A 64,896-nucleotide genomic window follows, 5' to 3' on the forward strand; every position below is an offset into this window, starting at 1 on the left:
CTTTTCTCCACCAACTTCCACAAAGGATGCTTTCCCTCCACAAGGCCAGCTTATTTGGGTGGAAATTTAGCTGAATATAATGTCTGAGAAGGGGGCCCAGACAAATACTTCTCATACAAAAGAAAATTGAAAGGAAAAGCATAATTTCCCCTAGTATAAATAAAGCATTTTTCCCCAGTGAATGGTTTCCTCTCCTCCTTTGAGCATATTTACTTGTAGGATACTTAGCAAGTGGTATTTAAGGTGGTTCTAGGAGGTGCCTGAGAAGCCCTTACCTCTGTGGCCCCAGAAAGACATAGTCTGGGTCTGAAGGGCACCTGCAGAGGTGGGGGCCGGGGGAGGGGGGAGGGGCGGAGAGCGTGCCTCATCTCTTCAGCGTGAAGATAGGCACAGAGCTTACTTATCCCCTGCTCTCGCCCCCATGTGTACAGAAAACACCCCTTTCCACTGAGGATGCCTGCTGTGTCCTCGTTCCTTCCCCAGCTGCAGCCTCAATGACCTTGTTAGTACTGTGTTAGGAATTCACATGAAGGGTTCTTAGCAGGCGTCATGAAAAAATCAGAACCTGTATGTAGAGTTTTTCAGTTTGGGGCACCTCTCTATGTCTGCAGCCGAGGCTGGATGGGTGGCAGGCAGTGTGACAGCAGGAAGAATAAGCATCACACCCAGAGTTAAAGAGGAACACGCTATCGATGCCCAAAAGAAATCATGGCTAATCTTGGCAACTCAGTTTTGATTGCTGTGTCAAGGGATAAGATATTTTTTCAGATGTTTCTGGGATGTGCTAAATCACAGGACCTGGCCAAGCAACATCTCTCAGCGGGAGCCCAGGCCCAGAATCGCCACAGGGAGGCCATCTACAGGAACGTGTGGCTGCAGGAACAGTGTCCCGGGGAACTGGGCCAGGCAGCATGGAAGAAGTCACAACCCGAGACCACCACAGCCACTGTGACACCAGGAGGTACCACAGTCCTGCATCCTTTCAGAGGACACTGAGCAATTCAAGTTCAAAGTTAGCATGAACAGGCAAGGTAAGGAAAGTGCATTCTAAAACTAAAAAATATTTTTTGAGAAAGAAATCATTTTGGTATTTCATATGCAGACAATACTTACCATGAAAACTGTCAATTTCTTGAATAAAACTGTGACGCTTCATTCTAAGCATCTCTGTTTTTATTTACCTTGGTCAGTTTTGTAAACAATATCAGAGTAAACCATATGCTCTTTGGGTGCTCTTGTGTCTCACCTCCACACCAGTCCTCTTCTGCACATGTCATTTCCCCCACGGGGGAAAGCCATTCTTGTGGGTCAGGAGAAGAAAGAATATGAGTCTGCCTCTTACTACCTGAGGCAAAGGGCTTGGCTGGCAGGATGGCAGGGAGCCCACACAGTGCCTGTATCACTGCCCCTTGTCCTCAGAATCATCATTCACCAAGAGCCTCTGACTTGCTTCATAGTTTGTGCCTCCTGAGTTTTAAAGAGTTTGAGGGGCACCTGGGTGGCTCCAGTTGGTTAAACATCCAGCTTGGTTTTGGCTCAGATCATGATCTCACAGTTTCATGAATTCAAGCCTTCATCGGTCTCTGCACTGTCAGCGCAGAGCTTACTTGGGATTTCCTCTCCCTCCTAGCTTTCTGCTCCTCCCCCATGCACACTGTCACTGTCTCTCTCAAAATAAAGAAATAAACTTAAAAAAATAAATACAGAGCTTGAAAATGTTCCTGGAGGCTCTGTGGCCACAGCAGGCCAGGAGCATGCCAAGAGTTTGAGGGGCTCCGTAAGTGTGTGGAAAGAAAAGATCATCAGATGTGATTTTTAGGAAAATCCTGACACAGAGGTTGCCAGGATTTTGGTGTGTCATAAGATAGTGATTGAAAAGTATAAGTGTTGTAGTAGAAAATTGTATCTTTGAAGAGAAGTCCAATTATCCATAATCTTTAGTTTTGTAGAAATAAGTAAAGACCATCCAAATGAGAACAAGCAGAGGATATTTATTCTGAACTTGCTATGCAGTAGGGGAGTCAACCACCAGCAATAGCTTTTGACAGAAATGCAAAGGCAGGCAGAGGAGGGAAAAGCTTCATATTAGAAAAGGGGGTGATGGAGAGAGGCCTCAGGCATGTGGTGATGGGAGGTGTTGGCATGGGGAAGCTGGAGCTAGGCTACCTGGAAACCAGGAATCTTATGCAATTCATTTTGGGAACATAGTTGGCTTTCTCTGGTTGGTCCTGATTTGGAAGTAGGAGCAAAAAATAGGGAAATGGGCAGTCATTGACCACGCCCTGACCATTCCGGGCTGGTTCCTGCACAGGTGTGGGTCAGAGGTTCTCAGTGTACCTGTGGTCTGATCATTGTCTGCTTGCATGTTCAGTCTTTCCATCCTCCCCTCGGATCATTTTCTTGCTCGTGAGAGGTTGATGAATTTAGGGAAGTCTAGAAATCCAGATCTTCACCGCTTTGAGACTGATAGTCCAGGCATCGCCATGGCCAAGTATCTTCTCAGACTTTCTGTTGTACATCATGGTTTGTTCCATCTGACGAGGAAGTGTCTGTGCAGAAGCATTTCAGACCCTGTATAGAATGCAGTGGACCAGTATCACGACCACTATAGCCAAAACAAGAACAACCAATAACCCCTGTAAGATGCTTTGAATCCACAACCCTAACCTAGACTAAGGATGAATCCCACACACGTTATGAGGATCAACCTTACAGAGCAAATAGTTTTTGCCCTTTAAGGCATTGTACAGCCTGCCCCACCTTGCTTGTGTCACTGATCCAAGTACAGTACTAGGAATGGTGTTTGCCATTTCTAACCTACATGAAATTTAGAACAATGCCACCCTCTCTTTACAGCTTCTCCAACAGTGTTGATGTAAGGTAGTAATCCATCCGCGCTCTACGAGAGGTTTCAAGGAGAAATGTAGCTGTTTGGTATCATGATCTGCTACGGCATTTTCTTTAGCTTCAACCTTCTCTCTTTTTGCATGGTTCTTAGACTTGATAATAGCCACCCACCTCTGTGGTAAGTAGAGTGCATCTAAAAGTTGCCTAATTTGCTCTCCATTTTTATGCAGGTTCTAGCAACCCAAATTCGTGTAGCACTCCAAAAGCATACTTCCTATCTGTATATATGTTCACTCCCTAGTCTTGGCTAGTTAAGCCAGAGTTAAGCTCTAGTAAATACAATAAGTTCTGCCATTTAGACTGATTTTACATCAGGTAAAGGACTATACTCTAAAGGAGACCTTCAGTTAGTGATAGTATATGCTGCTTGATAATGACTAGCATTGAGAATGATCCATGAACAAACGGGATTAGCTCAAGGTTCTCAACATGAGACTATAATAAATCTGAGTTAGGTGCTGAGAGTTCCCAAATTATCTGAGGTAACACCATCATAAGGCTCCCCTTCTTCGAGGAGGAAGGTGAGTGCCAGGATTTGGGGTGTTGTAGCAGTAAGTAGTACTTGAGAGGGAGAGAGTAATAGAATTTCAAAAGAGGTTAATCAGCTGCCTGAAAAGTGCTGTGTTCTCAGTCAGTAGTAATGTCTTTACTTCAGGAAGAATCATGAGGTCAAGCGAAGAGCCTGAAACTAGCTCAGCAGAAGCATCAACAAATTTTGCAGCAGAGCACTTGCCCTAACACTAGGGAGAGATGTCTTTACAGCACGTCAAGGGAAGGCTATAGTCAGTGATGGCTTTTGGATAGTTCCCATGAAACTCCGAGGGCTTGTCTGAATTGCTCATGCACAAATAGACGAAAGGGCTTTCTGTTGTTTGGAATGTCTAGGAAAGGACACCATTGAGGAGCCACCTGCAGGTCCCAGAAAGCCTGTCCCTGTTTGGGCTCCCAGAGGAGAGAATCTCTTACTAAGAACATATAGTTCATTAAAAAGTGTCAGAATTACAGAAAAAAATTAGCACCCATTGTCTGCAAAATCTAGTTAAACCTTTAAATCGTCTCAAACGCCATTTTGTCAGGGATCTACCATTGATTTGAGAAGTTTTTAGTCTATCAAAAGAGAATGGCTTCCCCCTTCTACATGGATCACGCCCTAAATAACAGACTGCATTCTGGCAAAATGGTCATTTATCTTTTGAAAATTTTTTTTTTTTCTAAATATTACTTATTGTCAAGTTAGCTAACATAGTGTATAGAGTATGCTCTTGGTTTGGGGAGTAGATTCTCGTGATTCATCGCTCACATACAATACCCCGTGTTCATCCCAGCAAGTGCCCTCCTCAGTGCCCATCACCCATTTTCCCCTGCCCTCCACCCCCCCTTCAATCCTCAGTTTGTTCTTTGTATTTAAGAGTCTCTTATGGTTTGCCTCCCTCCCTCTCTGTAACTATTTTTCCCCTTCCCCTCCCCCATGGTCTTCTGTTATGTTTCTCAAATTCCACATATGAGTGAAAATATATCATATCTGTCTTTCTCTGACTGACTTATTTCACTTAGCATAATACCCTCTAGTTCCATCCACATTGTGGCAAATGGCAAGATTTCATTCTTTCTAGTTGCCAAGTAGTATTCCATTGTATATATAAACCACATCTTCTTTATCCATTCATCAGTTGATAGACATTCAGGCTCTTTCCATAATTTGACTGTTATTGATAACACTGCTATAAGCATTGGGTTACATGTGCCCCTACAAATCAGCACTCCTGTATCCTTTGGGTAAATTCCTACTAGTGCTATTGCTGGGTGGTAGGGTAATTTTATTTTTAATTATTTAACCCCCTTCTTCTAAGGCTGAGGATAAGTAAATGGAATCCTTTCCACCTATTGTGTCAAAACAATCACAAGGGAAATTTAGATCGTTTAAATCTTGATTAATAACCTGGGAAAAAATAGAAGGGCACTGCAGTGAAACCTTGGGGCATGACTGTCCAGAAAGATTGTTGTCCTCCCCAGATGAAGGCAAGAAAGGTACTGTCATCCAAACACATATTCAAAATACAAATATTGTGTGAGTCCATTCATATGAGATATGTAGAGCAGTCATTCATAGAGACAGAAAGTAAAATGGTGGTTGCCAGGGGCTGGGAGAAGGGAAAGTGGGAAGTTAGTGCTTAATGGGGAAAGAGTTTCAGCTTGGGATGATGAAAAAGTTCTAGAGATGGGTGGTGGAGATGACTGTACAACAATGTGAATATACTTGATGCCACTGAACTGTACATTTAAAAATGGGTAAAACTGGGGCTCCTGGGTGACTCGGTTAAGCGTCTGACTTCGGCTCAGGTCATGATCTCACAGTTTGTGAGTTTGAGCCCTGCTTCGGGCTCTGTGCTAACAGCTCAGAGCCTGGAGCCTGCTTAGGATTCTGTGTCTCCTTCTCTTCCTCTCTCACGCTCTGTCTTTCTCTCTGTCTCTCAAAAATGAATTAACGTTAAAAAAATTGTTTAATAAAACAATGGGTAAAACTGTGATTCTATGTTATGGAGCTTTTGCTGTTAATGAATACAAAAAGTTATTGACTGTCATGTTCTAGAAGCACACTGAAGAAAGCTGAGCAAAGATTCACTACATCCAGTGGCTTCAGTAAGTGGCTCACAGGATGGTATATGGGTTAGAAAGTGAGGAATAATAACCTTGTTAATGTCTCTAAGTTCTTAAACAAATGGGTATTTATGTCCACTTGGTTTCTTTGCTGCCAGGATGGGCATATTACAAGGGGAAGGGATGAGAAGACCTTTGGATATAAGGCTTTCAACTATAAGTTTGATACCTTCCTTTGCTTCTGACTTCAAGGAATATTGGGGAAGTTTGAATAATGGTTTGGCAGGTTCTCTCTGAACTTTAATAGGTTCTGCTCCAGTTATTTTTTCTTCATTACAGTAAAACTTTTAGCCCATAAAATGTCAAGAAAATTATCTGGGATATGTATCAAATATAATGGAGAAGACAAAGGTATATCCAGAACAGAATCAACTTGCTTATGAATAAAAGTATCCTTTGGAATCTCACAAATAGTCCCAAGTAGTCTGGTGTGCATTGAATATTGCAGAGTAAAGTGTCTCCCTGTTACATTTGCAGAGACGATATTACAGAGCAGGAAGAAACCTTTTGCAATCAAGGGCTCAAGGCTTACAGGTAAGGTTTAGGAAATAGAGAAAATCTGTGGGTTTTTAAAAATGCTTATCATCTGCTGTATGTTTACTCCCAGGAAAAGGGTGAGCAAAAGTGGCAGGGTTTATACAGAAAGAGTAGCACCTGAATCTTACCAGACATTGGTGAGGTTGCCATCTATAGTGGGTAAAATTGTGTCCCCCAAAAGATATGTTCAAGTCCTACTCCCAGAGCCTGGGAGGAGCTCTTTGTTGAAAATGAGGTCTCTATTGATGCAATCAAGTTAAGATGAGGTCATACTGCATTAAGGTAGCCCCTAACCCAGTGATGGGCACCCTTCTCAGAAGAGAGAAATTTGGACATAAGGAAGGCACACAAGGAAGAACATAAAGATGGACGCTGGTCTGGTGAGAACCCCAGACTCTTCAAAGTCTGTGAAGCCAGCTGAAGCAACAGGATTCTAGAGCCTGTGACAGTGTTCTACCCCACGATTCTCCATATGACAAACAACACTTATAGACAGGACACAAACTAGTAACGTAAAAGATGGCAAAAAGGGATGAAAGGAATGGACTGATTCCATCAAAGATGCCAAACAAATGGAAATCAATAACAAAAACTAGATTCCCACACTGAGAATAAATACCCAAGGAACTCAGTGCAAAGCAAAGCAAAGCAAGCAGAGGTCAGACCCAATGCCAATTTACCATATCCTTATAGGCTTGATAAACCAAGAAACGCAGGGCACAAGGAGCTTGTGTGGATACCACACTTGATTGAAGGCAACAAGCAGGGAAGACTATATCTTGGTGGAGCCACTGGGAAAACTGGAAACAAAGATGGCCCAAATGAGAACAGGCAAAGGCTAACCAGAGCTTGCAACAGCAAGGGAGTCAGCCTCCATCACTTTCTTTTTTTTTTTTTTTTAATTTATTTCTAGGAGAGAGAGAGAGAGAGAGACAGCGTGAGCAGGGGAGGGTCAGAGAGAGAGGGAGACACAGACTCCGAAATAGGCTCCAGGCTCTGAGCTGGCTGTCAGCACAGAGCCCGACGCGGGCCTCGAACCCACGAACTGCGAGATCATGACCCAAGCAAAAGTCGGACGCTCAACTGACTAAGCCACCCAGGCGCCCCAGCCTCCATCACTTTCATTTGGCAGGAGCTCAAAAGTAGACTAGTGGAGTGGGAAAGGTTTATAGTTAAAAACAAAGCCTCAGATTGGAGATTGGGGCGGGAGGGAACACTACATTCTTCTGATATTAATATGCCACAACTGTCCTTTAGTATTTTTCTCAATGGAACTACTTATTTTATGCTCCCCAGTAGATCACCTATTAGCTGCCAAAGGGTTTGAATTATCCATTATCTTCTCTCCAAATTTAAATTACACACATTTAGTGTAACAATTTAAAAAATAATAAAACACTAACAACTTAAATCCATTGGTGGCAGAATCTCAAATATTTTAAAAACAACAGTTCTAATGCAGGATTCGAATAACAGTTTACAAAAAGTGACAACAAACCCTAACCCCATTGCTTCCATTTCATGTCAGGTTCTGTCCTGGGAGAGCCTCTGCAGTTTCCTCTCAGAGTTTCTGTCTTCTCCACTGTAAACAGAGGACCATAAACTACTCCACGGGGATGTCAAGAGGATTAGAGCGATTAAAACGGAAGGAGCACTGGGAAAACCAGCGCTGCTGAGTGCACCCTCAGCCTGTGCCAGATGTGGCTACGCAGAATGATCAGTAAGGAAAGTATGGGATAAAGGAAGAAAAACAAACACTATGAATAAAAAAGAAAGCCCAGCACTTAGAAGGCTAGTGGAAGTAGAGAAAGAATGGAATGTTTAACATGGAGCGGAGTGATTTTACTGTGCATTGCAGCACATTAGGAAATGAGCCTGTTTTGCATCTGGTTAGTGAAAGTATAGACTTCTCGTGCTGTTACTTTGGCCCCCATTAGAGGAAAGTTAGAGCTGTAGAATTTACCATTATGCATTCATTCATTCATTCATTCACATATCCGTGGGTATGCAGTGAGCACCTGTAATGGGTCAGGCCCTGTGTCTGGCTTAGGGGTGCTGTCCCTGCCCTAGGAGACAGATAAGCTCAGCCAATTTAAAGTGTCTAGGGACAACATAAAGAACAGCCTAAGCATTTGCCATTATTGGATATGAGGCTAGAGGACAAGATCCAGATACTCGTTTTTTCTATGGAATTCCTAAGGGCCATCAGCAGGAATGTCAAGTACAGGCTGATTATAACATCTTAACTAAGAACATGTAGTGAACTTGGACTGGGAACTTCAAAACTGCCAGCTTGGGAACATAATCCCCAGACAGTTCAGTGGCCTGCCATTTATATTTACTTGAAATAACACCTTAAGCATTTAAAGAATTTCTGCCTTATCCTCTCAAATCCTCCAATGCTGTGCTCTGTACCCACCCTCTAATTCTCCCAAGACAAAATACTTCACCTCTGCATTCACACTCCCAAGTTGGGAGCTCAGACTTACAGAACAAACACTCATGGCAGGTTTTAGTACTAGATAACTAATTTATACTGAGTAGACTCACACAAGGCCGCTTGCTATACTAGAGCATAACCAGGCATCCAGACAGAAAGCTTAATTAGCAAAATTAGTCACTCATGCCATCTGCCCAAGGGGCTAGTCAAGTGGCAGAGATTCTGGATAAGGGAGAGACCCTTGTGTGTTCTTATTTTAATCAATTCCACTCACATTTATTGAACATTACTATGTGTTCAGAAGGTCACAGACCCATGGAATCTATGACTAGATGAATTATTTACTCTTGGACCAGGTTAGGAGGAAGGAGTGTTAAAACTATAAATGTTTACAGTTGCTCAGAATGGTATGCGAGAAAAAATGATGTGAGTAGTGACACCTTGAAATTGGGAAGAAGTTGCATATTCAGCAAGCTTGACTTAGAAGTAGACTATCCGGACTCTCTTACTGGTATGATTTCCCACAAGACATATCTGAGGAGAACAGCTGTGTTAAAGACATCCCAATAACCATCGTCCAAGGAAGACAGCAGTGATTAGGAGCAGATACTCCGAGGAATGCCACTTCTACAGGATGCATCCCAGACTCACCTCAGTCTTCTGCTCTGACTAATGTGCTTGTTGGTGACAGTGAGCTCCAACTGCCTGCCATACGCCAGGCACAGTGCCGAAGACTTCAAATACAAAATTGTATTTAACCCTCACAACCACCTTAGGAAGCATATGCTGTTGTTACTACAACACCGCTGAGGAAACAGGCTTAGAGAGGCTAAGTGTGGTAACCTGCCAAGGTAGCCCTATAACGAAAGCAGAACCTGGTGAGAGGCAGACCCCAGAGCTGCTCTTAGCACCTCCGGGTCCTACCCAGACATAGGCAGGGGCCGCGCTGTCTGGCATCCCCTCCTCTGCTCAGACCATTACTCTCCAGGGCTGGACAAAGTGCCCTGGGGATGTCCCTAAAATAAGCAGTTGAGTGGAGGGGGTGTTAGTGAGGGCTTTCTTTTTTTCCACTCACTAAAATCATGCAATATCAGATCTCACGCCCGTCTTCTAGAATGTCTACGTCTAATCCTTCGTTTCGCATATAAGGAAACCCAGGTCCAAAGAAACGGAATGGCTAAAGGTTGAGTGGCAGCTCAGGACTTCCTCGCTGGGGCCTCGCGCGCAGCCCAGTACACGCTAGGACGCTCGGACACCTCTGGCGACCTGTCCGTCCTTAGCCCACGAAGGCACTCCTCGCCCCTTCGGGCTTCCAGGACAGAGGTCCCGGACAGTACAGCGCTGCCATCCTCAGCTGATTTCGCCCTCTGGCAAAGTCAGCGGTCCGCTAGAGCAGGCACTCCCGTCCCTGTAGACTCTTGCTCCAGGGAGAACGGTTTTCTGTCTAGGGCACTCTCCTGGTCTCCACATATCGTTTTGAAACCACATACATACATATTTTAAACAGATAATCGATGAATCAGTATTGTATGCCAGTTACTGAGCTTCCTCTGCCTGACACTGGGTGCGGGCGGGGAGTGGGCGGGGCTAAGGCGGGGCTGTCGGNTGCGCGGGGCGCCGCCGGGGTATGCCCGCTGCCGGGGAGGAGGCGGCGGGGCGGCGGTCGCCTTGCGAGGACTGAGGAACGCGGTGAGTACCCGGCCCGACCCGGCCTTGCCTGCCCGCGCGGCTCTCGCGACTCGGGCCCAAGCGGTGCGGGCCGAGGGCTGTGGGTCCCTTCTGTCCGGGTCGGGTCACTTTCTCCGACGAGCCCTCCGACGAGAGGGGGTCCTGTCCGGATGGGGCCGCCTCCTGGAGAAGCCCTCCGGAGACCGCTGCGGTGTCAGGAAAAGCCACAGTTTTTCGGAGCGATTTGAGTTTTCTGTTGAGAACGATGCTGTCAGAGACCGTTGGTTTGGGTGTGTTTTATTTTTGTCACTTTTTTTTCTTTTAAAGCTCTAACTCAGCACCATCCCTGCTTCTCTCAGTGCATAAACTTTGCAGTCAGCTGTTACCCCTTTATTGCGTTAAGTAGAATCCGCTGACAGCAGCCCCTCGCGGCTTCTGCCAGACACCAGGCGCCTTTAAAAGATGCACGTTTGTGTAGACTTGAGTGGGGCCGAGGACACCACAGGGCAGGCAGCTTCTTGCATTTTCAGACGGCATCTGGAAAATTGCACTGTGGCCGAACACCTTGCTGCGGAATCATTTGTGAACGCCGGTAGTGATGCTTTTATTTGTGATGACAGGATGAAACATTGATTATAAATCTTCAGCTTTTATCCTTCAGCCTGCTCTTGAGATTTATGTGCAGTGTGTGGACATTTTTAACCTCATTGAAGGTTCTGGGGAACTGGGCCTTCATTTCTCATGGAATTAATGTTGTCTTTAGATGTCGCATTAAAACCATACTTCCAAACTTGGAGGTGGGAAACCAAGTATTTTATGACTGAGAATGTTAACCTTCATTTTGTATGGTTCTTCTGGTACCATTTTTTAAAAACTCTCTTGTGACTAAAAAAAAAGGTAAAAAGGATTTCGGGTTTCCAGTATTTATGGCTTGGGAAATTTTGACATCAGTACACACAGTTTTAGTTCCAAATAGTTTGGAAATTACGTTTTTGTCTTTCTTAACTTTTTTATTGAGATATACATATGAAGTCATCAAGTTCATAAATCTTTCTTATACAGCTCAGTTAATATTTATTGACTTGTATAACCACAAGCTAGGTCAAATTATACTTATAGAACAATTCCGTCATCCCAGGAGTTTCCCTCTGCTTCTTCCAAGTTTTACTGCTGCCGCCCCCCTTCTCCCCGATTTCTGCCATCAACTCTTAGGTTTGTCTGTTTTGAGCTTGATGTTAATGGATTCATGCAGAATGTTCCACACATTGCTTGTGAGATTCACCCATGATGTTTCATGTATCAGTAGTTCATTCTTTTTTTTTTATTGCTGTTTAATATTCCATTGTATGACCATATGACTGTTCTTTTGTTGATGGCTATTTGTGTTTCCAATTTTTGTTAATTATGTATTTTGAGAAATGCTATGGAACATTCTTGTAAATGTTCTTGGTGAACACACACTTGTGTGCATTTCTGTCAGCTGTGAAATAACTATACTAAGGTAGGCAGAAAATTGTCTTAACCAACCAGGACTCTCTTCTTTTTCAATAGAATTTGTTACTTTTAACTTATATAACATTAAAGATGGGTAAAAAGTATAACTATTATGAGTTCAAGACTTAAGTGATTTATTACCCTATTGTTATTTATTTTTTGAATTGCACACCTATGACAATCTTCTACCAGACTGTCATTACTTGTTTAACTGTCTAATAAGTCTGCTAGGGAGAGCTGGTGATGATCTGTCCCTGAAGCTTATTGCATAACGGTTAGGTAAGAACAGTGTTACTCAAATCGGTCGTTGTTAGGGGAAACGAAACACCAAAAGGATATGACTAAAAATGGATTGAAGAATCATGGGATTGCAAGTCAGTAAACTTAGCATTGCTGTCATACTGTACAAGTACTAAGTGTAAATGTAAAATTGAATTATAGGGTTATTTACAAATATGAATTTAATGCAGGAGTACAATGATTTTGGTGTATACTGAGATGCTGATACATTTATATCAGAAACAGAAACATTTAAGTCAGAAACTTTTATATGAGGCAGGAGGGAGATAGACAGCAGAAATCTGTGGCATGTGAAAGATGCCCCAGATGGAACAAATAACAAGAACTAGACCTGAAGCAACGGAGCTGATGTAAGAAACAAAACTTTAAATTAATATTAGTATGCTCAGATTTGGGAGGACACCATGCCTGTTGAACAGGCTGTCCTGAAAACAAGCAATCAGTTCTTGAATATTAAAACATAGTAAAACACAGAATGAAAAATAGCTAAAATAGATCCAAAAGAGTCAATGCACATCTAACAGCAATTCCAGGAAGGAATAGAAATTAGAAGGGGAGAAATAACCACAGAGATGATGAGGGTAGGCGTATCCAGGCAGAATCTTGGTTATTCAGAGCCAAACAGAAAAATGTATCGGGAAACAAAGTACTGGCAAATGTAAATCAGCCCTTCCTTCTCAGGTCTCCATTTCATCTGTGTAGTGGGGATGATCAGTAAGCATAACCTTTTCAGAGAGCTTGTAGAATGATGTGGCACAGGTTGAAGGTTTCTGGCTGTGCAAACAGCTCCTATTCTCTCATTCTCCTCCCCTCACAATTCACAATAGATGCCAGATTTCCCATTCTAACCTTATGGTAAAATGGAAATAAATACTATGTCAAGGAAAGAAAGAAAAGAAATTTGTCTTAGTAGAAGTATCTGAGTTTATGAATGGACTAGACATACTGAGGGTCTTAAACGAGTATTGATAGATACACCTAGATACATTCCAATGAAATTTATGAACTTCATGGATAAATAAGTATACAATCTCATAAGCTTCCAAAGAGAAATATATGGTTACCTGTAAAGGAGTGAAAATGAGATAATGCAGTTAGACTTCTAATTTGGGACATGGAATGTTAGATAACAGTGGAGCAGTGTTTAAATAGTGCTCTTGGGGCATATTTTAGACTCAGAAATTTATCCCTAACCAACCTGGCATTCAAAGTGGGGGCAAAATTGGGGTGGGGTGCCTGGGTGACTCATTTGAGCATCCAACTCTTGATTTTGGCTCAGGTCATGATCCCACAGTTTCTCAAGTTCAGGCCCCACGTTGGACTCTGCACTAACAACGCAGAGCCTGCTTGAGATTCTCCTTCTCTCTCTCTCTCTCTCTGCCCCTCCTCCTGCATGCATTTTCTCTGTCTTTCAAATAAATTTAAAAAAAAAAAAGTGGAAGCAAAATAAAGTCATTTTCACCCATACCCACTAGGAATATCCCAGGATGTACTCTATCAAGTGAAAAATTAATCCAAGAAAAATAGATCTGGAATTCAAGAAACAGAGACTAAAGAAAATAGTATAACTTATTTCTTAACTCTAAGACATTGATAACAATAAGCTAAGAACTATAATGGAATGCTGAGGAAGGATTCATGGACCATAGTAGTTATAGTTTAAAGTCTGTAATCTGGAACAAATATTTACCATTTTAAAAGTTGGTTGAGAAGGTGAGATACAGATAAAGCCATGTTGGAAGACTTACCCTGAGCAAGGGAAAGGCTATCGAGACTGATCAATTACATGCCAAAATGAATACTGTAAGGAATTTTAACCTAGCAGTTCTGTTTTCAGAGATTTATCCTATGGGTGAAATAATATGTGGAAAGTCATGTATATATAAGGCTGCTTATGCTGGGATGTTTAATAGTGGCAGTAGGTTTGGAAGGATACACACTGCAGAAGGGACCTGGGCCTCTGGGATAGGAGGGAGAGGTTTCACTGTATGGCCTTATATCATGTTTAACATTTTTCTCACATGTATTTATTTTGTAGAGTTTTGGAAATATAAAAAATTCTAAGAATGTATTAAATGTAAAGATTTAGAGCACAAGTTGGCAACCTATTTTAGTATGACCTGTGACCTAAGAGTGACTTCTATATTTTTAAGTGCTTGGGGGGTAAAAAACCTAAAAGAAGAATACTTTGTGACATGAAAATTATGGGAAGTTTACATTTCAGTATCCATCGGAATACAGCTATTCATTTGCACATTTTCTGTGACTGCTTTTGTGCTGCAAGGCAGAGTTACTGTCCGGCCCTTTACCTGAAATGTTTGTTAATCCCTGGTTTAGAGCCAGAAATAGACCTCCATACGTATAGGAATTTTGCTTATGATAGAAGTCAAATTTCAGATTAGTGACAAGAGGATGGATTGTTTAATAAATGGTAAGAAGTGGTTATTTGAGGGGAGCCTGGGTGGCTCAGTCGGTTGAGCGTCCGACTTCGGCTCAGGTCATGATCTCACGGTTTGTGGGTTCAAGCCCCGCATCGGGGTCTGTGCTGACAGCTAGCTCAGCCTGCAGCCTGTTTCGGATTCTGTGTCTCCCTCTCTCGCTCTCTGACCCTCCCCTGCTCATGCTCGCTCGCTCTCTCTCAGAAATAAATTTAAAAAAAAACCATTTATTTATTTTTTTAATTTTTAAACATTTATTCATTTTTGAGAGACAGAGACAGAACGTGAGTGGGAGAGGGATAGAGAGAGAGAGAGGGGGAGACACAGAATCTGAAGCAGGCTCCAGGCTCTGAGCTGTCAGCACAGAACCTGATGTGGGGCTCGAACTCACTGTCAGTGAGATCGTGATTTGAGCTGAAGTCGGACGCTTAATGGACTGAGCCACCCAGGCACCCCTAAAAAAACATTAAAAAAAAAGTTATTTGAGAAAATGAGTTTTATATTAGGATTATTTTCACTACAAAAGCTAAAATCGAGAAGTCATGCTGGAAGAGACTGATAGATTTGACTCCATTAACAACAACAACAAAACAAACCTTTGCATAAGGGAAATAACACCCACCACTTACTGAGCACTTGTCATGTTTTACTTGATTGTTACCATAACACTGCAAGTAGGTTCTATAATTATTTCTACTTAACAGCTGAGAAAACTGAAGCTTATAGAGATTAAAGAATTTATCTATAATGAAGAATTAGAAAGTGATAGAGCAGATGTATGAATTTAGGCTATCTGGCTCCCAAACCTATTACACAGACAAGATAAACTGAAAGAAAGGTTTATAATCTGTTAATACCATTTTGTAGGTATTATCTGTGTTAACACATCTAGATCTACCTCATTCCTTTTAAATGCTCTGTTGTATAAATGTCTGCAATTTACCTACCCTTTCTCTTATTGATAGACTTTAAGTTGCTTTTATTTTGCTGTTACATGTAGCAGTAGTAAACATCTTATGTGTGTGCCTATATGCTAGTGTAAGTATTTCTGTAGTATGAAGTCTTAAAAGTCTTTAAAGTGGAATTGTGAATTGCTGGATTAAAAGGCGTGTGCATTAAATCAGATTTGTCCTTCAAAAAATAAGGTGTGTGTGTGTGTGTGTCTATTTTTACTTTAATCAAAGGAATTGAAATATCTTGGAAGGAACCTTGGCCATCCAAATAAATTATTTTATAGATGAAGCCCATATAGATTAAGTATTATGCCCAAGATCACCCTGCTATTGACTTTTGAATCAGGTCACACTTGACTTTTTGAGTTGTTTTTACTGTGCCACAGGCTGCTTTTGACACGTTTTTCTGTTTTACTTGTAATGATAGCATGAGATTTGCTGAAATCTGGGTACCTTGAATATAGTTTTCCCCAGAAATATTTGTCAAAGTGAACCTTCTGGTATTATTTGTTCTTAGCATCCAATACAGTGACTGTCTTAGTTTGGGTAGCTATAACAAAGTATCATAGACTGGCTTATGAACAAAATACATTTATTTTTCTTAATCTGAGATCAAGGTACCAGTTATAGTTGAGTTCTGGTGAAGGCCTTCTTCTGGATTATAGACTCCAACTTGTTTCTTCAGATGGCAGAAAGAGGGCTACATTCATTGCTCTTTGGGATATCTTTCATAAGAGCACTAATCCTATTTAAGAGCGCTGCACCCTCATGACCTCTAGTTATCCTCCCAAAGGCCTTATCCCCTTATAAGTAACACACTGGGGGTTAGGATTTCAACATATGAGTGTCTGAGAGAAACATTCAGTCCATTGCAGTGCCTAAAACACAGTAGGTACTCAAATTTTTTTAAAATTTTTTAAAACATTTTTATTCATTTTTGAGAGACAGAACACTAACAGGGAAAGGGTAGAGAGAGAGGGAGACACAGAATCTGAAGCAGGCTCCAGACTCTGAGGTGTCAGCACAGAACCTGACGCAGAGATCTAACCCACAAACCACAAGATCATGACCTGAGCCGAAGTCGGACGCTTAACCGACTGAGTCACCCAGGCACTCCATACTCAAACATTTGTTGAATGAGTGCTACCTTCTGGTGATCAGTACTTTTTATCTCTAAATACAAACCACTTATTCATTGACATGTTAAAGAATCCATGTATCATTGTAACTCATCAATTGCTCAAGGAATAAAAGATTCTAATTCCTTCCCTTACAAATATTTATACTTCATAATGTCTTAGTTTGGTTTTTCTGACAGTGCTTATGTTTTCCAAATAATGCTGTGACTTTTTGTTTTGTAAAAAAGTGAACTAAAAATTATAAATTCCATTTTTGAAAACTTTAGTAAGAAATTTTACAGAAATTTAGGAAGATTATACAGAATAGAACTTTAAAAAAAAAAAACGTTATTAAAAGCCAGATTAACATAGTGTAACAATGGTTTCAGAAGTAGAATTTAGTGATTCATCCTCTACATATAACACCCAGTGCTCATGCCAACAAGTGCCCTCCTTAATGCTCATCACCCATTTAGCCCAATCCCCCACCCAACAAACACCCTTCCAGCAGCCCTCAATTTGTTCTCTGTATTTAAGAATCTCTTATGATTTGCCTCCCTCTCCGTTTTTATCTTCAGAATTGAGAATTTTTAATTATTTATGTTTATTTTTTTGAGAAAGAGCAAGGTGGGGAAAGGGCAGAGAGAGAAATCCCAAGCAGGCTCGCTGTCAGTGCAGAGCCCAACACGGAGCTCAAACCCACAAACCGTGAGTTTGTGACCTGAGCCAAAACCAAGAGTTGGACACTTCACCAGCTGAGCCAGGAACCCTCAGAGTAGAACTTTTAAATTAAATAGATTCAAATGAATTGCTTGTATTTTGCAAAAGGCAGTAGGCAAACATTGTAGTGTTTAAGTATCATGGAAATTATATATGAAATATGTATTAGTACTACAAAATTATAGAATCAAAAGATTGAGTAGAAACTGCTTAAAGGCCATATTATAATGTAGGTATCAGTGCCTTAGAATGACCTGTGTTATGCGATCTTCTTTTGTCTCAAAATCATAAGGCAAATAGAAAAGATGTAATGAGACCTTTAGAGTAATATGAGTTTTACTTTTTTGGGAAAGTAAGTGTTGCTTATTTTTGTTTTTGTTTTTTTTGTTGTTGTGTTTTTTTAAGATTTTTAATTTTTTAAGTAATCTCTATACCCAGCGTGGCCAGGCTCAAATTTACGACCCCGAGACCAAGAGCTGCATGCTCCACCGACTGGGCCAGCCAGGCGCCCCCCTTATTTTTGTTCTTTAAGTTCAAACTTGTAGTCAGCAAACCTTCATGCTTGTCTTAACAAAATGGAGTTTTCTTTAAAATGCCTCTGGCGCTACTACTAAAACTAAATCTGATTTTTTACAATATCTTCACTGAGGTATAATAGACATTCAGTATACTATACATATTTAACGTATACAAGTTGATCATTTGAACATATGTATACCCTGTGAAATCATCACCACAGTCAAAATTATAGACCCTATCTGTCACTCCCAAACATTTCTTTGTGCTTTTTTATAATTTCTTACTGTTACCACTTCCTCAGCCCACCCCTAGTCCCAGACAACCACTGATTAATGTTCTCTCTGTCACTACAAATTACATTTTCTAGAATTTTATATAAGTAGAATTATACAGTATGTACTCTTTTGTTGTTGAGCTTCTGTCACTGACTGAGAATAATTACAGAGATTCACCGATGATGATACATGTATCAGTATGGCTATACCAGTTTGTTTATCCATTCACTTGTTGATAAACATTTGAGTTGTTTCTAGTTTTTGGTTGTTACATATAAAGCTGCAATGAGCATCTGTGTACAAATTTTTGTATGAACATATGCCTTCATTTTTCTCAGATAAATATCTAAGAATGAAAGGACACAATCATGATAGCCTTATGGTTTAACTTGTTAGCAAACTGTGTAAAACCATCTTAAATTCCTACCAGCAGTATATGAAAGTTCTAGTTCTTCCACATTGTCACTAACATCAGTCTTTTTAATTTTAGTCATTCTAAAATTAGCCATTCCATGTAATGGTATCTCATTGTGGTTTGAATTTGCATTTCTCTAATGACTAAGGGTGTTGAACATTTTTTTCTTGTTCCTATTTGAAGTGTTTGCTCAAATATTTTGCCAAGTTTTAATTGAGTTGTGTTTATTTTGTTATTGCATTTTGATAGTGGTTAAGTATGTATTCTGAGTACAAGTCCTTTGTCAGAAATATGCTTTGCACCTGTTTTCTCTAGATCAGTGACTTGTCTTTTCATTCTCGTAACAGCATCTTCCAAAGAGCATCAGTTAACAAATTTAGACAAAGTCCAGTTTTTCAGTTATGTTGCTGTTCTATCAAAGAAATCTTTGCATAATAACTTAAGGTCACAGAGATTTTCTCTAATGCTTCTACTTTTGTAGTTTTAGGTTTTTCATTCAGATCTGTGATTCATTTTGAATTATATCCTAGTGGATGTGAAGTAGTTATCTCATTGTAGTTTTGGTATGTGTTTCCCTCTTGGCTAATAATGTTGAGCCATCTTCTCATGTGCTTCTAGGCCATTGTTGCTCTTTTTAGAGAAATGTCTAATCAGATCTGTTGCCCATTGTATTATTTATCCTTTTGATATTGAGTGATAAGAGTTCTTTGTATATTCTAGACACAGACCCCTATCAGATATACGATTTACAAATAGTTTCCCCCATTCTGTAATTGTCTTTTCACTTTCTTGATGATATCCTTTGCAGTATAAAAGTTTTTAATTTTAATGAAGTCGAATTTATTTATTTTGTCTTTACTCTTTTGGTGTCATATCTAACAAATCATTGCCTAATTAAAAGCCACAGAGATTTATACTTAGGTTTTGTAAAGAGCTTTATGTTTTTTAACTCTTAATTTAAATCTTTGACCCGCTTTGAGTTCATTTTCTAATATAGTGTGAGGTTTCATTCTTTTGCATGTGACTATCCAGTTGTCCTAGCACCATTTATTGAAAAAACTATTCTTTCTCCACTGAATTACCTCTCTACCTTGTTGAAATCAATTAATGTGGTCTATTTTTGGACCCTAAAATCTATTGATCTGTATGTCTGTTCCTATACTAATACCACATTATCTAGAAGTAAGTTTTGAAATGGAGAAGTGTAAGTCCTCCAGTTTCACTCTTCTTTGTCTAGACTGTTTTGGCTATCCTAGGTTTCTTGAATTTCTATATGAATTTTAGGATTAGCTTGTCAGCTTCTGTAAAGAAGTTAGCTGGATTCTGAAGAGGATTGTGTTGAATCTGTAAATCAATTTGGAGAATATTGCTGTCTTAATAACATTAAGTCTTCTCATCCATGAACATAGGTGTCTTTCCATTTACTTAAATCTTTGTTAATTTCTTTCAACAATGTTTTGTAGTTTTCAGAGTACAAGTCATATACTGCCGGAGACCGGCTCCAGCCGGTTCCAGGGGTCCCTGAAGGATGGACGGTGTGGGCAAGGGAGGGATGAGAGAGCTGCGAGAATCTTTCTTATCACCAGGCGGGAGTCTCCACTCTGACTGGGGCTCAACTTTATTTTATAATTAAGTGTTTGGGGGACAGCACAGAAGTGGCATTTGCCTTAGACCGTGATTTCTAATGACAAACTTCTTTGATATGTAAGAATTTCCCGGAACATAGATTTGTAGAAGACTCCTGCATAATCTTATCAATAGTGATTGAGGTAGGGGATTTAAATGCTTATCCTATGGGGAAGGAAGGTATCTTTAGCATAAAGACAATGTTTNCAATCAGCATTTTCAAGGCCAGAATAAGTCACTCCACATACAGATCACAAATGCCTTGAGGGAGGGCGGTGCTTCAAGCAGAAACAATTGGGTGGGGGTGGATATCTGTCTTTAACTCTAAATTAGGCTCTTTGTCTCAGGGCCAGACTCAATTGTAACTCATGTGTTCTTTGCCCCCTTTATTATCTAAGTCTTGGATCTGCAAGGCCCATAGGAAGAGCCTTTTGACAATCATCCACAATGCTTTCATCTGAAGTCTCTTTTGAAAAGGCAGGAATATGCTTTTCCTTATGAGCAACGTGTGTGGAGAATATCAGTCTGATTTGGAATATTGTGAGGCCTGCTCAATACCCGCAGGCCCATTTCCAACATGAACCAGTAGTAGCAGGAGATACCAGTTTTGGTTTCTCATGGCAGAAGCTGTGCAAACGCTGCCATTTCCTCACTGTGACTTTCATCCAGTGAGGCCGGTGCGGCTCCCAGCAGTATACTTCTTTTGTTAAAAGTATTCCTAAACATTTATTCTTTTTGGTATATATCAGATTGTTTTTTTTATTTCATTTTCAAATTTTTCAGTGCTGGTATACAGAAATACAGTTGATTTTTTATGTATTGATCTTGTATCCTGCAAACTGACTAAATCATTTATTAGTTATAATAGATTTTTAGTGAATTCCTTAAGATTTTCTATATAGAAGATCATATCATTTGCAACCTTTGCCAGTCCAGATGTCATTTTCTTGCATAATTGTCCTGGTTAGAACTTGTTCCAGTACAGTGTTAAAAAGAAGTGATGAGAGTAGATATCCTTGTCTTGTTCCTGATCTTAGAGGGAAGCATGTAGTCTTTCACCATTAAATGTGAAGTTAGCTGTGTGTTAGCTTTTTTGTATCTGCCCTTTATCATGTTGAAAAAGTTTCCTTATATTCTTAGTTTGTGAAGTAATTTTATCAGAAAGAGATGCAGGATTTTATCAAATGCTTTACTTTGTCTATTGACATGATCATGTCCTTTATTGATATGGTATTGTTGTGCCCGAATCGTGAGTCCCAGAGACCTCCAAGGCGCCAGCACCGATGCAAATACAAAAGGGTCTTTATTACAAGCTCGAGCAGGGGCTCACCAGCCTACCGGTGTCATGGCAGCAAGGTGAAGCGAAGAACAATAGCGAATAGGGTTTTTAAGGAGTAAGGGATGGGGGTGTTACAGTACATGTAGCATCATCACATAAGCACCAATTACAATTACAGCTTTGACCATTCAGTATCTGTGAGGTGTTCATTACTTTTGGTGGGACCCAATCATGACTCTTGAGAATCCTTTGAAAATGACCAATTATGAGGTGAGTTTAAAGGGCCCACGTGGGGTTCAGGCAAGCGGTGAGAAATTGGGTAGTTTGTATCTGCAGTTCCCAGCCTTGACTCAAACCATAGGAATGTTTTTTTTGATTAGCTGAACTGAGGGCGGTCCGAGGATTGCTTTACCCTTGAACAGTCTGAGGCTTTTCCTGGAACTGGGATTGGGGCTATGTGTAGCCCGAGGTTTCTCTTAATGGAGGACTTAATTTTTGGCTCTTCAGTATATTAAATTGACTTTTTAGATGGTAAGCCAATTTTGCATTTCTGTGATAAATCTCTCTTGGTCATGTTATATAATACTTTTTAATATGTTGGTGGATTCAATGTATTAATGTCTTGTTGAGGATTTTTGTGTCTCTATCATTAAGAAATATTGGTCTCTAGTTTTCTTTTGATGTCTTTATCTGATTTTGGTATCAAAGCAATACTAGCCTTATAGAATGCTTTGGAAAGTATTTTCTATTTTTTGGAACAGTTTGTGAAGACTTACAAATTTTGTTTGTGAAGTTTGTGAAGATTCTTACAAATCGTTGGTAGACTCCATTATTGAAGACATCTGGGCCTGGACTTTTCTTTGTGAGTAGTCTTTGATTATTAATTTGGTCTTCTTATAGGTCTATTACTACTTACTATTTCTTCTTTAGTCAGTTTTAGTGGTTTACGTCTTTATATTTTAACGGGATTTAAATAATTTGAAAACTTACAATTATCCATGTTAACTTTTCTATTTTCTTCATGCTTTGTGTAGATTCATATTTGGTATCATTTTGCTTATGCCTAAAGGACTTGTAGTGCATGTCTGATGGTGATGAATTCTTTTCGCTCTTTAATGTCTAAAGAATTATTTGGCCTTTGTTCTTGACAGATATTTTTGTGTGTATAGAATTGTAGGTTGACATACTTTTCCTTTCAGTTCTTTAAAGATAATGCCCCACTCTCTTTGTTCTTATATGTGGTGTGTATTTTTCTTCTGGCCACTTTCAAGATTTTCTATTTATAGAATTTGAGCAATTCGATTATCACGTGCCTGGCTTAGTTTTCTTTATGGCTTTTGTATTTGGTAGTCATTGAACTTCTTGGATCTGTTAGTAATTTTCATCAAATTTGGAAAACTTTCAGATTTATTTCTTTAAATATTTCTCCTCACCCCCCTCTCCTTTCTTTAGAGACTCTGACTATGTATATACTAGACTGCTTCAAGCTGTCACACAGCTTTCTGGGTGCTCTGTTCATGCTTTTCACTCTCTTTTCCTTCTATATTTTGCATAATTTCTATTGCAGTGTCTTCAATTGGTTAATATTTTGTTCTGAAATATCTACTACTAATCCCATTCAGTGTATTTTTCATCTCATACATTGAAGTTTTTATCTCCTGAAGTTCAGTTTGGATCTTTTTATGTCCTTTCTGTCTCTGCTTAGTTTTTTGAACATGAATATATTTTTAAATACAGTTGCAACCATTTTAATATCCTTTTCTCTTTTTTATAATGCTTATTTATTTATTTTGAGAGAGAGTGCACAAGCCTGTGCACGAGCAGGGAAGGGACAGTGAGAGAGAGGGAGAAAATCACAAGCAGGCTCCATACTCAGCACAGAGTCCAATGGGAGGGGTGGGGGGCTCAGTCCCACCACCGGGAGATTATGAACAGAGCTGAAACCTAGAGTTGGACACTCAACCAACTGAGCCACCTAGGCGTTCCTTAACATTCTTTTCTATGAATTCTAGCATCTGTTCTTTTTTTTTTTAATTCATGAATCAATTTTTTAATTTACATCCAAATTAGTTAGCATAGTACACCAATGAATTCAGGAGTAGAATACATCGATTCATCCCCTACATATAACACCCAGAGCTCATCCCAACAAGTGTCTTTTTTTAATGCTCCTTGCCCATTTAGCCCCGCACCCAAAATCCCTCCAGCAACCCTCAGTTTGCTCTCTATATTTAAGAATCTCTTGTGTTGGGGGTGCCTGGGTAGTTCAGTCAGTTAAGCGTCCAACTTCGGCTCAGGTCATGATCTCATAGTTCATGAGTTCAAGCCCCACATCAGGCTCTGTGCTGACAGCTCAGAGCTTGGAGCCTGCTTCAAAATCTGTGTCTCCCTCTTTCTCTGCTCCTCCCCTGCTCACCCTCTGTCTCTCTGTCTCACAAAAATAAACATTTTTTTAAAAGTGTCTCTTATGTTTTGCCCCCCCCCCACGTTTTTTATATTATTTTCACTTATGTTCATCTGTTTTGTATCTTAAATTCCACATATGAATGAAATCATATGATACTTGTTTTTTTCTGACTAATTTTACTTAGCATAATACACTGTAGTTCCATCCACATTGTTGCAAATGGCAAAATTTCATTCTTTTTGATTGCCAAGTAATACTCCATTGTATGTATATATACACCACATCTTCTTTATCCATTCATCTGTCGATGGACATTTGGGCTCTTTCCATACTTTGATTATTGTCAGTAGTGCTGCTATAAACACTGGGGTAGCATCTGTCAGTTCTAAAACATTTTCGGTCGTTGATTATTCTCATTATGGATTGTATATTTCTTTTTCTCCGTATGCCTACTCATTTTTGTTTGGATGTCAGACATTGTGAATTTTATTTTACTAGGTGCTAGGTATTTTTATATTCCTATAAATATTTTTGAGGCTTATTATGCAGTTACTTGAAAACAATTTGATCCTTTCAGGTCTTGCTTTTAAGATTTGTTAGGCAAAACCAGAGCCATGTTTAGTCTAGAGTTATTTTTTTCCCATTACTGAGGTAAGACCTTTTTGAGTGCTCTACCCAATATCCCATGAATTTTGAGGTTTTCCAGTCTGTCTGGTGGGAACATGCACATTATTCCTGGCCCTGTATGAATGCTGAGTTCTGTGTCTTCTAATTCTTTTTTTAGCTTCAGTTAGTTTCTTTTATATGCCTATACTGGTCAGTGCTCTGCTGAGTACCCAAAGGGTGTCCTCTTCAGATCTCTGGAGTTCTCTCTCTGTGCAGCTCTTCCCTCTGGTACTATATCCTTTCCACCTAGCTGCCTTGGTCTTCTCAGACTGTTGGCTCCATCTCACCCACTCAGCAAGTCAACTGGTCTCTGCTTAAGAGGGGACTCCCAGTGTTATGGCCTGGAAACTAAGGCAGTAAGCTGGGCAATCGTTTATTTTTTGTTTTTTCCAAGGATCACTGTCCTTTGTTACCCAGTGTTCAGTATCTTGAAAAGCATTGTTTTATATTGGGAGGAGCAGGTTCTAAATTTTATTGGTTCATTTTTTATTGTTTCAAGTGCAAGAGTAAATCTGCCCCTATTGTTTCTTCTAGGCTATAAGAAGTCTCTTTAATGTGTTTTAAAGAATAAGAATTGGGGCGCCTGGGTGGCTTAGTCGGTTAAGCGTCCGACTTTCGCTTAGGTCATGATCTCGCGGTTCGTGGGTTCGAGCCCCGCATCGGGCTCTGTGCTGACTACCAGCTCAGAGCCTGGAGCCTGTTTCAGTCTGTGACTCCCTCTCTCTCTGACCCTCCCCTGTTCACGCTGTCTCTCTCTCTCTCTCCTAGAAATAAATTAAAAAAAAAAAAAAAAAGAATAAGAATTGATGACTCCTAAGGTTTCTTTTTAACTCTGAGATCTTTGATTTTGTATTATATATTTTGAACAGCTCATTTTCCTATCTCCACAGTATCTCATTCTCTCCTCACAACATTAAACTGTTTGCTGTTTGTGCATAGAAGGTTGTTTGGGATTAACTCTGGGTTATGGATAAACCTTGTTTATGATAGAAACACATTACATAGAATGATGGCAATCAAGCTGTAACAGCTGAAAAATGGATCTTTTCTCCAACTTTTACTTAACTTATTTAAAGTTGTTATAATCTAGTCAAGGGTTTGGCTAAAGAGTTCCCTTCACTAACTAGGCAAGTAAGTCTTTAATTTGGTATCTTTTATTTTTAACCACAGAGCTATACAAATAACATTTATATTCTAAAGCAGTTACAGCAACTTTTCTTTCATTTCAGTGGCTAATATTCAATTGTAAGAGATTTAACTGTAAATAAGCATGTAAGATATCTCAAAACCTGTCTTTTGCTTAAAGGAGGGAAAGACCTTGGTTTTTTAATGCTACCATTTAATAGTTTTATAGAACTTTTATTTAAACCTTTCATTTCTGTATTTATTGTTCTTATCCAAAATGAAAATATCAACATTATTTTATTTTTTGTTTGTTTTATTATTTTTTTAATTTACATCCACATTTGTTAGCATATAGTGCAATAATGATTTCAAGAGTAGAATCTAGTGATTGATCCCCTACATATAACACCCAGTGCTCATCCCAGCAAGTGTTCTCCCTAATGCCCCTTGCTGTTTAGCTCATCCCCCCACCCAAAACCCCTCCAGCAATCCTCAGTTTGTGCTCTGTATTTAAGAATCTCTCAGGTTTTGTCCCTCTCCCTGTTTTTTTATTATTGCTGCTTCACTTCCCTTATGTTCATCTGTTTTGTATCTTAAATTCCACGTATACATGAAGTCATATATTTGTCTTTCTGTGACTGACTAATATCATTTAGCATACATAATACACTCTAGTTCCATCCACATTGTTGCAAATGGCAAGATTTCATTCTTTTTGATCGATGAGTAATACTCCATTTTATATACATACACAGTCCTTCATCAGTCGATACACATTTACTCTCTCCATACTTTGGCTGTGATATAAACATTATTTTTAAAATTGGCATAGGAAATGTATAAAAATACTTGATAAATCAGTCTTGTTCAGGATTTTTGGACCACAACCCTCTTATATTTTATTTGGAGATCTCATACATATACATATATATAATTGTAATAAAAACTTGCTGTCATATGTGGTATACACTGATAGTTCCTGTTCAATTTCATTGAAAAATAAACCCTTAGTAGTGACCCTTTTAATGGATTACATCTCACAGTTTAGACTATATACTGTTAGTTCCATTAATCAAATTTCATTTCTTTTTTTTTTTTATTTTATTTCTAGGAGAGAGAGAGAGACAACGTGAGCAGGGGAGGGTCAGAGAGAGAGGGAGATACAGACTCTGAAATAGGCTCCAGGCTAAGCCACCCAGGCGCCCCTCAAATTTCATTTCAAAACAATTTGAGAATACTATATTTAGTTAAATCATGTCCGATGTTTTTGCAGCATCTTTGCCACAAGTATTTTTGCTGTATAGCTAATTGGCCATAAAGCAACTTCACCATAAAAGATAAAATCATGAAAAATAAAAGAGGGGCATTTATTAAAAAGGACATAATGAAAAATGAAAAACAAAATTTAAAAGGCTATTATAAAATACAAAATATTTGAATATATTTAAAATGTGTGTAGATTCATGGCAATATTGCGCAAATAACTTGATTTTATTTTGTGAATTGTACCTAAGCACTTGTCTTCAAAGTCTTTTGTTCATAGTATTATACTTTTTTTTGCTTGTTGATTCATGTCCTTGTTCAGTATTGCACTTTCTTTTTTCACAAACATTTTTTGCTTCATTAAAGAGAGCCATCAGTTTCCAAATACTAGGATACATCTTTGTAACAGAGCTTTGTATTATATTGTGAAAGCCTTCTACGCTGTTGTTTGTTCTTGGCATATTGTCAGATGTCTATTGATAGACATTCCAAAATTATATGGGAAAGGTAGTTTCAAAATTCTGCCACTGCATAGAACATTATGGGGGCTAAGATTTACATAATTTAAAAATGGGAGTACTATGCCACTGGAGAGATGCTGTCATCTAGTTGATGAAACCAAGAAACTGTCATCCAGTTATTATTTTAATCTTTTACAGCAAATTGCCTTATGACCTTATTAGTTATATAGCAACAATGCTTGTGGCAAAAATGCTTATAGCAAAACTACCTAGAATGTGTTAAATATATATAGCTTTATTAATAACTTATACAAGATTATGGCTCTGCATTTTCAATTTTAGTCTTTAGAGATACCTCTGAGGTTTATCTTTTAAATAATGATATTCAAGCTGTATCTTATACTAAGAAATATGGTTTTGAGACATGGTAAAGTCCTAGAATTAATATTAGCTTTGCATCCTTATTTTTTAACTAGGTACATTTCTTTAAAAAAAATTTTTAGGGGTGCCTGGGTGGTTCAGTCAGTTAAATGACTTCGGCTCAGGTCATGATCTCATGGTTTGTGAGTTTGAGCCTCGTATCAGGCTCTGTGCTGACAGCTCAGAGCCTGGAGCCTGCTTTGGGTTCTGTGTCTGCCTCTCTCTGCCCCTCCTCTGCTCACACTCTGTCTCTCTCTCTCAAAAATAAATAAACATTTAAAAATTAAAAAAAAAATTTTAGTGTGTTTTTGATAGAGAGAGGGAGAGCATGAGCAGGGGAGGGCAGAGAGAGGGAGACACAGAATCTGAAGCAGACTCCAGGCTCTGAGCTGTCCACACAGAGCTTGATGCAGGGCTTGAACTCCTGAACTATGAGGTCATGCATGACCTGAGCTGAAGTCGGATGCTCAACTGACTGAGCCACCCAGGCACCCCTAGATACTTTTATTTATACCAAAATTTTTCCTATTTTTTCTACATCACTTAAAACAAGATATATCATCAAAACAGATGCCATCATAGTAAAACTTCCTAGTAGTAAATTAAAGTTTTCATGATACTTGGTTATCATTTGGTTAACAAAAGTAATAAATGGCTAAGGGTGGTTACCATTATTGGTGGTCTACTAGCCATAAGAAGTTTGAGTCTATCCTGCATTTTTATACAGATATGTGCCCCCCCCCCACACACACACACACAACAACAACAAAACCACAACACACATTGCAGTATTTTTCACAGAAGGCATTCAGGCTTTCCCTACTCACTAAGAAAGTGACTAGGACTGATGTTCTCTGGTGATCTACCATAGGGTCTGCCACACTGGTAGAAACCATCTCTATAAAAAGCCTGCTGGAGTATCACATATCCTTCTTGACAAATACTTTGTTAGAATGAAAATTCTCTCTGTAACAGGGACCTCCCCTGCCTCCTGTCTCCTAAATTTAACCTTCTTTATTTATAGAATTAAGGATTCTTAGTTTAAAGAGAAATACAGAAGACCTCACACAGTTGGTTGTGGTACGAACAGAGTATGTGATTTTGTAAATTTGTAAATGGTTTTTGAATTTTTTTCCTCATGGATAAACATTAAAATGGTCATGGTTTTGTTTTGTTTTTTATTTGTTTTGTTTTTTATTTTTTAAATAGACTCTAAACCTTTCCAGACTTGTAGGAAATCTGTTGCTGTATAATACAGTGGAAAGAATTATGTGATCTAATGCCCAAATACTCTATGGGAGGACTTTGGATGTAAAAATATTCCTTAATGTGTTTTCCAGATGTCTGTGACCTTTTGGAATTGTCCTTCCCCACCCCCCTCACTTAATTTTAAGGCTTTAATATTTGCTGAGTTCATCCATAGAAATTTAATGAAGTAAATAGCTTGAACTGAATAAACTGGAAGAAAATATATCTCTCTAGTAAGCCATTATCAATATAACAAAAACAACTTATAGAAACTTGGTTCCCAAATGGTGATATGCTCTAGGTGGGAAATGGCATATTAATCTAAATGTGTTAATAAAGTTATAAATTATATAAATTTTAAGTAATTAGAAACTGTCTATGTAACACAAACTATGCTAAACATAATTTTCATGTTTCTTTGATTTATTCAGGAGGTTATCTGGTTAAAAGTATTACATATGGCATTTTAGTGTTATATAAGATATTTTTCTTAATACTGTCTCCCAGCATTTACTGAATATTCTACATTGTATTAGCACTTCTCATGGTGTTCTACATATAGTAGTCACATAGCTAAGTTTACTGAAACTACCAACAGTTTGAAATGTTTAAGGAAACAAAATTCTGATTGATTCTGATCTGTTTCTTTCAGAAAAATCACCACACATATAATGGAATTTTATCTGATTCTGTAGATCAGATTTCTTTATTCTGGATGTCATGGTAACAATACAGGAAGTATGCACTATTTCTCATTTCTGCAAGTAGTCTTCACTGCTGATGGAAGAAATTTTTTAAGCTATAGCAGAGTTCATTTTGGTACCTTTAATGGAAATCCTGATTTCATTTTTAATTTTTGATAAGCTTTTTCTAAAGATATGAACAACCAAAAAACTTACCTCATTAGGCAAGTCCACATGAATAAGAATGCCTAGAAGAGGATTGATTCTTCAGACCCGGACCCACTGGCTGCTGTTGGGTCTTGCTTTACTCTGCAGTTTGGTATTATTTTTATACCTTCTGGAATGCGCCCCCCAGACTGATGGAAATGCACCTCTTCCTGGTGTTATTGGGGAAAATTATGGTAAAGAGTATTATCAAGCCCTCCTGCAGGAGCAAGAAGAACATTACCAAACCAGAGCTACCAGTCTGAAACGCCAAATTGCCCAACTAAAGCAAGAATTACAAGAAATGAGTGAGAAGATGAGATCCTTGCAAGAGAGGAAGAATGTAGGGGCTAATGGCATAGGCTATCAAGGCAACAAAGAACAAACACCTAGTGATCTTTTAGATTTTCTTCATTCCCAAATTGACAAAGCTGAAGTTAGCATAGGAGTCAAACTACCTAGTGAGTATGGAGTCATTCCTTTTGAAAGTTTTACCTTAATGAAAGTATTCCAGTTGGAAATGGGTCTCACTCGCCATCCTGAGGAAAAGCCAGTTAGAAAAGATAAGCGAGATGAATTGGTAGAAGTTATTGAAGCTGGCTTAGAGGTTATTAATAATCCTGATGAAGATGATGAACAGGAAGATGAGGACAGCCCCCTTGGAGAGAAAATGATATTTAATGAAAATGACTTCATAGAAGGTAATGTGAAAAATGTGCTCATACATAGTTTGACAAAATGCTATTATTCTATGCTGGTAATATAAGTCATTATTTACAGTATTGAAACATTTAATTTTTTACCTACTTCATTCCACCAAGAATTTGAAGTGGCTTTTTAAGTTTATTTATTTATTTTTGAGAGACAGAGAGTAGGGGAAGGGGGGGGAGGGGAGAGAGAGAGAGAGAAAGAGAGAGAGAGAAAGAAAGAATCCCAAGCAGGGATTCTGTCCATGCAGAGCCTAATGTGGGACTCAGTCTCACGAACCATGAGATCATGACCTAAGCCAAAGCCAAGAGTTGAATGCTTAACCAACTGAGCCACCCAGGTGCCCTGAAGTGGCTTTAAAAAAAAAAAAGTTAATTGTGATCATAATAAAATAGAGAATAAGGACCAGGGAAATAGAATATTTCTAATTTTGTGTAGAAGAGTACTACTCAAGTTAAAGGGCTCTTAGGGCTATGTGTATACATGTATGTATTTGCATTCCTCTCTTATCTGGTCTTGATGTTCCTTTTTATATTTTTTAAAATGTATGAACTAAGGTTAATGATTTGAAAACTATTTGATAAGGGAAAGAAAAAAACCCTAATTTAGTAGATTGGTGCTTATTCTGTATTTTAGGGGGAAGAAGAGCACATGTCAGAACAGCAAGGAGGCATATACATAGTTTTGAAAAGCATATTTGGCATTTGGAAAAGTAAAGAAATAACCTGGCTTTTATTACAGACTGCAGAAAGGGGATAGCATTTATACATACCAAAATGGGGTATGACTCAAAAGTTGAGGAACACTTCTATAAATTTAAGACATTTGCTGATTGATAGAAACAGGAATAATTACAGATCCCTACCCATTTCCAACTTAACACCTCCTGCTAGATATTTAGTTACAAACTTAAAACTATTTCGGATATAAATCTTTCTTAAAAGTTCTCTTTGCTTGATTCTATGAACAGTAGACCATATGTAGTTTCTTTGACCCTGAATCATCATGGATAGTACTTGTTATACTACAGTATGGTAGTACCTTGAGATTCTTGGAGGGCATTGTGCTTTTCCATGGCATTTCAGCTATCTTTCCATCGTTGTCACTTCTTTTTTCTGCTGTCACATACTGCAATTTCGGATGGGTTGTTTCTCTCAAAACTCTTCTAATTTTTCTGCAATTTCAGCATTTTTTTTACCATATTTGTAGTTTATGTCAGAATTGAAAGCAGCTGAGGAAATAACTACTAAAATGTAAATTGTCTTCACATCTGCCTAAAAAGAAAGGAAGCTATGTCAGTTGTATATTTTACAACCTCTGCTTATCTTATAACTCTTTGGAATCTTTCACTGACAGGAGTTTTCTCTATATGGAACATATTTTTTCCCCACTTTTCCTCCACTATGCTACTCCCCTTGCAAATAATAGATAGATAGATAGATAGATAGATAGATAGATAGATATTGAGTAACTCCTATTCCTCTTCCAGACTTTAGCTTCGATGTCACTTCATTTAGAAGTCATCTCCAGTCTACAAGTCTAAGATATCAGTGCTTCCTGTGTGCTCCTATTACCTCTACCCATGTCCCCTTTTATAGCACTTGTCATGGTATTTGGCATTGTCTGTTTCCTGACTTATAGTTCCTCTTAGACTGTAAGCCTCAGAGGGAGTGGAATTGATCTATCTTGTTCATTGCTTTATTCCCAGATATTGACTGACTCACACATCTATAGGTCTTACCTCTCTCTTGAATGTCACACTTAAAAATCAAATTGCCCAGTAGACTTCCAAACTTTTCTCCTGGGGACATCTCACATCACCATGTTTAAATCTGTACTAATTTTTCTTTGACTTCACTCTCTTGAGAGAGAGAGAGAGAGTGTGTGTGTGTGTGTGTAGAGTAAGGTATATATCATTGTATTGTTTTTACTTATTTTTCTGTCTCCCTCACTAGATTAACCCTTCCTCAAAACCAGGACCACATTGCCCTCTTTATACTACCAATGAATGACATGAAGGCATTCCATGTCTTTTCATTGAACTGAACTGAGCAATAGAAGTTTTGACTCTCAGGTCTAGAATTTAATACTGCCAGAAGTAATTTATTTTTATCATAAGATTACTGTGTTGATAGGCCCTACTATTAAAAAAGTTATGTAAAAAAGAACAATTATGACTTGGAGCATATTTATGGATTGAATAATAATAGAGCAGTGAACATTTTTTTAACCTCTCCTTTTAAAGAAAGAATTGTTTATAACTGTACAATGGGGTAAATATTTTCACAAAATGATTAAAAACCCTGCAGTCTGGTTTTGTACTCTTTATCTTTGAGTAAAATCAATATTCACATTGAATTTGTAACCTTTGACATGGAGACGTCTTTGTCCCTAACTCTTCCCTTTAGGTTATTATCGCACCGAGAGAGATAAGGGCACACAGTATGAACTCTTTTTTAAGAAAGCAGACCTTATGGAATATAGACATGTGACCCTCTTCCGCCCTTTTGGACCTCTCATGAAAGTGAAGAGCGAGATGATTGACATTACTAGATCAATTATTAATATCATTGTGCCACTTGCTGAAAGAACAGAAGCATTTGCGCAGTTTATGCAGAACTTCAGGTAACTCTCAGGGTGTCATGATTTGACTAAGCACTCGTAAAAAAATCACATTTCATGCAGATTTACTTAATTCATCTTCAATGAGTATGATTACTTAGAATTATAGAGTAATTTTATAGACTGGGGAATTTTAACTTTTGATATTCTCTTTTTAAAGGCATGTATAATATAGTGTGTTATTGACAGTTTGAACTTTGAAATAAATTGATAGTGACAACTATTAGAAACTACATTTGATGACCTTTATATTGTGTGTGAATTCATTTTAGGGCCAGTTTAAAGTATAAATTACATAATAAAACCCACATATTTTAAATAGAAGTTTCATGACTTTTGACAAATCTGTACACTCATAATTGCCTTCCCAATCAAGATATAGGACAATGTTGTTTCCCCAGGAGATTCCCTTGAGAACAAACCTGAATTCAATTTTGGAAATACATTCAACTAAAAATGGGAGACAGTTATTTCATCTTGAAAAGCAGAGAGTTTAATGATTTTTAAAAACTTTTTTGTCATTAAATTTGGAAATTTTAAAATGCTAAAGTGTTAAAAAAAATTAATAAGTATGTTATTAGGGTAGCTAATTGGGGAAGGTTTTGCTATTTTGTTTTAACCTTTGCCATGTTTTTAATATTTTAATATGCTAGTTTTAATGCTTTATAATCCCCATCTTTATTCTCATATTGAAATCATTGGATTTAAAAGTTAGTTAATGCTGTTCTCTAGCAGAATATATAGAAATCATGCTTCCAAATGAGTTTTGCCTGTTTGAAATCACTCACTTGAGATCTGATTTCCTAAAGCATTTTTTACTACTTTTCTTGGAATTGCTTTCAGATGCTACATTATTCTTTACAGTAAGTAATATCAGTGATGGCAGATATTTATTCCTTAATGACAGGCATAATTTCTGGAATTAGTCTGAAGACAAAATAACTTTTGACCAACAGCTTGAATATTTATTTGTTTATGAACTGATTAGACTTCTTTCCTTAAATAGCGTGTATCTGCTTCTGAAGGCAATACCAAAGCAAATGGTTCAAAACAATTTTGAAATATGGTAACTTCCATGAGCCTCCAAGGGTTATGTTCATGTGTGCCGTTGGTATGCGTTTGCTGTGACTTCTTTAATAATTCAACAATATTGCCGCTCTTGTATTTACTTAAAGCTTCATGCAATTTCATTCTAAATGAGTAATGCCACATTCATTTTGTTAAAGCTTCATGTGATTGCTTTCTGAATGAGTAGTGCCTTATATATTTTCTTGAATGAACTTTATTTTTCAATTCTGTTAGGGATGTGTGTATTCATCAGGACAAGAGAATTCATCTCACAGTGGTGTATTTTGGTAAAGAAGGACTATCTAAAGTCAAGTCAATCCTAGAATCTGTCACAAGGTTGGTGAGCCATGTCCACATTGAAGTCCTTGATATGTAACATTAGAAGAATGAGAATTTCAGATATTTAATGAGTTAATTTTGAATAGCTGCTATTTAAAAGTTGACTGGGCACGTGAGTGGTGGTGATAATAAGTTCTTCATTTCACCCCTTAGTTCACTCATGCAACTCTAAATAATTTGTCTTCCCTATCCTCTTGGCAGATAGCCTAGCATGATCTGGGCTCTCTCACTCTGTGGCCCACCCATCTTCTGTTTATTTGCCTCCATTTATTACTTCTTCATTCCCTTCTGTTGGACTCTTCCCCTTTTTCTAAATCTAATCCCTTCACTTTGATATTACCTCCTGAGCTTCTTTCTCACTCATCACCTTTTCTTCCCTTCCATTTCCCAAAGTTCATTCTTCTTGCCCTGCAGATGATGCTTAGGTCTCCCCTGTCCTTGAGACACAACCACCTGACTTTCTAATACTCATTAGCTACTAGCAGGTTTCTGTCCTCCCATGGCGAAACCTCATAGAACAGTAATTCTCTAATTAGGCAATTCATACAGTACCTGGCACATAGTAAGTACTCAGAGGTTTGAATGAATGAATTTTTAATTCCTTAATACTCCATTATTAATTCTACAGCTCTTCTGCCTTTTCATCTCTAAGTTATGGGCCCAAGTTATGACCTAGCTGCCAAATTCAACCTTTTCTGTGTCATCCTCTTTGATCGCTTTTTTACATTTGCTGCCTAACCAACCAGTAGTTCCTTCTTGACACTTTCCTCTGATGTTTGTAAAATGTAAATATTTTGTAAATGTAAATATATTACAATGTAAGATATTAGGTTGTTTGTCTTGTCCACTGCCAACTCTGTATCCTTTTACTTGCTCCTTTACCTTTCTGCTAGTTGTGGCCATTCCCTAAGAGTCCAGATTTGGCCGGCCATTCCTCTCGAACCGTTCAACTAACATTCATTGAGTCCCACCGACTATGTTCCAGGTACACTGCTTGGGAGTCTGACTGGGGTGGTTGGAATAGGATGGGCACAGAGGAAGGACTTGGAGTCCCTACCCCAAAGGCACACTCACAGCACGTGGATTTAAAAAAAAAAAAATTGTCTCCTCCTTCATACTAGCTTCTTCTCCTGATGGCCCTCTTTCAGTTCATACTAAGACCATTCTTGTGATCCCCTAGGCTTAATGTGTGAGAGCTAGCATCTTTCACTCATTCTTTACCTCTAATTAGTTCTTGCTTACTACACAGGACTTCTCCGTTCTTTCCTTGCTGCTGCCACCACCCGAACCCAGGTTTCCCCTACCTTCATTTCTTCCCTGCTCTTCCCTCCTTACCATTTTCAGGTCACCTACTAAGTGCCAAGCACTTCCATTGGTATTACTGAAGTTGTCCCTGCATTAATCAAGACTCCTCTGTGGCACATGATGGAAACCTATCTTAAACTTAAGGAATACTTAAGGAAACTGGGAATGTTATGGAAGAATCTTGGATAGCTCCCAAACTAAGGAGATTATTACCAAATTTGGGGAAGAAAACCAAAACAGCTTTGGTATCTTAAGGACTGGAACCAGAGACTTGAATACCATGACAATTCTCTTGTTATCTTCTTGTCTGTTTTTCTCTGCATGTTGATTTCATTCTCCTATTGCAGATTGGCTTCTTCCACATGTGAGGTATATGGCTGTTGGCGGCTTTGGGCTCACATCTTCTCAGCTTTGCCATCAGAGAGGAAAAAGCTTTCTCCCAGATCCAGTTGAGAAAAGCCCAGGGAAGGAGTTTTGCCCACTCTTGAGCCGCTCACTATGGCCAGGTGGGGTGGGGGTATTGTGATTGGCCCAGCTCGAGTCTGGTCCCCGCCCCTAGGAAGTTACTGTGGTTGGGGTGGTCTGCGATTCGTTCCTCCACTGGGTGCTGGGAGTGTGAGGTGGTAATCAGTTTTCCCAGAAGAAAGGAGAGATTTGTATCCCATGAGAAGGGCAGCATGGGCATTCAGAGCACACGGAGTCCATTCCATACACTATTTGAGCCTTTGCTTCCATCTCTCCATTCCCCATTCTATACTGTTGTTAAGAGTTATCTTCCTAATATGTCCCTTTTTTGACCTGGCTATACCCTAGCACAGCAGTTCTCCAATTTCAACACCAGAGTCACCTGGAGTGATCTGTCTCAAGAGAGACACAGATGCTCACTGTCACCCTGAGTATCTGATTCAGAGGTCTGGGATGGGGCCCAGACCCACCCAGGGAGGGTTTCTAATACTTTCTCAGGGAGGCTAATGCTATGGGTATAGGGACTTCACTGTCCTGGCAGAAAAACTCCTCCTTGCCTCAAGGACACTGACCAAGTCCTTTAATTTCTCACAGAAGGTACTCCTCAGTCTGACCCTTTTCTGGTCTTCTCTCATTTTAGGATCCCTTTGTTCTAATCTGATTTGTCTGATCCCTGTTCTCTAAAATGTTTTCTACTCTCTTATCTCTTTGCCTTTGAGATAATTAATTGGAATAACCTCTAAACTCACTGCTGAATTCGATTTTAATAAGGCATAAGTTAAATTCTGCTTCTAACATCTTTTCTAACTACTCTCAGACAAAAGCAATCTTTTTTCTCAGAACTGCTCATTCATTCATTCAGCAAATATTTATTGAACTCCTACTCTTTGAGGAGGTGCATTGTATCCTTAGTAACAAACAAAACAAAGTCCCTGCTCTCATAGAGTTTATATTCCAGTGTGAGAAGACAGTCAAATAAACAGTGGTACTGAGGAAAGCCAAGCCAAGCAGGGGGATAAATAGTAAAGAAAGAGAGGAGAGGGAGGTCAGGGCAACTTCACATATGGTGTGGGGGGGACCCCTCTGATAAGGGGACATGTGAGCAAAGATCTGAAAAACTAGACCAAGAGCACTCTTTGCATGTACCATTCATATGGAATGCATTATATATTACCAAATATTAATGGCCATTTTTCCTTGTGTATATTTCTTATCTGCCCAATAAGTTTTTAAGATTCTGAAGGTCAGTGGCCCATCAACAGTTTTTTAAGCTCACATCACTAGCACGTTGCCTCAAATATGGGCATTTAGTGAATATCTGTCCCTGATGATGATCATACATGTGAAGCTGAAGATTTCCTTTCCCTGTATGAATGTAGAACCAAAATTTAAAATATCCAGAGTGTAAAACATATCGTGTAAGTTGTGTTGAAAGAAGAGAGTTGTTAAGTTTTAAGTGGGACTTATCCTTTGTTGTATATGTTTTCCTCCTAGTGAGTCTAATTTTCACAATTATACTTTGATCTCATTGAATGAAGAATTTAATCGTGGACAAGGACTAAATGTGGGTGCCCGAGCTTGGGACAAGGGAGAGGTCTTGATGTTTTTCTGTGATGTTGATATATATTTCTCAGCCGAATTCCTTAACAGCTGCCGGTTAAATGCTGAGCCAGGTGCGTAAAATATTGGTAGATGAACTGAGTGTAAAAATTTAGAACAGTGTCAGCATGTCCCATATTTTGAATCAAGTTACGTTTTCTTAAAGTTATATTAGGCACACTTTAACTAGAATGTCAAGTAGAAAAGTGAAAATTTGCCCCTCTGAAGTTCATACCCCTGTTCTCTTATGGCCAAATACAATTGCCAACATTTGAATCCAGATGAGCAAAAGCAAAGCAAAGTCCTTAAAATTGACAGGGAGGAAGCGTCACTTATCAGAAAAAGAGCCAAGCAGACAATGTGGAGATGTGTGAGAGCCAGCAGCACTCTACCTCAGGCAGGTGGTGCCGACACAAAGACACACATGCAGACCTAGATACAGATGGTGCCTGGTCCATACTATGTACATGGGGATGATTTACTATACTTTGCCTGTGTTGTAGATATTTTTTTGACAATGTATGGGCAAATGACACTTTTATAAATCAAATCTTTTTTTTTTTTTTTAAAGAGAGAGATTGAGCATGCAAGCAGGGGAGAAAGGCAGAGAGGAGAGAGAGAGAATAAATCTTAAGCAGGCTTCACATGGAGCCCAACTCAGGGCTCAGTCCATGACCCTGGGATCATGACCTGAGCTGAAATCAAGTTGGACATTCAAACAACAGAGCCACCCAGACACCCCAAATCTTTTTTTTTTTTAATGTTTATTTATTTTTGAGAGACAGAGTGCGAGTAGGTAAGGGGCAGAGGAGAGGGAGATGCAGAATTTGAAGCAGGCGCCAGGCTCTGAGCTGTCAGCCTAGAGCCTGACATGGGGCTCGAACCCATGAACTGTGAAGTTCATGACCTTATCTGAAATTGGATGCTTAACTGACTAAGCCATCCAGGCGCTCCTGGGCAGCACCAAATCTTATTTTACTTGTGAAAAGGAATTTTTCTGTACTAAAAAATCTCATAGTAAATGTTTTTATGTAGAACTATTCATATCATGAAAATTATTACTTATTATTTTCATGAGGGATAATTGTCAGGAACCCTTTGAGAACCTAGTGAATAAATGAGGGTTAGGTTTACTTTTGTTATACCAGTCAGCATGAAGTTCACAATGTGGAAGTAGAAGGGAACATATTTGCTCAACGTAAAAGAAATATTTTTATGTCTTAGAAATAGATTTGCCTCTAAGAATTGAGCTCCCCATTTCTAAGTGAGTTTTAACAAAAGTGAGATGAGCATCTAGTTGGGATCTTGTAATAAAAAGACTACCACATTGCCACAGGTACTTGATAGTTACTGAGCACTTCATATTATCACATCTGACAAAGGCCAGTCTTTATTGGGGGGAAGATGGGCTAGTCTTTACAGGTCCCTTTAGTGCTATCAATTTGGATACTAATGACAAGGCTTCTGCAGTGGCTATTAGATTAGATAATTTTAACTCTTCCCAGCTTTTGCAAATCTTATTCAAATCCATATTTTAATTATTCTGTACATACCTGTTCATTCTATAATATTCTTTGAATTTACTATTTCTGTGATTTGTTTTGAAGGATGGCTTTAAAAGAAGCTTCTAAGTTCTGATGATTATCAAAGGTTAACCTACATCTATCCCTACTAATTAGATGAAATGATGATTAATAAATGGCTTACCTAGTGAATAGCTGAGAAAACACCTTTGTGTATCTCTCCAAAGTGATAGAGAATAAATATGTGGAACACCCTTTAGTCTGTTGTTTAGTGTATTTTAGCTTATAATTTCATAGCCTGGCCTACTGATGTATTATAAAATCATCATTATTTCATCAAATCCAGCATAATGTTTGGTAGCCTGAAAATTGATAAAATACAATATTGATAAAAGCATGTGACCAAAGAAAGACTTTAATAAAATACTGATAAATGCAGTACTAATCAGTCTTTCATTCTATGACTTCTTTGTATGATGTAATCTTATATTTTAATTTATAGGTAAGAAGGTGTTTTACCCTGTGGTGTTCAGTCTTTACAACCCTGCCATTGTTTATGCCAATCAGGATGTGCCACCGCCTGTGGAGCAGCAGCTGGTAAGACTCAACTGTCAGGAAAGGCCACAAAGCTCCTTGCTTATTTATTTATAATAATATAAAACTATTATTAGCCTTATAATAACTAAAAAAACCTGTAGTTATTATAAACATTTTCATCATCTCTTTTACACCCCCCCCCCCATAAGATGGTTTCACATTTAGTGTTTTAGAATTAAGTACCATTCTAGAGGGGGGAAAGAGAAGTTTAGGGCACAGAGAAAACAATGTTCTAGAATATGAAAATTTTAGTCATTTCTGCCAAAATATTTTCACTAATACTAAAAATAAATTTTAGGGGTGCCTGGGTGACTCAGTTGGTTAAGCATCTGACTTCGACTCAGGTCATGATCTCACAGTTTGTGGGTTCAAGCCCTGCAGCAGGCTCTGTGCTGACAGCTCGGAGCCTGGAGCCTGCTTCAGATTCTGTGTCTCCCTCCCTCTCTCTCTCTCTGCCCTTCCCCTGCTGGCAGTCTGTCTCTCAAAAATAAACATACATTAAAAAAAATTTTGGGGGGTGCACCTGAGTGGCTCAGTCAGTTAAGCGTCGGACTTCAGCTTAGGTCATGATCTCACAGTTCGTGGGTTCGAGCCCCACTTCGGGCTCTGTGCTGACAGCTAGCTCAGTCTGGAGCCTGTTTCAGATTCTGTGTTTCCCTCTCTATCTGATCCTCCCCTGCTCACACTGTCTCTATCTCTCTCTCAAAAAATAAATAAAACATTTAAAAAATTTTTTAAATCTTTTTAATTAAAAAAAACTTTATTAACTAGAAATTAAAATTACTAAATAAAAAAAGAATAAGTATTCTATGGGAAATTACTTAGAAAGCCATGGTGTAGGAATGCCACATATTAGAACTTTTAGTTCTTGATAGAGTTATATACTTTTTTTATTTTAAATAGACTTCTATGTTGGAATAATTTAGATTTACAGAAAAGTTTGAAAGATAATATAGAACTTTCCTATACTTCACCCAGTATCCCCTAAAATTGATATCTTATATAATTCATTGTCAAAATTAGAAATTAACATTGGTAAGTTACTGCTAACTACACTATAGGTTACGATTTCATCACTTCTTCCACTAATGTCCTCTTTCTGTTCTAGGTTCCAGACCAGGATACTATGTTGCAGTTAGCCTTATCTTTTATTGTTAATATTAAATAAAAATGGAAACAAATAAACTAAGAAGTCAATTTAAGATGTTAAAAAATGAAAAATAACTCTGAGGAAAGAAAGATAAAGGCAGAAATTAATGGACCAAAAATAATAGTTTCATTAATATATAGGACCTTATTCTTTATGTGCAAAAAAATTTTTTAATCAAAGTGTATATAGATTTGGGGTAAAAAGGAAAACACAACATTGGAAAGTAGAATAAAAAAACATTGAGAGAAATCAATTTTATATGGTAAGTTTTTAAAAATTTTAGATAAAAGATTTGAGCATTTATAAAACTAACATGAGCAAAGCTTGTTTTAAAACTTTATAAATATAAAAGAGATGGAAGCTCTGGAAACACTAAGAACCACTTAAATAATTAGAACAGTTATCAAAAAATTATCCTGCAGGTGTATAGGTATAATGTTTCACTGATAAGTTTTTCCAAACTTTCAAAGAACAGTTAAAATGAGTACCATATGATCTATCTAGTAAATTTTAAAACTCATTAAATGGACTGAATAGCGGAATGGTGACAGTTGAAACAAATTTGTAAACTAGAAAACAAGTCTCTGGGCACACAGAGACCAAGAGAGAAGATGTAAGAGAAAAACTGAGACATGAGGAATCAGTCAAGAAGCTCCCAAAATTGTAGATTGAATAGGAGTTCCAGAAGAGAGAGAAAAGAGAAAACAGAAGAGGAAATAGAAGAAAACGTTGAAGAGACAAGGAAAGACCGGTCTTCTGGCATTTGAGAACCAACAGTGAAGGAACAATCCTAATAGCTTTTAGAGACACCAAAAATAGCAAACTCCAGCTTGTCTACAAAGGAGTAAGAATCAGATTGGCATTCACCTTCCTTTTGATAATATTGGTGCTAGAAGACAGTCAAACAATACCTTGAACATTCTGAGGGAAACAACTTTAATTCTGGAATTCATATTTGACCTACTATTTGAGAGCAAAATAGACATTGTTGAACGTTCAGGGACTCAGTTTACTTCTCACAGACCTCTTCAGCAGAATGAGAAATGAATTTGTTTGCAAGAAGATGTGAGAATGAAACAGTAGTCAACAACAATAAAACCCCAGTAAAACTTTTGTTTAAATAGTTGTTGATGAAATACATAATAAAAAAGAAATGAATAATAATTGGGGATTTAAAAGTCAAAGGGTACATAGTTATGTGTATTAGCCCTGTCTGCTGAGAAGTCTAGAAGCAGTGATACCCCAAGAGTGACAAGCATACCCAGCTCCCAGATCTTAGGGATCTGGAAATTAAAGAGCCTGAAGGTCCAGAAAGTAAGGAAGGACTCAAACAACAAAAGGATTAGGTCAGTGTCTGTCAAACAGACACAGGACCCTGAAAGAATTCCAATGGCAAAGCTAGAACGATTTGAGAACAAGATAAATAACAGTACTGGATTGCAACTCCAAGCATAAAGTAAATGTCCATTAGCCCATACTGATAGAAATAAATGGGCAAGTAGAGGTGCAGCTAGGTGGCTCGGTTGGTTAAGCATCCAACTTCGGCTCAGGTCATGATCTCGCGGTTTGTGGGTTCGAGCCCCACGTTGGGCTCTGTGCCAACAGCTCAGAGCCTGGAGCCTCCTTGAGATTCTGTGTCTTCCTCTATCTCTGCCCCTCCCCTGCTTGCACTCAAACAAAAAATAAGCATTTAGAAAAATTAATAAATGAGTAGATAAATAATAATGGGTAAACAAACTGATTTGATAAAATAAGAGTAGATGAGAGGAAAGAGATAAATCTTCCTTACAGAATTCCAAATAAATTATGTAGGTATTTTCTTTTCCAGCAGGTGGAGCTAGATGACTCACTTCTAAAGAATTGAATATGGAAAGAGAGAAACTAACTTTCAGGGGAGAAACCTGGCAGATGAAGTGATGAAGCCCTAAGTGATGAAGCCCTAAGTGATGAAGGTTAACATTGCCAGGGTTATTAGGCACCCCTGATATGATGTAGCAAGAAGGGCATTTCACTTCTGTGGCCTTCCTTCCAAAACCCTAGTCATGAGAAACCTCAGACAAAACCAAATTCAGGAATATTCTACAAAATACTCAACCAGTACTCCTCCAAAGTGTCAGGATCAGGGGTGCCTGGCTGGCTCAGTTGGAAGAGCAGGCAATTCCTGGTCTCAGGGTCATGAGTGGTCACATCGCGTGTAGAGATTACTAAAAGAAAAATAAAAGTGTCGAGATCATTAAAAGCAAAACTAAAACTGTGACAGGTTCTCAGGAGACCAAGGAGACATAACAAATAAATGCAATTTGGTGCCTTGGACTGGATCCTGGAACAGAAAAAGGACATTAGAGGAAAAACTGGTAGAATCCAAATAAAGTCTCAAATTTAGTTAATAATGTGCCAGTGTTGATTTCTTAGTTTTTATAAAGATACCACAACAATGTAAGATAATAACATTTAGGGGAAGTTAAAACTAGATAAGTGTATGGGAACCCTCTCTGCTACTTTGCAACTTTTCTGTAAACCTAAAATGACTTCAAAAAATTTATAAAAAATTACATGATTAGAAAAAAGTGCCCAATGGAATCAACATATGACGGTAAAGAGAAATGTAAAAGCATGCTAATATTCTTGTGTGGTCTGGGAGGATATGAGAAAAGAATAATTTAAATGTAGGTTCAGTTCATTCTAAATGTTATACAGAAAAGTAAGTTTAAGTGCTTCCACTTCAAGCTCTGGCTTCACTCCTGGCAAATTATCCTTTCTAAACTTCAGTCTCCCCACTTAAAGTAAGACAAATGGTTGCTCTCCGTAATGTGTAATATTATCTCCTTAATATTAAAAGACAGTTGTTAATAATCCACAATAAACATATTTAAATAGTCAGTTTACGAAGAATAAATTAAAACAGCAGTGCAAAACTTTTTTGCTGCTGTAAAGTCACTGTTTAAAACAGTCACGCAAGCGAAGCCGGCAGGATGGGAGGTGGTGTAGGAATGCAGGCAAGCTTTCTGGGTCAGGAGTTTTCAAACAGGTACATCCCTCTGATCCAGTAATCTCCACTCCCAGGAATCTCTCCTGAGGAAGCAGAGCTCTAGAGTATCCATTCACATAATAATGACAACATTGAAAGCAAACAAAACTCTAATAATAAAATAATGAATTACAGTACATACAGTGGTGAATATGTACCAACAGGAAAGTGTTCATGAAATGTAGATATATATAGCGGTATAAATGTAGAGGAAAATATAAAGTTTAAAAATATGGGAAATGGGGGTGCCTGCTGGCTCAGTCAGAGGAGCATGTGACTCTTGGTCTCAGGGTCATGAGTTCAAGCCCTACGTTGGGTGTAGAGACTACTTAAAAATAAAGTTTTTTTTATTGGTATAAGCTATGGTATATCTTTTTTAGATGATATTTTAATGTAATAATGGCTGTTTTTTTATGTACCCTTTTCTCTGTGTAAGGTACTGTTCTGTTTTTCATACATGTTAACTCATTTAATCCTCCTTACAACCTCTGAAGTAGGTGCTGTTTTTACTGCTGTTTTACAGAGAAGGACACAGCTATATGGTGATTGAGTGCCTGCCCGAGTGCCTGGCAGGGGTGGGGCCAGGAGCCTGGGCAGTGTGTCTCCACTCTTATCCACTGCACAAACTGCCTCTGTGATATTAATTCATCCAGTAGGGTTTGTTCTATACCAGCCATTAGTCACTGCTGGAACCCCCAGCACCTGGAACCAGAAAGACATGGTTACCATTCACAAGAATATTTATTCTGGTAGGAAGAGACAGAAGATAAAATCATTAAATATCATACATCATTAAAATAGGCTGAGTTGTGAAGAGTGATTAGGTGGTTTCTATGGTGTGCTTGGTCAAAAAGACCTTTCTGAGATTGGGCTGTTGGAGAGGCCATCCAAGTAATAGGAAGGAATCTGCTACCCAGTGACTGGGAAAAGGCAGTTCCAGGCAAACGGAGCCGCTAGTGGATTTCCTAAGGTGGCTGGAGCACAGTGGGCAATAGGGCACAAAGCCCAGCCAGTCATGTAGAGCTTGTCAACACTCCTATAAGGAGTTTAGGCTAAGTGTGGTAGAAAGCCTTGGGAGGGTTTTGAGTCTATGGAGAATGGATTGTGTGTGGCTCCTGCTGCAAATAGCCGGTTGGGCTTTTGCAGCAAACCAGGGAGGTGACTGTGGCTTGGGTAAGGATAGTAATTGTGGAGAACGGTTTGGGTGTGATTTGGGTGACAGAAGTTGTTGGATAAAATGTGAGGAGTAAGAAAAAGACAAGAATGGCAAGAAGAGAGATTGGGAGTTCAACCTGAGCGTGGTGGTTGATTAGACCCTCAAGGGAAGGTGGCAGTCAGGTTGCCACATGGACTCATGAACCTGGCAGCCTGTGAGGCGCTGAGGGCTGGAGATGTAGCAAGTTATATGTGGATAGCTATATTCCCCACATGCTTAGGAGAGGGACAGATAAAAATAAAATACTAATAATCAGGGATTAGGAACAGTGGAAATAGGTTGGTTTAAAAATCAAACAAAACCAATGATTTCTTTCCTAAAATCTGGTGATATTTGGAGATTTTTAAAAAGAAGTTATAAAGGAAGTCATAATATTTGTAAAATCAGAATTGTCATGGAGTAGAAATGTCAAAGTGGAGGTTTTAATACTTTTGTCCTAAGGAGATAATATGAGAGCCTGGTTTTGCCACAGAAATTATGCCTCTATAAATTTATTCATCTAACAAATGTTTATTGAGAGCCTACCATGTACCTCTCACATTGTTCTAACTGCTACAGATATAGCAGTGATCAAAATTGACAAAAAGTGCTGCTCTCTCTAGAAGCTTTACGTTCTAGAAGGGGAAGAAGCCCTCTCCTGCAAAAAAAAAAAAAGAAAGGAAAATGCATACCTCACTTTTTAGCTCCAACTTAAGTTGAGTCCTCAGTTGCTGCCTTTTTCTGTTTTCCAGCCAATTCTCCTATTCCACACAGCAGCTTTTTCAGACTCTCCTCACTCCCTCCAGATTTGCCTCCCCTATAGACCTGTATATTCCCTTCATTTTTGCTATCTGCAGTAATTCCCATGTGGCTGCCTTATAGATCATTCCCATTCATTCTGTCCAGAGCCCAGCTCTGCGATGTTCTGCTCTGGGCCGGCCCTTTGCCGAGTGCCCCCAGTCTTGGGGGATGGTACTACCACGTATGCATTGTCCAGGGCGGCAGCCTGCTGTTACACTTGGTTGATCTTTCCCTCTCACCCTTACTCCTGCCCATTCAGTCACTTGCTGACTTCTGTCAGTTTGTCCTCAATCTTTTTTTACCTCCATGCAGTTTTGTCTTCCAGAACATACCATGATAATCTAAAACTAGGCTTCCTATTCCTAGATTATATATTGCCTCTTAACCAGCCTCCCTTCTTGTCCCCTTTTATATCTCTACACTGTAGCCAGAGTGGTCTTTCAAAAATGTCATCTGATCCCATTACTCCTTCTGCCCTGACTTTTCAATGAAATTTCCATTACCGTTAGAAAAAAGCCAAAACATGTGACCAGAGACCCCATTCTCTCTGATGTGGCCTGTGGCTCCTTAAACCAGGGGTCAGCAGTCTACAACCTGCTGCCCAAAACAACCTGCTACCTAATTTTCTATGGCCCATGAGTGAAGAGTGGTTGAAAAATATTTTTAAAATAATACTTCATGGCAGATGAAAATTATATGAAACATAAATTTCAGTAGCCATAAATAAAGTTTATTGGAACACAGCATGCTCGTTTGGTTACTTATTGTCAATGACAGCTTTCACACTACAGTGGCAAAGTTGAGCAGTTGTGACAGACTCTTGTTCTGCAGACCCCAAAATATTTACTGCCCGTGTGTTGCAAAAGTTTGCTGAGCCCTGGCCTAAATTTGTGGGCACCTCTACTTGCATCTCCAATGTGGTCCCACCATCCCTCATCCACAGTGCTCTCTCCCATCTCTAGATCTTTGCACAACCTGTTCTTTTGTCTGGAACTTTCCCCCAGCACATCTTTCACTTGGCTAACTCCGATTCTCTCTCAGATCCCAGCTCCCACTTCATTTCTTCGAGAAAGCTGTCTCAGAACCCTACACTTTGGATGAGATGCCTCTTTCTTTTCTTTCATCCTCATGTCCATACCCTTACATCTCTCCTTACCCAACTCAGATTCCATAGTCAGTCATCCACAGCCTCCTTGCTGTACTCGCCTCCTTCATCACTCACTCCTTCCAATGTTTTCTCTTAAAACCCCAGCCTGGTTAAGGGCAACTCTCATCCAGACCCCTGAGCAGTGGAATGTGGAGGGCAGGAAACGCAGCCCCACTATAGGGCCATTGCTTTAAATATATGACCATAGGCCTTAGGGTTCCATGGCTGCCCTGATGTTCTGCACTTGACCATAGTCTACCTGCTGTCTCTCTTTCAAGCCACTCACTCTGTCCTTCTCGTGCCTCCCAGCATCCCTCACCACTCCTCCCTCTCCACGTATCTTGCTTCATATTTAACTTAGAGGAGTGGTCAGACGTTCTTCTTTACTCTGTCATAAGATCCCTCAGCCTCTCTCAGTTCCCAGTGGATGAACTGTCCGTGACCCCTCGAGGCCAGCCTGTCCTTTTCTGTTGAACTAGAGCTCATCCCTCATGCCTAAACAAGGACTCCCTTCCCACCATCCTTCATTCTCTCCTATCCTAACATTATGCCTCATCTAGATCATTCCCATATACTTATAAAAATACTGTAATATCAATTATCTTTTTAAAATGTTAATAGCCCTTTCTTGTCTGCAGGGCCTCATTCTTCTGCTTTTGTCCTTGTTTTCTCTTTTCTTGCCCCAGTCATTCCCTTCCTTCCTCAGAGCCATTGTACATGTTACCCTCTTTGCTGGAATGATCTCCTTTAGATATTTGCACAGCTCACCTCAGTATTTCATTACAGTCCCTACTCAAACATTATCTCCTCAGAGAGGCCCCTTATGGCCATTATATCCAAAATACGCTTTCTCTCTCTCATGTTCTCCCCTTGTCCTACTGCATTTTTCTTCCTAGCATGTATTACCACCTGAGATACAGATTCGCTATCTTTCCATCAAAACAGAGGCTCTGTGATGGTAGAGACCTTGTTATTTCTATTCATACTGCTGTGTCCCAGCACCCAGTGCTGTGTCTAATGGATTAAAACACTTGTTGAATGCATGAATAAAATGAAGGTTTATCAAGCTTCAATGTTTACTTGATTCTGGGGGCTCTATATCATCAAAGCCCTGGTTTTTGTTTTCTTTCTCTTTCTTTGCTTGGACTTCAGTGGTGACAGCTTCATTTTAAAGCTGGTCTCCCTTGTGGTAGAAAAGGACTGCAGCAGTTCCAGGCTTCACGTCCAGCCCTACTTGAGGCATTGTCAAACTTATTCCGTAGAGTGCCACGCAGACAATATCTTAGGCTTTGTGGACCGTACAGTTAAATTCCTGTTGCGACTACTCAGCTGTGCCACTGTACCATGAAAATATGCATAGATAGTTTGTGAACAAACGAGTGTGGCTATATTCCAGTAAAATTATTTTCAGAAACAGGCAGCAGGCCAGATTTAGCCTGAAGGCTGTAATTTGTTGACTCCTGCCCTATACCATCCAAAAACAAAAAAAAAAAACAAGTGTCTTTCCTAGTAGCTCTCTCGGAGGATTGAAGGGGCTTTGGAGGAAAGAACTCTTCGAGAGTTCTCAACAACCCTCTCCTTTTGCCATGTTGCCCTGAATTTTGTCTAATTCCTGTTAGTGAACCAACTCTTACAATTAGTGGGGTGACAGTGTGCCGCTGGTATAAGAGTAGTCATGGCCCAGTCTGAAGCTGCAGGTGGAAGGAGCTTCCCGGAACCTCATGGGCTACATGGGGCCAGATAATTACTAGAGCAAAACTGTACACAGTCAGGAAAGAGGCAAGGGAATAAATGCTGGGTAGGCACCAACTAAGGTCTACTGTGTAGAAGTAATTGTATTACAGAATGTGTTTGTGCAACTGTTACCCTCCCAAATTGGAATGTAAGCTCCTTGAGCTCAGGCACCATACTGTTTGATTATTAGAAACTTCAGCTTGCATGTTGTACAGGGCTTGAATTCAAGTAAACTGGATATAGCAAGAATCCTTTGCTCATGTAGAGTACTATTTTTTGTTGGTTTTGTAAGGATTTAATAATATAAATGCATGTGATCCATTTTCAGTCACATAAGTGACAGGAAGAATTATTATTTGGAAAGTATCTCAAGTTTTTTCATTGTTGATTGAAACCTAGATCTTGAGGGATTAAATTGAATTTCTTTTTTTTAACCAAAGGTCCACAAAAAGGATTCTGGCTTTTGGCGAGACTTTGGCTTTGGAATGACTTGTCAGTATCGATCAGATTTCCTAACCATTGGTAAGTATGCCTTACATTTAAGAATAGAACTATACAAGTTTACTACAGAGTCTTGCAGCATTTTCTGAAGGTCTGAGAATCGAGCGTTTTCCTATTAAGTTATGAATGTCTGAGATTGCCTAAAAAGAGGAGTATGGAGATGTGAAAGGCAAAGTTTATAATTAATGTTTCTGAATGAAAAAAAAATGAGATCATAAAGATGAAAGTGTAAAGGAATATTTACTTGTTTCTTTAAAATCAAACACTCGTTTTTAAAAACATCAGTTTGTGTTGTTACCAATATTTGTAGTTGTTTTGAATGCTCTTACAAAAGATCTCTACATAACTTCGGTGTTGTGCTCATGGATTATTACATCTGGAAGTAATATTAGATTATCTAGTCCAAGGGCTTTCGCATTTTTTTATTTAGAGATGAAATCCCTCTTTAATTATCTGTTAACTCTTATGAAAATCCTAGTATTCAAAATCTTTCTAGCTCTGATTGAAGTTGGAGTGGGGGACTTGTAATCACTGGCTTAATCATGCACTCCTTGAAGCCAAAGATGACCCTGAAGAATCTGGTCTAAGCCCCCTGTCCCACTCTGGCTTCAGCTTTACCCAGCAAAAAATAGATTGTCAGAGTACAGTTTAAGAAAGCAGGCTGAAGGGGCACTTGGGTGGCCCAGTTAGTTAATCATCTCACACTCTTGATTTCAGCTCAGATCATGATCTTCACTTCGTGGATTTGAGCCCCACATCAGGCTCCTAGCTGACAGCTCAAAGCCTGATTGGGATTCTGTCTCTCCCCCTCTCTCTGCCCCTCCTGTGCATGCTTGCTTTCTCTCTCTCTCTCTCTCTTTCAAAATAAAAAATAAAATAAAGCAGACTGAAACTTGATTCCATGTCCCTAATCAGTCAGTGGCTACATTTCCATAGCATATAAGAATATATTTTATGTATTTATGTGTGTATACACATACACACATATATTTATATATTATATATTTTATAATAGAATATATTTTATGTACTTTTTAGGTCTGTCTTACATTCATTTTTATAACCATCCATTTATTTTGGAAATTCCTCCACCTTGTCTCTTTATTATTGTAACATTTGAATCATGGAAAATCAGCAGATAGCAATAAGAAGACTATTAAATGAAACTAATGCCCTTTTCCCTTATTTCTGGCTTAATAAAACAGCAAGTATACATCATTGCCTTCTAACCTATGTTACTTCTCACTGCTCCTTTCTCATTATTTTCTCTTCATACTCCTGTTCGATCTCTGTTGGTGCAGTTAATGGTGTCCCACATTTCTCTGGGATTGTTCATTTTTCATTATTCTTTTTTTCTCTGTTCTTTGGATTGCATAGTCACAATTGATCTATCTTCAAGTTTGCTGATTCTTTGTTAGTTCAGATCTTCTTTTGAGCAACTCTAATGAATTTTTCATTTGAATTGTACTTTTTTAACTCCAGAATTTCCATTTGGCCCTCGCACTCCCCCTCCTCCCCTCTCTGTATATATCATATATGTATGACTTCTGTCTTTCCATTAATATTTTCTATTTGATGAAACATTGTCATTTTCTCTTAAGTATGATTTCCTTTAATTCTTTGAACATATTTATAATGGTTGTTTTGTAATTTTTGTAAAAACCCAACATCTAGGCCCTCTCACAGTTTCTGTTGCCTAGTGTTTTTTTCTGGCATATGGGTCACACTTTTCTGTTTCTTTACATGCCTTATAATTTCTTTCTTGCATACTGAACATTTTGGGTAATATATTGTGGCAAATATGGATATTGATTTCCTCCTGCCTCCAGGGCTTGTTTTTTGTTCTGTTTTCTGCTTGTTTGTTTATTGACTTGGCTTTACTATTCTAATGAATTTTATCTCCCCACCCTCCCTCCACCCCCTAGCAATATGAAGCCTCTCAAGTTACTCCTTAGGGCATGTGCACAGTCATCATGGGATGACATGGATTTAGTAGAGCTCTCTTTTACTCTGTGTGCCTCCGTTGGTAACTCCCATCTGTTAGGCTCCACTAATGGCTCACTGGTTTGCTCTCTAGTTTTTGATAGTGCTCTGGGGCATAAATTGCTCCACAGTCTGGCCCAATTAAATTGAACCATTTTGCAAGGTAGTTTTTGAGGCAGATCTTTGAGTTTTGTTCAGACCTCAGGAGGACTCTTAGCTGTCTCTTTCCCTGTTTCTCTCCAGTAAACTAACTGGCCTACATTTTAGCTTATTGCTCTAATGGAGCTATCAGCCTCCTCTTCATTGCTTACCACCAAAAATCTCCATTATTTTCAAGAGCCCCCTTAGGCTTGAACTTCTGCACACTTTCAAGTAAAGTCAGTTCCTTTGGGAAAAGCTTTGAAGCAGTTTGTTCTCATGCACTGCCTCCTCCCCTGGGGGGAAAAAAAAATCTCTGAGCCTCTCCTCCAGAGCTGGGGGTAGAGACAGTGGCACAGTTCTCTCAGAGTGACATCCATACCTTATGAGTAGGACATGGGGGAGGGGAAGAGCAGTCCCACTCCCTTCTGGAATGGAGCCTCTACCTTATGACTGTGAGCTGGGTGAGAAAGAGAGCCCCTATTCTTTCAGCACATGTTTGGAATTTGGCCTCTTTCATTGTGGAGATTCTATTCTTTTCTCCCTTTCCTCTCCTTCTGATATTCCCATTATACATATGTTATACCTTTTGTAGTTGTCCCACAGTTCTTAGAAATTCTATTTTGATCTGTTTTTACCCCAGTCCTCTTTGGGTTTGCCTTTTCATTTTTGGAAGTTTCTATTTTGTCCTCAAGCTCAGAGATTCTTTCCTCAGCCAATACAAAGACAATTCTTCCTTTGTTACATTGTTTATCTTTAGCATTTCTTTTTTATTATTCCTTAGAATCTCTCACTCTGCTTACATTACCCATCTGTTCTTACATGTTGTCTACTTTTTCCAAAAGAGCCTTAGCGTATCAATTACAGTTGTTTTAAATTCCCAGGCTGATAATTTCAACACCTCTGCCATATCTGAGTCTGGTTCTGATACTTGCTCCTATGTCTTCAATCTTTTTTTTGTCTTTTAGTTAGTATGCCTCATTTTTTTCTTCATAGCTAAACATAATGTATTGGGCAAGGCCTTTAGTAATCGGTGGTGAAGTGTAGGAAAAGAGGATATATTCCATATACCTGTGATTAGGCTTCAGTCCTTTAGTGAGATTATATGTCTGGACCCTTAACTTCACAAGTGTTTCTTGGACACTGCCCCAACCTTTGGTGGAATAGGATGGCTAGAGTGGGCTGGAGTTGGGTATGTCCTTCTCCCAGGTAGATTTGACTCTGGTAGAATAGTTTCTCCTGAGGGCAGGCCTTGTTAAGAATAAAGTGTTCTCTCTGGCTTGTTTCAAAATGATTACTTTCCCATTGCCCTGCTGAAAGCACTAAGGGATTTTGCTCTAGTCTTCACAGCGAGAACTTACTAGAGCTCCTAAAGGAGTGTGGGGACCTTCCTATGACTGGGCCCTCTGAAATTTTCAACTCTTCATCATTTACAGTTCACATTTCCACCCCCTCCTTACTCCAGTACTGGTTCCCCTGGAGATTTCTACTAGTAGGTTTCTGCTCTAATACTTGCAATTTCGGTTTTACCTGCCCGTCTCTCCAATTTGGAGGTGGCCGTTTCCTCTGTGACCTTATTTCTTTAAGGGATCTGAGAAGAGTTGTTCATTTTTCAGTTTGTTTGGTTTTTTACTTTTTGGTAGGATGAAATTGACTTCTAAGCTCTGTTTGTGCTGGACCAGAAACTGGAAGTCTCCCATTTATGTTAAGTAGCTACACCGTCTCTAATATTTGAAGAGCTTCTATCTATAAGGAAGAAAAACCAAGACATTTTATATATTGTGTTTAGTAAGGCTGTGACTATTTAATACTTTTTAGGAATCTCAGGATTATTGTCATCCTTTGAGTGTGAAATTAAGTGGCATATAATTATTTGACAGAAGACATAATTTGGAAATCTAGCTCCTAATTAAAGAATTAATCTGTTCTCAGTTTTTAAAAATCTTTTCTAGTTCTTCAAAAAACTCCAAATGGTTTATGTTTTCCATGCTTCTTTCGGATGTTTATTGTTCAGCTTAAGCCAATGTGAAAATAGTCTCAACTTTATCTTCTGTTTCATGTGTTCACCCACTCCACTTATCCATTTGCCCCATCACTCCATCAGAATTGTTCTAGTAGGTAACATGTATTGTTTCTAGGTCTGCCTGGTTCTTTTTTAAGTTCTTAATTAAGCAGCACATGCATGACCATTTCTTCCTCAAAACACTTTCTTCACTTGACTACTCTGATAGCTTAATATCCAGAATGTTCTCCATCTTCTGGTGCCATTTTTCAGTCTCTTTTGCTGACTTATCTTTCTCTGCATGTTTAACCTTTACTTACTTAGCATTTAGACCTGATCCCTATTTTCTTAAACTCCTTCAGTAATTTCATCCATTCCTACGGCTTTTAAATCATCTGTGTGCCCATTCTCAAATGTATATTTTCACCTTAGCCATTTCTTCTCTTTTCTCCTCTGGAAAATTTTCTGTAACCTAGAAAAACTTGCATCTCAAAGGATAATTATGTTAATTATAATATTAATAGTGGTGAGATTATGGGTGATTTATATTTCCTTCTCCTTTGTTTGATTTTCTCTAGATTTTCTACATAACTTTGACGTTTACAAAGCACTCTCAAATATTTAATCTCATTTTGATACTCGCAACAGACCCTGTGCTCCTAGATATCTGCTCCTAACTGACTTCCAAACCAGGATGTCAGTCCTCTACATCAGGTGTCTTTAGGCTGTACCATGCCGTCTCATTTGAAGCAGAACGTCTTAATCCTTATCAGGTCTGACTGTGCTCTAGCTGTCAGACAGTTAGGTACAGTGTCCATTTTTATCCTGCAGGTGGATTCGACATGGAAGTAAAAGGTTGGGGTGGAGAAGATGTTCATCTTTATCGAAAATACTTACATGGTGACCTGATTGTGATTCGGACTCCAGTTCCTGGTCTCTTCCACCTCTGGCATGAGAAACGCTGTGCTGATGAGTTGACCCCTGAGCAGTACCGTATGTGCATCCAGTCCAAAGCCATGAATGAGGCCTCTCACTCACACCTGGGAATGCTGGTCTTCAGGGAGGAGATAGAGACCCATCTTCACAAACAGGCATACAGGACAAATAGTGAAGCTGTTGGTTAACATAATCATTGGCATACTAGTCTGAACCACAAACCAGCACTATTTTTTTAGCCTTAATTCCAATTCCAGATGCAGTGCCTCTTTCAGAGAAGACATGCTTATTTTTTGTGTTCTTTCTGGCATTACTTTACTTCAGCAGTTTAACTCGATACGGAAAGAAAAAGCAAGTATTTCAGTGCAAAGCCTGTTTTGTGAGAATACTGTATTTTGGAATTGCTGACAAATTGAAATCTGTTGTTCACCCCAAAAGTAGTTTTGAGTTAGTTTCTACCCTGCACCCGTTCTGATGTGCCCTGGTTGCATCTGGGTTGAGGGATGGAATGTGTTGTGCTCAGGGTGGGTCAAGAGCATCCAGTCCTGCAGAAAGGACAGAGTGTTACGGATGGATTGTGTTGACAAGAGTTCTTCATCTGCTGACCGCTGAGTCAACCTGCTTTTAAAGTAAGATCTTTAGTCAGTTGCTTGAAGAATCCTTTTTCACTGAAGCAGAGGATGACTAAATGACACATCTGAAATTCACAATCAATCAAAAGAAATCAGAAATTAAAACCCCTTAATGTTGCTTAGCTCCCTGAATGTCTGGTATTAAACAAATGAGTAATAGTAGAAAATACTCAGGTTAGAATCTATGACTTGATTAAAACTATTAATGTGTCCTCGTGTTCTAGATTATTAATCAAAGTTGCTATAGATTGTTTTAAGTAAACAAATAAACATGGAAATGTCTTTACTAGAACACTTCTGTTGGAGAACAGGACACTAGTGATATCTGGGAACATCAGTTTACATGAGCCAGGTGCTACCGGGGCCTTCCTATAGTGGTTCAGAATAGATGAACATAGCATGCTTTTCTGTGTTTTTTGCTTTGCATTGTCTCATTTAGCTTGAATCCATATATATTTATTATCCTTTTTTTCTAATATGTTAATATATGTTACATCTGTATTTGTAATATAGTGATACTTTGAGTTGAGAGAGAGTTTCATGAAGGGAAAAAACAATTGAATGAGGTATACCATAGATCACACTGATTTGTGAAAAGAGGTGGAGGGGAAAGTGATCTGAATGGAAATCTGAATTACAGAATATTTTAGAGAAATATATTGTTTGCAGATAGAATAATGTTTTAATCAAGGTATAAATTATGTTAATGAGACAAGGTGAATAAGAAGTTATATTCAGATGGGACTGTATACTATGTTATTTATCACACATGGATCTTTTGCCAGAGGCTCAATTGCCAGATCCCAAAATTGGAGATATGGTGAAAGGCACGCATAGATTTTGATTTGGTTTTTAAAAGGGACCTATATTGTATCCTTTCTATGTGTATATAAACCCCTGAAAATTCACAGAAGAAAAGTCATTACTTTTTACTCAGTAAATTCTATCATCTGAAATATAAATTCCAAATTTCTTGGTGCTACATGAATTCATTTTACAGTAACTCTTATGAATTATTCTTTCAAGTTTTGGGTAGTTTAGGTTTTTTTTTAAGTTGTGTAAAATGTTCTCTGAAGAATTATTAGGCCATTGTCTCCTTTTATATACAATTATTTATTATGAAGACCAGTGAATTTGGTATTTAAAGTGAGAGAACCTAATTATTTGCAAAGGTAAGTTGCAGCTTGTTTTTTGACAGAATCCAGTGATTTCACCTTTTCTCTTTTTAAAAAAAAAACTAACTTTTAATTTAAAAATGGGAACCTAAGAATGGAAACATACTGTGTTTTTGACATTAAATGGTACCAATAAAGTATTTTATTACCAAAAGTTAAATGAAAATGTGATAAATTAATTTTTTTCTGTTGCAAAATACCATAAATACAGAAAAGTGTGTAACATGTAATTGTGTAATTTAAAGAATAATAAAGCAAACAGCTACCAGGAGTGAGATAAAGAACATTGTCAGTGAAAGGCCTCTGTGTGCCCCTTCTTGATTATACACCCTTACCCCCCATAATAGTAGCCATTCTGATTTCTGTGATAATTTTTCACTTGTTTTTCTTAGTTTTCCCAACTGTATATGTATCTCTGCCGAAAAGACTGTTTACTTTTGCCTGTTTTTTAATTTATATGCATATTATTTCAGTATATATTCTCTAACTTTCATTCAGTATTCTATTTTTGAGGTTCATTCATGTTAATCTCAAATTCATTTTTATTACTGATTGGTACTCCACTGTATGAATGTACTGAATATTCATTAACTCTGTTGTTTAAAGATATTTGGCTTGTTCATAGTTTTTTGTTGTTTGCTTTTGCTATCAGAAGCAGTACTGTCATGAACACTGCTTGACATACCTCTCATAATAAGTGTACAAGGATCTCTCTAGGAGTAATAATGCTGGGTCATCAGTTGTATGTACATGCTGTTTCCAAAGTGGACCGTCTTCAGCACTGTGAGTTCATTTTGCATCCTTGGCGATACTTAATTTTGTTAGGTTTATTAATTCTTGCTAGTCTAGCGGGGCTTAGGCATGAATTATAGTTATAATTTGCATTTCAGTCTTTTTGCCCATTTTTATCAGTTCATAGGAATTCATCATATAACCAATTCTTATTGGTTAAATATCTTCTCCCAGGATGTGGTTTGTCTTTTCCCATTCTTGATGGTACTTTCTCATTAATAAAAATTAACTTTAATGTGACTATTTTTTCCTTAATGGATTCTACTTTTTATTATCGATTTATAACCTTATATTAAGGAAAGATTGCTTAAAGCTATTGTTCTATATTGTCTTCTGCCTCATATATACCTTTGCGTTTCCTAGTTAGATCTTTAACCTAACTGGAAGAGCTTTTTGTATATGCCGTGAGATAAAGATGGTATTACACTTTTTCCCAGTGTCACCTTAAATATAGTCCATATTTTTCCCACTCATCTGCAGAACCACTTCCATCCATCAGATCTCCATATGTGCAGAGGTCTTATTCTGGGCTCTCTCTGTTCAATTAGGCTTTCTGTCCATCACCATACCCTTACATCATGGTCTAAATTACTATAATTTTATAAGAAGTCAATATTTCTGAGAGCCAGTTCACTTGCCTTGTTCTTAACAACTGTCATGGCTATTTGCAGCCCTAGTGCTTTCAGATAAATTTGAGAATAAACTAGTTAACTTTCATGAATTTGATTAGAATTTCATTGAATCTATAAGATCACTTTAGGGAAATTTTACATCTTTATGGTACAGAGTCTTCCAATCCTTGAACATGACGTATCTATTTAGGTCTTTATTGTCTTTCAGTTAAATTTTATACTTTTTCACACGGGATTTACATGTAGTATTTTACAGATTTTTCCTAGGTACTTTGCATTTTTTATGCCATTGTAACTATGTTTTTTCTTTTTTTATTGTCTATTGTTGGTGTTTAGAAATCCAGTTGATTTTTGTGTTCAGCAACCTTGCCAGCCTTGTATTTCTAGTTTCTTTCACATTTTTTTGTTATGCAATGATATCTCTATGAAGAGTAAACATTTTCTTCTCAATTTTTATATCTTTATTTTCCATGTCTTACTGTGCTTGTTGGGATTTGTTGTGCGGTGTTGACTGGAGGTGATAATAGTGGACTTCCTGCCCATGTTTCTGATTTCAAGGGGAACACTCAGTGTTTCATCAGTAAGTATGGTATTTGCTGAAGGTGTTTTTATAAATGCCTTTTATCAAGTTAACAAAGTTACTTTATGTTACGGCATCTGTTGAGATGATCATGGGTTTTTTTTCCATCTTTGATATGTTAACTTGAGTTAATCAGTTTTCTGAAGTACTCTTGCATTCCTAGGGTAAACTCCACAATCATTCATGATGTATTATCCTTATGCTTTGCAGGATTCAGTTTATTGTGCATGTGCGCGTGCACACACACACACATGCTTCATTTGCATATCTGTATATGTGTATGGGTGTTTATGTGTATATATATTTCAGGTGTTTTTCATCTGTGTTCATGAGTTTTTATTAAGGTTATGCTAGCCTATAAATTTTTTTTTTTTTAATGTTTTATTTATTTCTAGGAGAGAGAGAGAGAGAGCGTGAGCAGGGGAGGGTCAGAGAGAGAGGGAGTCACAGACTGAAACAGGCTCCGGGCTCTGAGCTGGCAGTCAGCACAGAGCCCGACGCGGGGCTCGAACCCACGAACCGTGAGATCATGACCTAAGCGAAAGTCGGATGCTTAACCGACTAAGCCACCCAGGCGCCCCAAGGTTATGCTAGCCTATAAAGTAAGTTACAGGTCTTCCTTCTTACTCTTTACTAAAAAAGTTTACTTGTAAGACTGGAATTATTTCTTTGAATATTTGGCAGAACTACCTGAATGCCAATGACCATGAAATTTTCTATATGGGAAGATTTCTTTTTTTTTTTTTTTTTTAATGTTTTATTTATTTCTAGGAGTGAGAGAGAGAGAACGTGAGCAGGGGAGGGTCAGAGAGAGAGAGTCACAGACCGAAACAGGCTCCAGGCTCTGAGCTGGCAGTCAGCACAGAGCCCGACGCGGGGCTCGAACCCACGAACCACGAGATCATGACCCAAGCGAAAGTCGGACGCTTAAGCGACTAAGCCACCCAGGCGCCCCTATATGGGAAGATTTCTGATCACTGGTTCAATGTATTTAATGATTATAGCTCTATTCAGATTCTTTTTTTTTTTTTTTTATATTCTTGAGAGAGAGAGAGACCGCATGAACAGGGGAGGGTCAGAGAGAGAGGGAGAGACAGAATCTGAAGACGGGCTCCAGGCTCTGCCTGGTGCAGGCTTGAACCCACAAACCATGAGATCAGGACCTGAACCAAAGTTGGACGCTTAACTGACTTGAGCCACCCAGACACCCCGAGATTTTCTCTTTCTTTTAAAGTCAGTTTTGATTATGTTATTTTAGATAAGGCTTAGAAGAACTTAGAAATTCTTCTAGGAATTTATAGTGATAAATTTGAAATTCTAGATGAAATATACAAAGTTGTTTACAGTATCCTCTTATTATCTCTGTAATATGTACAGGCTCTCTAGTGATCGCCTTTCTTTCATTCCTGATCATAGTTGTGCCTTTTGTTTTTTCTTGATTAACCTTGCCGGAGGCTGACCAGTTTTTTCAGTTCTTTGAAATAACTGACTCCTGCCAGCCACATGTGAGGGATCCACTTGTGTCACATTGTCCCAACATAGTATTTTCAGTGTTTTCAATTTAGACTCTTTAATCTCTATTGAGTATTGTACAGTTCTCTTTTTGATTAGTTTATTACTAGGGAAATGATATCTTTTCATGTGCTTGTTGGCCACTTGAAGATCTTCTTTTGTGAAATGCCTAGTAAAATTTTTTTGCCTATTTTTAAATTGCCTTTTTTTTAATTGGTAGGAGTCACTTCTGTATTCAGGATGTGAGTCTTTTGTCAGTTTTATGTATTACAAATATCTTCCCCTACGCAGAGAACTGTTTTCATTCTCTTAATGTTATCTGTTAATAAACACAAGCTCTTAATAATGTCCATTTTATCATTTTTCTTTCTTTTATGGCCAGTAATTTTGGTATCCAGTTTAAGAAACTTTGCCTGCTCCAAAGTAAAGGAAGAATTTTCCCGTTTTCTTTTAGATGCTTTATTGGGTAAGATTGCCTATAACTTCCCTTCTCCTCTTTGTTGAGCCCTTCATACTTAGATCTGTGATGCATCTAGAAGTATTTTTTGTATATAGTATGGGAGTCAAGAGTCCATCTTAAGCGGTGCCTGGGTGGCTCAGTTGGTTGAGCATCCCAACTTTGGCTCAGGTCATGATCTCACGGTTAGTGGGTTTGAGCCCCACGTCAGGCTGTGCTGACAACTCAGAGTCTGGAGCCTGTTTCGGATTCTATGTCTCCCTCTCTCTCTGCCCCTCCCTGACTCATGCTGTATTTCTGAATCTCAATAATAATAAACATTAAAAAAAATTAAAAATTTTTTAAAAAGAGTCAATCTTTAGCATTTCTTTCAGTGAAGGTCTGCTGATAGCAAACTCCATTTTGGTTCATAAATATCTTTATCTCATTTAAAAAATATTTTTTGAAGAGTATAGAATTCTATAGAAGTTGGGTTTGTTTGGTTTGTTTTTTAGCACATTGATGTTATTCTACTGTCTTCTGGCTATAGCTATTTCCTTAGTTATTAGCTTAAGGTTGATACTCCTTTGAAAGTAATCAACCTTTTTCCCTGGCTGCCTTTAGGATCTCTCCTCTTTATCCCTGTTCTGTATCACTATGATATGTGTGTCTGCAAGTTGTTGTTGTTGTGTTGTTTCTGATCTTGCTTGAGATTCTTTGGGCTCCGTAGATGATTTTTTATCAGTTCTGAAAGATTTTCAGCTATTATATTTCATTGTCTCTACCTCATTCTTTCTCTCAAAAGCTCTGATAACATGTTAGACCTATTGTATTCTCCATACCCTTTATGTCTCTTAACCTATTTCCTATTTTCTAGTATTACACTTGTAATTTTTTCAGAATTATGACCAAATTTGGAGAAGAAACTCTATTCATTCTTTAAGAAATGAAAATGAATTTTAAAATTCCAACATTTTCTTATATTCTTGACAACACTGTTTCTTCAACATTGTTGCTGAAGATTCATACCTAAGAGTTTGGGGTATGTTAGGATAGATATTTAGGGGAGAGGGGAGTGGTAGCCCTTCACCTTCCTCATAGTATCAGGACGTCCTTTCTGGGAATAAAACTAGAAATTGTGTTAGTATGATCTAAGGTCACTAGCCTGTATGTGAGTAATAGGTTTTTCATTTAGGAAGTAGTTCTGAATCCCCAATTTGTGGCAATTTTTCCCATATATGTTTATGTACTGGTTAAATTTAACACAAGTGACTCTTCAGTAATGTTAGAATATATTTATATTAACCAGAACTTCAGTTGTTCCTTTGAAAAGGTCATTTATAATTCTGTTTCACTTTTCCCAGGAGATTCTGCTCTGAGGGAGAAATGGGGTTCAGTTTCATCAGGAGTATCCAGCTAACACTGGATGAACTAATAACTAATGAACCAGGCACTGCACTTTCTGCCATGTAACATTACAACAACCCCTTCAAAGAAGGGGCAGAGAGTATTGTAGGAGACAGAAAATATTGTAAATTTATCTTAATCATGAGAAAATAGAGGCTTTAAAAGCTAAACAACATTTCCAAGGATACCCTGCTGAGAACTGGAAACTAGGATTCGAATCCAAATAGTTTAACCTTTGATTCCTTGCTCTTAACGCTTATCCTGTCTTGCCTCCCTGGGGAACAGGACATCTGTTTTATATACAGGTGTGATGGGTGTGTGTTTCACAAATAATCTCAGTTTTGTCACAGAAGTCTCAATGGCCTTATGAGAGATCCTTAGCTTATTTCCTGTCACATGATGCTATAACATAGATTTGTTCCTGAAATGTGTGTGTGAAGTGAAAGGCAGTGTTCAGGCATCACATCTGGTGTTAGGAGCTGCACACCGTGCTGGTCCCTGGCCACAGCTACACAGATGGGGCCCAGAGGAGCACAGAGCACCACTCACCAGAGAAGCTGTAAGGAGACTCTGGAAGAATGTGTGTGACGACAGGACCACAGTACATTCGAGGAGGTACACTAGTGACATGAAGGTTCTGTGTGTCTGTGAAGCAGAGTGTACCTCGAAGAAGTGGGCTGTACCTGGGAGAGGTGGACTGTGAGGATCAGCAGAAGAGCTTCCCAAACGTGCTGGACTCCCCACTCCCATGTTTTCCTCTTTAGTGAGGCTGCAGTGGGGCCCCGAGATCGGTTTGAACGAGTGTCCAATGCTGCTAATGCTGCTGTCAAAGAGCCACACCTTGCGAAGCACACCCTAGAGGGACTTCCCTGTGAGTGAAGGCGCACCACAGCCAGCCTAGAGAGCTCGTCACCCACTTCCAGCTCAAGCTCCACGGCCAAGGCACACACCGAAGGACGTGCTGCCCCTTCTTCAGCTGAGGTAGGTAGAAACCTTCAAAAATAACTTTACCAGGACATTAAGAATTCCATTGAGTTATAAAGACTGAAAAAGTGTCGTTTACCCAAAACTCAGTGTGCATCCTCATAGGTGTCCTCATTTGCTCTACAAACACCTAAGCACCTATTGTGTGCCGTCCACAAGCCACTAGAAGGACAGCAGGTGATAAAGCCCCACAGGCCTAGCCTTCTGTCCAGTACAGTGGCCATTAGCTGTTTACACCTAAAATTAGAAATTCCATTCCTCAGTTGTGTTGGCCACATCTCAGTGCTCAGCACATAGATGTAACTAGCAGCAATACAAATAGAGAGCATTCCCATCACAGAAAGTTTTCTGTTGGGCTCTGCTGGTCCAGTGGGCATGACAGACACTGCATACATTGAAAAATGAGTCCAGCTTAGCTCTGAGGGAACAGGGTAAGGTTCAGTGAACTATAGAACAGATCTCATCCAGCCTGGGCATTGTTGACAGAGTGGCAGTGGGATAGGCTGGAGAGGCACAGATGGGAGTTTGGCTTCCATTCCAGTGACTCAATGCTTTTCCTTCAATTCCACAAACTCTTGTGTGCCTTCCAACAAATCCCTTTACTTTAGTACTTTTGAAGGTGACTCATCACAACAGAAAGAGCCCCATCTAGAACTGCATTCTGCAAACTGTTCTACAGAAACATGTCAGCAGGTGTCCCCAATTCCCCTGTCCCAGGAGAGACCCACAGAGCCCATGGTCACTGACAGTTCTGATTAGTCCTGTAGTAAAGGGGCATTTACAGTCTTACATGAGTTAGGTTTCCTGAACGTATATGACCATGTGATAGAATCAACTAGTGAAACAGTTTTGGATCTTACTTTGAGGAGAGCAGGACTAGAACACGCCTCTTATACAACTTTGTCTTGTTTTGCATTATTTATTTGAAAAGCCCTTTGTCAGAAGGTGTTGTGTAGATGAGAGTCCCTTGCTCCTTTTCTGAAGGGCCATGTAGGACCTGGACATCCTCACACCTCTGTGCCATCAGGCCTCACCAGCTACACGCAGAGAGCAGGCATGCAAGGGGAGCAACATGTTCTTTTATTGATGCAAGTACGTCCAGTCACACCAACAACTGACATCCTGCGTTATGGTACAGCTTTGTACTCAGAGTTCATCTCAAAATACCAAAACATCATAGGGTGTGTCTCAAATTGGGAAAATAAAGTAGCAAACATAGACACTGTATCAGATAGCTACTAGAACTGATGACCCAGTGGAGTGCACACTGACATGAAAGCTCCTTAACTCGCAAGACAGAAGAAAGTGTGCTAATGTTGTATTCCAAATATAGATTCTCAAGTTTTTAGCCTTTCTTTATCCCAAATACATAAACAAAGCAATATGTCTACCAAGATACGCTATGTACTATCTAGAACATCTGAAAAGTGCAAAAACACTGTGACAATACAGTGTAAATAATCCTGCTCCACCCAGGGCTGAGGGCAACGTCCGCATCGGATTGGGGAGCCACCCCTTCCTGAGGCCTCACCTCCACATCTCCAGGATCTCCTAGGAGCTTTGGGAATTAGCAACTAATGGACCCATCCTCACTCGGGCATCTCGGCTGCAGGCTCCTGGGAAGCCAGGCATGCGGAGAGAAACAAGGGTGAGTAGTTCCAAACCTGCTTGTGCAGAATGAAAGCCCTGCTGTGAGGGGGAGAGAGTCAGAGCTGATGGCCCACCTCTGGCTTTTGAGGGATCAGGACATGCCTTCCCACAGCCAGAAAGACAAAATGAGTGTACTCTTCAAGTTTGGGTATGGAAAATACCTCTCATTGCTGGGCAGTTTTCTGTGAGTGGGCTCCAGCAGTCTGGTCTGGCTAATATTCTGTTTCAGAATCTCTTCAGGGGCGCCCCCCACCCAGAGGGAAAGAGGAGGCAGTCCGCTAGAATACCAATTTGTGAGTTGCTTCTTTTCACTTTGTACTAGTTTCAGGAACTGCTTTAAATGTCCCTATCCTCAAGTCCACCTTGTTCTCTCTTCACTACAGCTCAGCGTACCTCTCAGTTACAGCCTGGGAAACAGACAATTCCAACAC

At 38.8% G+C, this 64,896-nt stretch overlaps 1 protein-coding gene and 1 long non-coding RNA gene across 3 annotated transcripts in view; both read left to right on the forward strand.

Annotated features, from left to right (window-relative positions):
* The first annotated feature begins 10,148 nt into the window (after positions 1 to 10,148).
* CSGALNACT2 (chondroitin sulfate N-acetylgalactosaminyltransferase 2) lies at positions 10,149 to 57,444 on the forward strand. 2 transcript variants are annotated; one of them, XM_077780082.1, is made up of 8 exons: positions 10,149 to 10,231; positions 29,590 to 30,525; positions 32,941 to 33,157; positions 34,457 to 34,558; positions 37,826 to 38,004; positions 39,956 to 40,050; positions 49,546 to 49,627; positions 54,561 to 57,444. In XM_077780082.1, exons 2-8 carry the CDS (start codon positions 29,865 to 29,867, stop codon positions 54,851 to 54,853), a joined length of 1,629 nt encoding a protein of 542 aa, XP_077636208.1. In that variant the 5' UTR covers positions 10,149 to 10,231; positions 29,590 to 29,864; the 3' UTR covers positions 54,854 to 57,444. The 2 variants fall into 2 exon arrangements, with proteins under 2 accessions (XP_077636208.1, XP_077636209.1); XM_077780083.1 differs by lacking the exons at positions 37,826 to 38,004; positions 39,956 to 40,050; positions 49,546 to 49,627; positions 54,561 to 57,444 and adding an exon at positions 36,214 to 36,366.
* A 4,574-nt stretch (positions 57,445 to 62,018) lies between these two features.
* The window catches only part of LOC144244767 (uncharacterized), a 6,813-nt gene continuing 3,935 nt past the window's right edge, over positions 62,019 to 64,896 (forward strand). Inside the window, exons 1-2 of the long non-coding RNA XR_013339059.1 lie at positions 62,019 to 62,812; positions 64,292 to 64,463. This is a non-coding gene — a long non-coding RNA (uncharacterized LOC144244767). The remainder of the gene's footprint in view (positions 62,813 to 64,291; positions 64,464 to 64,896) is intronic.

This window comes from Crocuta crocuta, unplaced genomic scaffold (assembly GCF_008692635.1).
Source record: "Crocuta crocuta isolate KB4526 unplaced genomic scaffold, BGI_CrCroc_1.0 scaffold170, whole genome shotgun sequence".
NCBI lineage: Eukaryota > Metazoa > Chordata > Mammalia > Carnivora > Hyaenidae > Crocuta > Crocuta crocuta.

What these genes read in the sequence shown, in the direction of transcription:
- CSGALNACT2 (XM_077780082.1), top strand. Translation starts at nt 29,865, where the DNA reads ATGCCTAGAAGAGGATTGATTCTTCAGACCCGGACCCACTGGCTGCTG. An exon ending in CCGGTTAAATGCTGAGCCAG is followed by an intron (nt 38,005 to 39,955) that starts GTGCGTAAAATA and finishes TTTAATTTATAG; the next exon opens with GTAAGAAGGTGTTTTACCCT. An exon ending in ATCAGATTTCCTAACCATTG is followed by an intron (nt 49,628 to 54,560) that starts GTAAGTATGCCT and finishes TTTATCCTGCAG; the next exon opens with GTGGATTCGACATGGAAGTA.